At 42.3% G+C, this 60,948-nt stretch overlaps 1 protein-coding gene across 1 annotated transcript; it reads right to left on the bottom strand.

The window, feature by feature from the left end:
* Positions 1 to 285: 285 nt before the first annotated feature.
* On the bottom strand, positions 286 to 31,760 carry ZNF445 (zinc finger protein 445). The gene is made up of 7 exons (XM_030329743.1): positions 31,445 to 31,760; positions 12,003 to 12,577; positions 9,383 to 9,551; positions 8,954 to 9,030; positions 8,545 to 8,671; positions 7,695 to 7,805; positions 286 to 6,707 (listed from the first exon to the last, which is right to left on the bottom strand). Exons 2-7 carry the CDS (start codon positions 12,435 to 12,437, stop codon positions 4,555 to 4,557), a joined length of 3,072 nt encoding a protein of 1,023 aa, XP_030185603.1. The 5' UTR covers positions 12,438 to 12,577; positions 31,445 to 31,760; the 3' UTR covers positions 286 to 4,554.
* Positions 31,761 to 60,948: the final 29,188 nt, after the last annotated feature.

Below are 60,948 nucleotides of genomic sequence, written 5' to 3'. Positions count from 1 at the left end.
GCCAAAAAGGTTAAAGAAAATAGACCTTATAATTTCCTATAAACTGCCTGTCTTGGAGATGTGTCAATACATGGAGAACATCCTCATTCTTTTTAACTGATGTGTAGTATTCCATCACAGATGGGACCAGAACTGTTCAACCATTCCTTTACTAGTAGCCATTTGTGTTGCTACAGATTTTTGCGGGTGAGGAAACTGGAGCCCTTGAGAGATTAAATGGCTCACTCTAAGTAACATTTCATAAACGGTAGGGCCAGGATTTCTATAAAGTCATGAGATAACAGAGCCCATGCTTAAAAACACTTTTATTTTTAAGTATTTTAAGCAAACAGTTAAAAAAAAAAACCCACGCTATCCTGTTAATCAACATGTTGACCCATCTACATCAATATTTAAAATGAAATAAAAACACAGCTGAAACTTCCATGTACCCTCCCTGATTCTATCTGCAAATCCCACCCTGGAAAGGCAGAACACGATTTTCACACAACATTTTAATACATGATTTTATACTCATCATATAATTTGAATCCACAGGAATATATTATTGTGCAAAACAATAACAACATTGTTTACCATATGCCAACAATGCTTACATGCCAGCCACTAACCAAAACACTTTACATGCATTATTTCATTAATCATCCCCCCTCCCCAAATTACCTTGTGAGGTTGGCAACTACTATCCCATTTCATTAAAAAAGTGAAACACAAGTTTAAATAATGTGCCCACAGATACACATTTAATTTGACATAAATGGGGTATACTGTACATAGCTTCTGCAACTTTCTCAGCATTTTTGATTTATCTATGTTGAAAGATGTAACTAGCTCTTTCACATTCACTTCCCAAAGTAGCAAGAACCACCCCTTTTATTTTATTTTGCTTTTCTGTTGAAGGAAATTTCGGTTTTTCCCACTCTTGCTACCTAAACAGTACTGCAATAAACAGTTTTACACAGATGTCCCTCCCCATGTGAAGTTCTTCTAGGATTTGTCCAGGAGTGAAGCTGCTGGTGACACACACAACTTTGCAAGGTTTTGCAAGCTGCCTGGTACAGGAGCTATTACAATTTCCACTCCCACCACAGTCAGGTCCTGCTGTCCCACACACATGCCCATGCAAGGGCTTACAGAAACCTGTCATCTTGAGGCGTGTGAGATGGTACATATTAACTGACACTTCCTGTGCTTTCTTCTCTGTACATGCCTCTGTGTGGGCTGATGGTGAGGCTGGGATTAACCACACTGAACAACCGATTCAGACTTTTCAATACCTACTCTTTTCTGGGGGCTCCCAGCCCTCTGGCTCTCCCCAGCCCCAACTCCACTTCTTCCCAGGCAGTTAGAGAAAGCAAGGCAGGGTTCAAAGAAGACTGCATGTTCTCTAGGGTGAGATGGGGTACAACTTGAGAACTGGTGGCTGGGGCAGTCAGACACTGTGAACTGGAACTGCACCGCTGAGCTGCTAACTAGTGTGCCGGTGGGGGACCTCCAGTCAACACTGTGCTCGCGGTCCCTTCAAAACACTCCAATTCTGACTTGGCTGAACTAAACGCAGTTCCATATTCCTCAATAGAGGTAATTTTGCGCAAAATCTCCTCGGCATGGCAAACAAATAAGCACCCAGCTCTGGCCTCCAGAGCACCCTGTCTGGCTGCAGTGGCAGGCGTAACTCCTGGAAACTTGGACAACTTGCAGAGTAAGATACAGGCACAAGGAGAGGTGGGACCAGGGGAGAGGCCTTAGGTGGATGAGGGGTAGGGAGGGCCGGGCCTTGAAGGGTGAGGACCTGGGAGAGCATGGGTAGGGTCTACACTCGTGGAGAAGGGAGTCAGCACAAAGCAGGCCAGTCCAAGGGTGTTCAGGGGCAGGCAATGAAGTTAAATCCAACACTGATTACACCAAAATGTTTAGCAGTTGGCTCTAAGTAGTAAGACTTTTCTCCTTTTCCTTTTACTTCATCTGTATTTACTAATAATTCTACAATAATCATGTATTACTCATATAATTAATATTATTTAAAAACTCAGGTTATTAAACAGACTCCATCAGCACAACCCCAAGATATTAAAGTCTTACCTCAGCATACAGGGATTTCTGTTGATTTTTACTTCTTTGAACATTTCAAATTGTGGTGTGAATGTTTAAAAGTAAGTATGTCTCACTTTATAAAAATGGCAGTAGAAAACCCCTATTGGGGCATGAACTCTATGAGGTGACAGTGGCACAAGGAATTGGGGGAGGGTGGTGAAAATACGAACAGAAAAGGGTATTTCCTTGGTTGTAGCACCAACTGATTTGAAGCTGAAACTGATATGGAGCTGCAGTTCTCGGAGGGCTCTCGTTCCAGATATCAGCTACCTAACCCAGAGCCCCGTATACCAAGTCCTCTTTTGCCACTCCTAGGATCAGGGAGCTTGATTACTCTAATTTTACACACCCGAAAATAGATGAAGATGTTCAGTGACTTGTCCAGGATCATTTTGCCAAGAAAAGTCACACTGAGCCTGAACTCAGATCTGATAACTCCAAGGCCCTTCCCATGACCCTGGGCCCTCAGTACATGGGTCTCTGGTCCCTGCCCAGCCACTTCTAGAGCCAGTTTTTGCTACTTTACCAGTGACGGGACACCCAATTCCAGGCCAGAGGCAGCTGCTGCTGTAGGAAAAGGATGGGAGAGCCAGGATGACGGAACCTTCCTGAATACAAAGCTGAATGGGGACCAGAACAAAGACATGGATCTGCCGCATTCCCCACCCCTGCCTACTCCATGTGACATCACCACAAAGCATCAAAGCCTTCATTTTCACCCGCCTACGACAATCCAGAAAGGATAAGAGTACTTGTACTGTACTGAAAGTACATTTTTTAGGTTCGTTTCTTCTTACTATAAGAGATGGCCTGTCCACCAGGTGTACCCTGACTCACAGCAGTAAAACATATTCTGGGATGGTGCTCTACTATCAAGTGAGATATTTTATCCTTATATTCACAATGTGAGCTCTTCAATAATCAGAAGTAATGGCTACCTACATACATTTTAGAAAAATCAGTCCTTTACCCTCACACCACCAGCTGATTCTTGCTATGTGCTTCAAGTCAAGTTGGCAAACGAGATGGGGGTGCCTCCCCCCACCAGGCCACCTTTCCTCCAGAGGGCATCAGTCATGTGAACTGGTACCTTTGGGTTGAACCCGATGCCAGCACCGGATCTGACATGAGAAGAAGGCTACATGAAGGTTAGAGGGTCCCGTAGTGTCCCGTACAGATGCAAGTGCAATAATTAAACATTTACAATTGTTGCTGTAAGTCTTGTAAAAAATTCAGACATTTTGAGGGGAAAGGAGATGGTCCCATTCATGGAAACTGGCAGCAGGGATAACTAACTGCATGAGTCCTCGGGTCTGCAGTTAGCCCTTGTAAATGTTAATTCACAGAGTACATTACTCCTAAACTCAAAACTGTCCCAAAGCTCCCCATCTCCATACCTCCCTGTGAAGCAGCTCCGGCCCCTGGGGGGACTCGATGGTGCTCACGCCACTTGGCCCACCAGCTCTCTGGGGCCCCTTCTTCTGCTGGTTCCCTCGACTCTAGCCCAAGGGCCTCCCTACTATTCTCCAAGATACCAGACAAGACCCCACCTCCTGTGCCTGGACCAAGTTTCACCTCTTCAGTTGAAGCCCTCTCTAACTAGCCTACTTAAAATCGCAACCCACCTCCTAATCCAGCACTGCCTCTCACTCTTCTCTGATTCATTCTGTCCACAACACATATCGCCATCCAAAGCACTATGTATCTCATTCGTTCACTGTCTGTAAAGATCCAAGACAGCAGATTTTTTGTCTATTCCAGTCACTGCTGGGTCTCTAGCACACCCAACAGTGCCTGGCATATGGAAGGTGCTCAGCACATTTCTGTTGGAACACATGGCCCATTGCTGACCCTGCAGGCTGTGGGTGGAGACAGCAATGGGGCACTGGGAGAGCCCCATTCTCCAGGTGATTGAGTCCAACCCTGCTCTCTTCCACGTGCCACTGAGACAACTGTATGCCCGTGGCAGATCTCCAAAGCCAGGCGTGAAGGCCAAATTGCTGCCAGAACTCCCAGGAGGCAACTGGGGAGACTAGGAGTTCTTGCTGTTGCTGCTGCTGCAACTTGTGAGATCAAATAGAATACACACCACCACAGTATCCAACTGGCCCCTTCCCAGCAGCCGCAGCCCATCACACCACAGACATTTCATCAAACAACACAGGGCAATGGTATCTGCCTTTAGACTTATACCTAAGTCTGGGGGAGCTCCAGGCCACTGTGCAAAGGCCACTCCTGGGGCCCAAGCCTCCAGAAGGGCCCCCAAAAACAGGTTGCTGCTCTTCCCCAGCAGGTAGGAAAGGAAATGCCCTGAGTTTTTGACCTCAGGATTCTCTGCCACCAGCTTGAGAAACAGAAAGGGCTGGACCCTTTGTGAAGGCTTTTTCCACACTGCCCACAATTAAGGGTTCTCTGGCAGGGCAGCTAGGAACCCCTCTCCCCCCACTGTCAAAACCCAAGCTAATCTCTAATATGGTTTTTCATATGCCGAGCCAAATTTGAAGACCACCTGAAGGTATTCCCACACTCTCTGCATTTGAAGGGCCTCTCTCGGGTATGAAATCTCTTGTGGCTAATGAGCTGTGAGCTTTTGTTAAAAGTTTTCCCACAGGTGCTACATTTGTGGCACTTTTTCCCAATGGGTATGTTCTGGAGTCTGGTGAGCCTGGAGCTCTGGTCACAAGCTTCCTCAGAATCTTCAAGTGGCTTCTCCCCACTTGGTTTTAATTCCTGTAAACTCACCCCTGTGTCCTGGCAGGAAGATAATGCAGCCAGGCTGCATTCAGACTGTGCCACTCTGGTGTGTTTTCTTTGATGAATGCGGAGAGTATGTCTTCCAATGAAATCTTTCCCACACCACTGACATTTAAAAGGTCTCTCTTTAGTGTGGATTCTCTGATGATTAACAAGGCGATGTTTTCTATCATAAGATTTCCCACACAGATTACACTTATAGCGCTTCTCTCCACTATGTATTCCCTTATGATCTACAAGACTTCTTTTGCGTGTAAAAGTTTTCCCACATTCTTGGCACCAAAAAGGTTTCTCACCAGTGAGGATCTGCGGCTGCAGATTTGGAGTGTTTTCACTTTCATGGCACTCATACCGTTTTTCCAAAGAGTGAATCCTCTGATGTCGGGAGAGGTTAGAACTCCATCTGAAAGCTTTCCCACATTCCCTGCACTTATAAGGCTTTTCTCTGGTGTGAATTCTCTGATGGATGAGGAGGAACGAGTGATTGCGGAAGGCTTTGCCACACTGGCTACATTTGTAGGCTTCCTCTGTACTGCTCGGAGGAACCTGGAGCACTGTGTCCTGACTTGAAGACGGCCCATTCTCGGGTCTTCTTTGAATGGCATGCTGCTTCTTATGAGCAATAAAGGCTGACCGATGGGTAAACTCTTTTTCACATTCACTGCATCTGTAGGGCTTCTCACCTGTGTGAATTCTCTGATGATCAATGAGAGATTTCTTCCGAGTGAACGTTTTCCCACACTGCTGACATGGAAAGGCTTTCTCCCGAGCAGGGGCACCCTGGAGCTGACCGCAGCTGGAGGCCAGTCTGAAGTCCTTACATTTGTCTTGATCATAGAACTTTTCTTCCTGGTGCATTCTCATATGACGAGTGAAATTTGATCTCCACCTGAAGGTTTTCCTACATTTGGTACATTTATAAGGTTTCTCCTGAGTGTGGACCCTTTGATGTTCAACAACATACGATTTACAGTGGAATGATTTCCTACACTGACTGCAGTCAAAAAGCTTCCCCCTACTCTGGTCTCTCAAATGATTATCAAATCCTGAGCCACAGGTGAGAGCTTGCTCATACTGATTAGACTCAAGAGATTTCTGCTTCGCATGGGTTTCCTGGTGTAGGCGGTAGGCAGATAGGCGTCTGAAAGCCTTGTCGCATAAACTGCATTTATAAGGTTTCACTCCAGTGTGAATCTTCTCGTGTCGCACACAGTTTGAGCTCCACCTGAAGGCTTTCCCACACACCCTGCATTTAAATGGTTTCTCTTGAGTGTGAAGTCTCTGATGACACGCGAGATGAGAGCTATGACTGAAGGCCCTCCCACAGTCACTGCACTTATACGAGGTCTCCACCATGTGAAGATGCTGCCCACGCTGGTGATGTGGGCTAAGGCTAAAATCTTTCCCATGTACATCCTTTGCATTCCCTTTCAGTCCAGCATGAATTCTCTGATGGAGGCTAAACCCGCCAACGATGCGCCTGAGCCCTCTCCCATACTCCTTGTAATCACAGTGGTATGAACTCCCTCTGAAGTGTCTGCCATGTTTCAGGGATCGCTTTCTCCTGGGAACTCTCAAATACGTAGCATGTTTTAAATTAAGACTGGCACTTCTTCCTGACTCTTCAGATTCTTTTGCTGTCCTGTGACTGAACTTGGTCTCTTCCTTCTTAACTCTTGATTGTATGGGGCTTCCACATTGTTGCTTTAGCCTGCTCTTCTTTTCAAGAGATTCTCTGAGCCTGATTCCCTCGGAAACACTCATCACACAACATTCTGATGGCACAGCAAAGGTTTCTGCTTCCTCCAAAGGTTCATGTTTTAAGACGAACTTGTTTGTTTTAATCTGGAGCTCACCTCCTGACACAAAATAAAACAAACGACAGTGTACTTTTTCCCCATACTTGGAACTGCAGAAAGCACCAAAGGACAAAAAAAAAATGCCACAATCTTGGGTGGTGAGGCTTTTGCCTGACTACCAATACCTTTACCAAAGAATCAGGGAAGGCAAAACGTGGAAGAGTATTCCAGATGACAGGGAAGGGAGGAGGAGAAGCAAGGTGGGCACAGAAGCTAGACATATGCAGGAATCACATCTAGTTGAAAAACAGAGTTGAAAAGTGAGTGTTAAACAGCAAAAGAGGGGAGAGGAGTCCTGGCATAAGAGGGTAAGAAGGTCCACAAGAGCCCAGGGGAGGCATCCATGGAGAACTGGATGAAAGAACTGAATGTCAAGCCTATCGCAGGGGCAAAGAAGAGAAGCTGGAGTGGAATCAGGGCTCTTCATAGCACAAAGGGACAGGCACGGGCCTACGGGCCAGCAGGAGTGCAGCAGAGGGAGGAGGAGGACCATCACTGACTGGAAAAGACTGCAACAGTGAAGCCCTCCAGTGGGCAAGAACACTTACTGAAAGGGTTTCTGGGGAAGGAGCAGGGCCAGAAACAAATGTCTAATAGGCCAGTCTGGAGGGGGGGAAGGCCAAAAACCCAGCATTCCTTAGCATCACTGTTAAGGATCTTCCTTCTAGCAAACATCAAAGTTCCCTGTGACTTACTTGGTATAAAAGACTTTAAGAAAGAGAAGAGTTGGGGTGCCCATGTGGCTCAGTAAGTTAAACATCTGACTTGATTTCAGCTCAGGTCATGATCTCATAATTTGTGAGTTCAAGCCCTGTGTCGGGGATTCTCTCTCTCTCACTCTCTCTGCCCCTCCCCCACCCCTGAGATAAATAAACAAAAGAAAGAAAGAAAGAAAGAAAGAAAGAAAGAAAGAAAGAAAGAAAGAAAGAAAGAAAGAAAGAAAAGAGATGTGAGAGAAGCAGGATCTGGAGGGTCTCTGGAACTCACCTGCAGGGGCAACACCTGGATTCCCCTTGGGCTGAGCTCCTTGGACATTCAGGCCCCATGGCTCCCTTGCCTCCAACCAGGAAATCAGAACAGGTTTGGTGAATGGCCCCACTGCAGAAGAGAAGGGAATGAGATGAGATGGAAGGGTGGATAAATCATACAGAATTATTCTCCAGGACCCTCTCAGGCCTCAGGTCCTGGCAAGGACGAGGGAAAGGCCAGGGAGGCTGGTGGAAGAAGCTAGGACAGGAGGCCCAGGCAGCCATTTCCAACAGCTCTGAACAGAGATAAAAGAGGCTGAAAGATGGGGCGCCTGGGTGGCGCAGTCGGTTAAGCGTCCGACTTCAGCCAGGTCACGATCTCGCGGTCTGTGAGTTCGAGCCCCGCGTCGGGCTCTGGGCTGATGGCTCGGAGCCTGGAGCCTGTTTCCGATTCTGTGTCTCCCTCTCTCTCTGCCCCTCCCTCGTTCATGCTCTGTCTCTCTCTGTCCCAAAAATAAATAAAAAACATTGAAAAAAAAAATTAAAAAAAAAAAAAAAAGAGGCTGAAAGAAGTCACAGCCAAAAGAATCATTAGGATTCTCTGGAGGTGGGAGCCATGTGACAACTCACCCAGTTAAATCAACCAACATTTTTTTGGATGTCTAACTAGGAACTGGACATATATGACTTTTAATCTTAACAATAATCCTGCATGACAATCATCGTTATCACCATGCTTCAAGAGAAGAGCCTGAGGTGACAGAGAGCCAAGATCTAAGTCCAGGTCAGGCCCCCGTCTAGGCACCATAACAAAAACTAAGAAGGCAGAAGTAAAAGTGGGTAGAAGTATGGGGAAATTAATGTCTTACCCAGAGAAACCATGTTCCCATAATTCTCCAGCATCACATCCCTATATAAGTTCCTCTGAGCAGGGTCCAGCCATCCCCACTCATCCTGGGAGAAGATCACTTCCACATCCTTGAAAGTCACAGCCTCCTGAAAAACACAGTCCTATGTCCAAGAGCCGGTCTACAGCTCCCAGCTTTTGTAAAAGGGTAGGCGCTGAGTGAGAACAAGATGGATCTGGTAAGGGTGAAAAGGAAGAGCATCCCATAGCAGAAGAGCTCTGGGCTCAAGGGGGATAATCTGGTGTCTAGGACACAGGTCTCTGGATGTGAGGTCACTGGACCCAGAGACTCAAGATGAGGGGGAGCCTCAGCAGCTCCATTAGGCAGCAATGCTGGGATGTCACGAAGGACCAAAGGTCCTGTGGCTCACCTGAGGCTGGGCTGTCAACAGGTCTCCTGGGCACCCCTCTCTTTGGGAAAGAGCAGGAGCCTGGGCAACAGGAGGCTCTGAAGGAGAAGAAAGAGCCATGAGAGAAGGTAACCCAGCTCTTGGCACCCCGCTGAGTAGGCCTACTCTTCCCCCACATAGTGGACTCCTGGGCCCGTGAGCAGGTATGGACTACTGTTAAACATCCATTTCACATTTCCCCTGTGTCCACTGAGGGATGGGGGGTGAGCAGTGGGGGGTACAATGGGAGGAGGAAAGTCTAGGTGGACATGGGTCACAGAAGGCAAAAAGGACACAAAGCTAAGGGCCAAGATAGAAAGGGATTCTCATGTGAGGACAGATGGTGAAATGGCAATACTAATCTGGGATGTGTGGCATATGGCTGGGGTCTTAGAGCCAGATGGCGAGTACCGGATTGCCCAGCCAGGAAGTCACACACTCCTATTTCATAGGGAGGCTCCAGGTGGTCCCCAAGAGTAGAGCTGCTCCTGAGAGGTGAAGCAGGGGGCCATATCTGTGAGGCTCGCAGGGTTCCTGTACCCATCCAACGCACGTCTGGGCTCTGGGCAAGGGCTGGGTCCTGGCGAGAAGAAAATGTTGTGAGAGAATCCCCATGGGAATCAGAAAGCAAACTCAGAGAAGAGGCCACATGGCCAATCTTTAGGGCAGGGACCCAGGGAAGGGCAGGCCAGGCCCTTTCTTATCTATAAGTAGAGGGAAAAGGAGGAGGAGAAAGCCCAAGGGGGACCTCCTCACCCCTCAGCCTCCCTGGCCTCTAATGTGGACCATGAGGGAGACAGGTGGAGTCAGATTCCAGCTACAACATAGGAAACACCCAGCAAGGCAATGCTGTCAGGCCTCAGGTGCTGCAGTGACTCCTCCCCACTAACCCTCAACCCCACCCCTGGTCTGGAACTTAGAAATGAGAGAGAAGAGATTTATCCCTGAGTTAAATTGATAATGGTTCACAAGAGAGATGCAGACAGATAACATCTCCCAAGTATCAGGGACTGTTCTAGGCAGTGATAAGCAAAGTGACTTCAAAGGACAGCTCCCAGACATTAATCTGATTGAGATAGTAAGTAACACTACCAGTGAGGCAATATTACTTGTGAGGGTCAGCCATGGGACCATAAAAGAAGAAGTCTCAGATCCAAACAATGACAGTGCCCATCCAAGCAAACACTTGGAAAGAGCCAATTTGCCCTGGGACTTCAAATGGCTCCAGTCTCTTAGGCAAGGCTATCCCTGATGGAGAAATGAGGATAGAAAGCTTATGGCCAATGAACTGTAAGTTTTTTCTGGTTCTCTGGCCAAGACACTGACTACACTGCTATGGACGAATCTTAGCCTGAGGCTGTTAAACATCTTAAAGATGATGAACCTGGTCCTCCCAAACCCTACCAAAAAGAGAATAAAGAAACAATACGTAACGATGGAAGCACACAGCCCAATGAGTTTAAGGACAAACATTACCGGGCCCTAGTTGCTCAATTCTTATGAACCATAGGGTGATTCTGTAATTTTATGTGCATCTTGAGTTTTTCTGCTCACTTTTCAGAATTTAGAAGGTGTTCTCCCAGCCTGTTTTGTTTTCTAATTTCTAACTACTTTCAACCAGGTAGACCCTGTCTGCACATTTGGCAATGTTTTCATCGATTTTCGAATTCTAAATGAGTTAAATGTAACCAAGCTACAATTATGTACCTACTATGAACCTTATTTGCTTTAATAAATTATTTTTCAATCCTTTTGAACATCTTGGTGTTTCAGCAAAAATGATAAATGCTCTTTTAGATTTTTAAAAATAGTAACAAATGTTACGCAAAGAGCTTTCTTTTTTAAGTCATACCTTGAATTGATTTATTACCATTTACTGGTAGATGTTCAGTCAGATGTGTTACTCAACTGACTTAATTTTCATATTATATTTGGGGGAAGAGTATGCCAAATACGTTTCAAATATCTTAAAGTTGGGGCGCCTAGGTAGCTCAGTCAGTTAAGTGTCCGGTGCTTGATTTCCACCCAGGTCATGATGACGGTTTGTGGGATTGAGCTCCACGTCAGGTTCTGCACTGTCAGCTTGGGATTCTCTTTCTCTCCCTCTCTCTGTCCCTCCCCCACCTCTCAAAATAAATGAATAAACATTTTAAAAAATCTTAAAGGTAACTTTCATTTATGCATGCATCATATATGTAGACTTACACATATTTTTATTGAAAAAAAATTTTAAAGCCTATAAAAATGATAAATCCTCTTTAAAAAAAGAAACCCTCAAGCTACAGGAAGCACTGAGAGGCTTGCTTGTGTGTAGCACAAGGGGCACACAGAGCTCACTTTAACTGACTGGCTGCTCTATTGCCAGCCCTAGAACTCTGTTTCCCAGGTCTAAGGCTGGAACTGGGGACATGGTAGGCACTCAAATAGACACTGAACAAATTTGTTTGCATATCCTTTTCAATAAAGTGAGGCTCTGAAAGAATGTGAGCAAGAACAATGAGACTGTGGAATAAATCTTCCAATTTCCTGGCCCTGGGCTGACCCTCAGTACTCTTCTTACCCTTGACCCCTGCAGAGAATAAATCCTCAAAAGCTTACTAAGAAAGAAGGAACATGTTATGAGTGCACTGCATTTATAGGTCTTAACGGGCACACAGAAGCCAAGAGTCCTGACTCTAACAAGCAAGAGACATCACCCCCGCTTAACCGCTCAGTATCCAGTCAAATTGGGTCTGTGGAGATAGACTCCCATAATCTAAGTTACTGTGTCCAAAAACTCATTACTGTTATCAATGGATACTTGCTGACCCTCTTCCTGGAGCTAACTGTCCTCTGGGAGGGCGAGAAGGGCTGCTGCTAAAAGGTCCTTGGATCAGAGCCCAGTTCTCTGCTGCTCAGGTGCCGTGGGAATGAGAAGGGAAGACTTTCCCTGCATTCCTCAGTGCTGAGCGTTCAGAGGCCCAACCCAGTCCCTCTAGACAAGTGGGCTCACTGACAGGCAGAGTTCACTGAGTACTACACACTTGCTCACCCTCAGCCTCCACGGTGTCCCATCGACATCCCTCTGCAGCTCTTCCAGCAGGGCCACGGCCTCCCCACCACTCTCAGGGTGATGCAGCTGTACCCAGGTCCGGAGCTCCCCAGGCAAGATGCTAAGGAATTGCTCCAGCACCAGCAGTTCCAGGATCTGGGCCTTGGAGAGAATGTCAGGCCTCAGCCACCAGCGGCAGAGCTCCCGGAGCCGGCTCAAAGTCTCTAGGGGCCCAGAAGATTCATGGTAGCGAAGCTGTCTGAAGAGCTGGCGGAACAGCTCCTGGCCAGAACGGTTGAGTGTCTGTGGCCTGGCAGCCTGCGCTGAAGTGTAGCCTTCATCCTCTTCTTCCTTCTTTACCATCTGAAGCCGCCCTTGTTCCCTTGAAGCCCGGGCCTGAGCTGGGTGGACAGCATACCACCTGCCTGGAGGCATCACTCCTGTTCAGGGTCTACCCAGCAGAGTGCAAACCAAGTCTATGTTAGCTGTGTCGCTGCTGGGACCTCAGGAGTAGTTTTTCAGCACAGTGGTGGGCAACGTCATTTGCTGGGGCATCAGACATCACTGGTAAGAGACTAAAATAACAAATATTACTGTTCAGGAGGATGAGAATGATGGTGCAGCCAGGATCATGTTTGGATGTACAAAAAGAGGGCACATGACCGTTTGCATACTCGTGCCTGCCCATATCAAGCAGACCACAGGGCTAGATTGTCACATTTTGGGGTAAACTAAGATAATATCCCAGAATACAGGAAAGCATGTACAGGGCTTGTATGCCAAAAATTACAAATGGCAGATGAAAGAAGCCAAAGAAGATCTAAATAAATGGACAGACATACCATATCATGTACTGGAAAGCTTGACAGAGTAAAGATGTCAATTTTCCCCCAAAGGATCTACAGGTTTAATGTTATTCCTATCAATATCTCAGCAACGTTTTTTGTATATATATATATAGAGAGAGAGAGAGAGAGAGAGACAAGATTATCCTAAAACTTATGTGGAAAGGCAAAGGAATTACAATAGCTAAACAATTTTTCAAAATTAGAATAAAGTGTGGGGAAATAGTCTATTTGATTTCAAAACTTAGAGCTACAATAATTAAGACTGTGAATCCAACAATTGCCCTAATAGGTATTTACCCAAAGAACACAAAAATACTAACTCAAAGGGATACATGCACCCTGATGTTTATAGCAGAATTGTCTACAATAGCCAAATTATGGAAACAGCCCAAGGGTCTATCAACTGATGAAAAGATGTACAAACTGATGAAAGATGTAAAGGAGATGTGGTATATGGAATATTATCCAGCCATAAAAAAGAACAAGATCTGGCCATCTGCAACAACATGGATGGGGCTCGAGAATATTATGCTAAGTGAAATAAGTCAGCCAGAGAAGAACAAAAGAGCAAAGGGGAAAAAAGAAACAAGAAACAGACTCTTAACTATAGAGAACTGATGGTTACCAGAGGGGAGGTGGGTGGGGTATGGGTAAAACAGTTGATGGGGGTTAAGGAGTGCACTTGTGATGAGCACAGGATGTTGTATGAAGTGTTGAATCACTATATTGTATACCTGAAACTAATACAGCACTGTATGTTAACTAACTGGTATGTAAATAAAAACTTTAAAAAAAAAAAAAAAAGACTGTGGTAGTGGTGGAGGAAATGACACATAAATCAGTGGAAAAGAAAAACCTGAAATAGACTAACACAAGTATATCCAACTGATTTGTAATATCAAATGTGACCTTACTAATACTGTAATATAATATTTTAAAATGTCTCAAATAAGCAACTCAAAAACAAAACAAATGCTGATTAGGAATCCCCTAAATAACTATGACCCCACCAATGAATTAAGAACTGTAATTTGGGGGGCGCCTGGGTGGCGCAGTCGGTTAAGCGTCCGACTTCAGCCAGGTCATGATCTCGCGGTCCGGGAGTTCGAGCCCCGCGTCGGGCTCTGGGCTGATGGCTCAGAGCCTGGAGCCTGTTTCCGATTCTGTGTCTCCCTCTCTCTCTGCCCCTCTCCCGTTCATGCTCAGTCTCTCTCTGTCCCAAAAATAAATAAACGTTGAAAAGAACTGTAATTTGGAAACACTAATCCAGTTCTCTACTGAACTTATTTGCCTTTGTAATTTGTCATAAGGGCCACTTACTGGAGACAGCAGAGCTTAGTGTACAGAGTAGAGAAGATGCACTAAGACCTACCTAGGTTCAAATCTATCTCCCCACTACCTGTAAGACAGCAGGTGCACTTTATCTCTTTACCTCTTAAAATCTCTGTGGCCTCACTGTATAATATGTGTGTGGTTGTGGGATTTAACATTTTGGGCCCTCAATGAATGTTTGCCTCTTCACACTGGGAAAAGAGCTTATGCTGCAGGCCACATCACTGCATAGGAGTCTACTCTGCAGAATGTGCTCAACTGATTTTTTAGAAAGGTACAAAAGCAATTCAAAGAAGGAAGGATAGGGGCGCCTGGGAGGCTCAGTTGGTTGCGCATCTGACTTCAGCTCAGGTCATGATTTCGCGTCTGTGAGTTCGAGCCCCACATCAGGCTCTGTGCTGACAGCTCGGAGCCTGGAGCCTGCTTCGAATTCTGTGTCTCCCTCTCTCTCTGCCCCTCCCACGCTCATGCTCGCTTTCTCCATCTCTGTCAAAAATAAATAAACATTAATAAAAAAAATAATTCAAAGAAGGAAGGATAAGCTCCAACAAATACTGCTGGAGAAACTGGACATTCATAGGCAAAATAATGAGTCAATTTAAACCTAACATCTTACACAAAAATCAATTCAAAATGAATCACGGCCTTAAATATAAAACATAAAACTATACAACTTTTAGAAAAAAGCATAGGAGAAAATCTTCAGGAGCTAAAGCTAGGCAAAGAGTTATTAGAATTGACACCAAAAGCATGATCCATAAAAGGGAAAACTGATAAGCTAAGGGAAAACTGATAAATTTAAAACTTCTGCTTTTGGAAGACCCTTTGCTGAAAGGATGAGAAGACAAGCTACAAACTGGAAGATAATATTTAGAAGCCACATATCTGACAAAGGACTGGTATTTTACTATATAAAGAATTCTTGGGGCTCCTGGGTGGCTCAGTTGGTTAAGTGTCTGACTTTGGCTCAGGTTACCATCTCACGGTTCGTGAATTCAAGCCCTGCATCAGGCTCTGTGCTGACAGCTCAGAGCCTGGAGTCTACTTCAGATTCTGTGTTTCCCTCTCTCTACCCTGCCCCACTCACACGCTGTCTCTCTCTCTCTCTCTCAAAAATAAACATTAAAGAAAAAATTCTCAAAACTCAACAGTAAACAATCCCATAAGAAAATGAGTGAAAAACATGAAGATACATTTCACCAAAGAGGATATACAGAGAATAAGCACATGAAAAAATGTTCAACATAATTAGTCATCAGGGAAATGCAAATTAAAACCACAATAAGATAATTACTATACATCTATCAGAATGGCTAAAATAAAAAAACAATGACAACACCAAATGCTGTCGAGGATACAAAGAAACCAGATCACTCATACCTTACTAGTGGGAATGCAAAGTAATGCAGCCACTCTTGAAAACAGTGTGGAGGATCCTCAAAAAATTAAAAATAGAACTACCCTATTGATACCCTAGCAATATCACTACTAGAAATTTATCCAAGGGATACAGGACTGCTGATGCATAGGGGCACGTGTACTCCAATGTTTATAGCAGTGCTCTCAACAATAGCCAAATTATGGAAAGGGCCTGAATGTCCATCAACTGACAAATGGATAAAGAAGATATGGTTTATATATATAATGGAATACTACTTGTCAATGAAAAGAACAAAATCATGCCATTTGCAACAACATGGATGGAACTGGAAGGTATTATGCTGAGTGAAATAAGTCAGAGAAGGACAGGTATCATACATTTACACTCATATGTGGGTCTTGAGAAACTTAACAGAAGGCCATGAGGGAAGGGAAAGGGAAAAAAAAATAGTTATAGAGAGGGAGGGAGGCAAACCACTAGAGACTCTTAAATACAGAAAACAAACTGAGGGTGGAAAAGGGGGGTGTGGGAGAGGGGAAAATGGGTGATGGGCATTGAGGAGGGCACTTGTTGGGATGAGCACTGGGTGTTGTTTGTAAGCCAACCTGACAATAAATTATATTCAAAAAAAGATTGGTTCACTGAAAAGATAACAAAATTGATAAATCTTTAACCACACTGATGAAGGAAAAAAAAAAAGATCCAAATATGGAAATGAGAAATGAGAGAAGAAACATACTACTGACTACTGGAATTTTTAAAAGATAATTTTTGCCAATAAATTAAATGCATTACATGAAATTGACAAGTAGTTACAGTAGTTATAAAACACAAACTACTAAAATTGGTTCAAGAAGAAAGACAAAATCTGAATAGACCTGTAACAAGTAAAGAGATTAAATTAGTAGTCAAAACTACCCATAAAGAAAAGCAAAGACCCAAATGGCTTTATTGCTGAATTCTCCCAAATATTTAAAGAAAAAAATAATACTGATTCTTCATAAGCTCTTCAAAGACACAGAAAAGAAGAACACGTCCCAGTTCATTCTAGGAGGCCAGTATTACCTTGATACCAAAACCAGACAGACAAGTATCTCTTATGTATATAAATGCAAACATTCTGGACAATATACTAGCAAAATAAAATCCACTAACATACGAAAAGAATTATATACCATGACCATGTGAGATTGATCCTAGGAATGCAAGATTGTTTAACATATCAATAAACACAAAACAAAAATCACATAATGATGTAAATAGGAGCAAAAAAATTTTTTTTACAAAACCCAAACTTTTCATAACAAAAGCAATCACTAGAAATAGAACGGAACTTCTACTTCTGGCAAAACACCTCTACGAAAACCCACAGTTAACATCAAACTTAGTAGTTAAAAACCAAATGTTTCCCCCCAAAAAGTGAGAATAAGACAAGGATGTCCACTCTCAACTCTTCTCTTTAACACCGTCCAGGAGGTTTCTTAGGCACTTAGGTAAATAAATAAATAAATTAATTAATTAATTAATTTTTAAAAAGGGGGTGGGGGGAAGCTTTCAGGGAAAATGGCTGGAAATAGGAGGTTCATGGGCTCACCTAGCCTCACCTCATCCCACAGATACACCTGATAACACCCATATCAGTGTAAATAACCCAGAAAACAACTGAAGACTAGAAGCACAGATTCTCCACAGCTAAATGTATAGAAGAGGCCACAACGAAGAGGGTAGAAAGGGCAAAGACATGGACAGGAGGGAGCATGTGGGGTGGACAAAGGACACGAACAAACCCCAAACCAGGCACCCCAGGTACAGAGGACCTGTACTGGGAAGACAAGTCTCCACAATATTTGACCCTGAAAACCAGAGGGGCTTAATTTCTCAAGTTCTTACAACCAGTGGTACTTAACACCTGGAACTTTAAAAATTAGCAGGATCAGCTCTGGGAAGGGCAATGGGAAACTAAGTCTCTGCCCTTAAAAGGAAAGCACAACAAACAGCCCCACTGAGATTCGGCAGAGAAGCAGCAGTTTGCAAAACACCTCGGGTATACAAGAAAGAGATTTATTTACTAATCTCAAAAGCATGTGCTGGAGGAGCAGGTATCCTTAGGAGGCTTCTCCAAGAACAAAAGAGCTGGTAGGAGCCGTTTCCCTCTCACTCCCCACAACGCATATACAGGGACACCTGCGGGAACCAGCACAGTGTGAACACTCTCCACCTAGCTTGTTAACAGTGCCGCCATCTCCTGTAACCGACCCCCTCCAACAAGCCCTCAGCACCATTACATCCAAAGTGGTACCACGAGCCTGGCAGTGTGCAAGCACCCCCAAGGGGGGCCAGCACCAATCCAAATTGACTCCTGCCCAGCAGAAAGGGGAAGACAACCACACACATTAGTCTCCGGGGCCCCAGCAGTGGGCCGGGGGCAGACATCTGGTCTGGCAGCAGGCCTTGCCTACTGATGAAAGCTTCTCAGGGAACAACACAGGGAGAGTACCCTGCAGTTTGGTGCTACCACAGCTCTGGGAAACACATGGTCTAACTTAATTCAAGCCCAAGATGGCCCTTGACTGGCCCACTAACAACACAGGATACAAATCGTGCCCACAACAGGCAAAGAGAGCCATTGCAGATGCTGGATAGAAGGCAAACATGGCTCAGCGACAACAGTAGGGAACATCTAACACACATAAGAGATGTATTTACAATGCCAGGCTCTGGTGAATAAGGTACACTGTGCTGCAGGGTACTATAGGACCTCTTCTGTATAAGGCCACTACTTCCAACAGGAAGAGACATAGGTGACTTTACTAATATACAGAAACAGACACAGAGACCTAGACAAAATGAGGAAATAGGAATATGTCCCAAATGAAAGTACAGAACAAAATATCAGCAAAAACCTAAACAAAATGGAGATAAGTAATATGCCTGATAGAAAACTAAAAGTGATGGTCATAAAGATACCCACTGGACTTAAGAGCGGAGGACCTCAGTAAGACCCTCAACAAAGAGATAAAAAATATAAAAATGAACCAGAGATGAAAAACTCAATAACTGGAATTAAAAATACACTACAGAAAATAAAGAGCAGACTGGATGGAGTAGAAAAATAGATCAGCAATCCTGAGGATAGAGTAATGGAAAGTAACCAAGTTGAACAGGAGAGAGAAAAAAGAATAATTAAAAATTAAAGTAGATTAGGGAATTCAACAACACCATCAAGCATAACATTTGTATTATAGGGATCCCAGAAGAAGAGAGAGAAAAGGGGACAGAAAATGTATTTGAAGAAATAATAGCTGAAAACTCCCCAAATCTGGAGAAGGAAACAAACAAAAAAATCCAGATCCAGAAGGTACAGAGAATCCCCCCCAAAATCAACCCACAGAGGTCCACATCAAGACACCTAATAATTAAAATGGCAAAAACTAATGATAAAGAAAGAATTTTAAAAGCAGCAAGAGAAAAGAAGACAGTTACATACAAGGGAAACTCTGTAAGGCTATCAGTGGATTTTTCAGAAGGGAGTGACATGATATGGTCAAAGTGCTGAAAGGAAACACTGTGCAGTCAAGAATACTCTATCCAGCAAAGCTATCATTCAGAAGAGAAGGAGAGAGAAAAAGTTTCCAGACCAACAAATGAATTCATCAACTAAATCAGCTTTACAAGAAATATTAAAAGGCACTCTTTGAGAGGAAAGGAAAGACCATAAGCAGGAGTAAAAAGAATAGGAAGCAAAAACGCAGTAAATTAAGTGTACCTATAAAATTCAGGCAAGGGATTCACAAAATAAAATGATGTGAAGTATGGCACCATATACTTAAAACATGGGTTGGAGAGGAATAAAAATTTAGTGCTTTTAGAATGGTTAGTGCTTTAAGCAACCACCAACTTAACATACAGCACCATATACATAAAATGCTATATATATACACCTAATGGTGACCACAAATCAAAAACTGATAATAGATATGCAAATAACAAAGAAAGGGGAATCCAAGAATATCACTAAAGAAAGCCAGCAGACCCAAGAGAGAAGAGAGCAAGAGAAGAAAGGGACAGGGAAGAACTGCAAAAAACAACCATAAAACAAGTAACAAAATGGCAATAAATACATATCCATCAATAACTACTTTGAACGTAAATGGACTAAACGCTCCAATCAAAAGACACTGGGTGACAGAGAAGACAAAAACCCAAGACCTGGGTTTATATGCTGCCTACAAGAAGACTCACTTCAGACAAGAAGATACATGTATATTGAAAGTCAAGGGATGGAGAAGCATTTATCACTCAAATGGAAGTAAAAAGAAAGCCAGGTAGCGATCCAATGCAATGAAATAACATCCATATCATAGGAGTCCCAGAAGAGAAAAAGGGGCATAAGGCTTATTTGAACAAATTATAGCTGAGAACTTCCCTAATCTGGGGAAGGAAACAGACATCCAAGTCCAAGAGACACAGAGAACGCCTTTCAAAATCAACAAAAACAGGTCAACACCATGATATATCATAGTGAAACTGGCAAAATACAAAGATAAAGAGAGAATTCTGAAAGCAGCTAGGGACATACGGGCTTACCCTACACAATAGACCCATAACGGTAGTAGCAGACCTGTCCACTGAAACTTGGCAGGCCAGAGGGAGTGGCAGGAAATATTCAATGTACTGAATAGGAAAAATATGCAGCCAAGAATCCTTTATCCAGCAAGGGCGTCATTCAGAATAGAAGGAGAGATAAAGGCTTTCCCAGACAAATAAAAACTGAAGGAGTTCATGACCACTAAACTAGCCCTGCAGGAGATCCTAAGGGAGACTCTGAGTAGAAAGCAGGAAATACTACAAGGACCAGAGACATCACCACAAGCATGAAACCTACAGATAACACAATGGCACTAAATCCGTATCTTTCAATAATCACTCTGAATGTAAATGGACTAAATGCCCCAATCAAAAGATATAGGGTATCAGAATGGATAAAAAAACAAGATCCACCTATATGCTGCCTACAAGAGGCTCATTTTAGACCTGAGGACACCTGCAGGTTGAAAGTGAGGGGATGGAGAGCCATCTACCATGCTAATGGATGTCAAAAGAAAGCTGGAGTAGCCATACTTATAACAGACAAATTAGATTTTAAACTAAAGCGTATAACAAGAGATGAAGAAGGGCATTATATCATAATTAAGGGGTCTACCCATCAAGAGCTAACAACTGTAAATGTTTATTGTCCCCAACATGGAGCACTCATATATACATATCAACTAGTCACAAACATAAAGAAATGTATAGATAATAATACCGTGATTGTAGGGGACTTTAATATTCCACTTACAACAATGGACAGATCATCTAGGCAGAAAATCAATAAGGAAACAATGGTTCTGAATGACATGTTGGACCAGATGGACTTAACAGATATATTCAGAACTTTTCATCCAAAAGCATCAGAACGCACATTCTTCTCGAATGCACATGGAACATTCTCCTAAATAGATCACATAGTGGTAACAAAATAGCCGTCAACAAAAATAAAAGGATTGAGATCATACCATGCATATTTTCAGATCACAATGCTATGAAACTTGAAATCAACCACAAGAAAAAATTTAGAAAGTCCCCAATACATGGAAGTTAAAGAACATTCTACTAAAGAATGAATGGGTCAACCAGAAAATTAAAGAAGAAATTAAAAAATACATGGAAGCAAATGAAAATAAAAACACAACAGTCCAAACCCTTTGGGATGCAGCAAAACCAGTCCTAAGAGGAAAATACATTGCAATTCAGGCCTATCTCAAGAAACAAGAAAGGTACCAACTACACAACATAATCTTACTCCTAAAGGAGCCAGAAAAGGAACAGCAAATAAAGCCCAAAGCCAGCAGAAGAAGGGAATTAATAAAGATTAGAGCAGAAATCAATGGTATAGAATTGAAAAAACAACAAAAGAACAGATCAATGAAACTAAGAGCTGGTTTTTTGAAAGAATAAGCAAAATTGATAACCCCCTAGCCAGACTTCTCAAAAAGAAGAGGACCCAAATAGATAAAATCACAAATGAAAGAGGAGAAATCATAATCAGCACCACAGAAATACAAATAATTATTAGGGAATACTATGAAAAATTATATGCTAACAAACTGGACAATCTAGAAGAAATGGACAAATTCCTAGACACCCACATACTACCAAAACCCTAATGGGACGCAACAGAAAATTTAAACAGACCCATAACCAGTGAAGATATGGAATCAGTTATCAAAATCTCCCAACAAATAAGAGTCCTGGTCCAGATCGATTCTACCAGACTTTTAAAGAAGAGTTAATAACTAATTTTCTCAATCTGTTCCAAAAAAATTAAAATGGAAGGAAAGCTTCCATACTCATTCTTTAAAGCCAGCATTATGGCAATTCCCAAACCAGACAGAGACCCCACAAAAAAGGAGAATTACAGGCCAATATCCCTAATGAATGTGGATGCAAAAAATCTCAGCAAGATACTAGCAAATCAAATTCAACAGTATATTAAAAGAATAATTCACCATGATCAAGTGGGATTCATTCCTGGGCTCTAGGACTGGTTCAATATTTGCAAATCAACCAACGTGATATATCACATTAATAGAAAGGGTAAGAACATATGATCCTGTCAATAGAGGCAGAAAAAGCATCTGACAAAATACAGCATCTTTTAATAAAAACCCTCAAGGAAGTTGGGATAGAAGAAACATATCTTAACATCATAAAAGCCATATATGAAAGGCCCACAGCTAATATCATCCTCAATGGGGAAAAACTGAGAACACTCCCCCTGAGATCAGGAACACAACAGCGATGTCCACTCTCACCACGGTTGTTTAACAGTGTTGGAAGTCTCAACCTCAGCAATCAGACAACAAAACAAAATAAAAGGCAACCAAATTGGCGGCGGCTGCGGTGGTGGAGGAAAGGAAATAGGAAGAGTAGAAGGGGGCGGAGGTGGAGGAAGGGGAGGAAAGAGAAGAGGGGGAAGATGGGGAGGAGGGGGAAGATGGGGAGGAGGAGGTGAAGAGGAAGAAATATGCAGAAACTGTTAGAAAAGGAGGATCAAAGATGTGGCGCCTAGCTGGCTCAGTTGGTAGACACTCGACGCTCGGTTATGAGTTCGAGCCCTGCATTGGGTAAAGAAATCACTTAAAAATAAAATCAGGGGCGCCTGGGTGGCTCAGTCGGTTGGGTGACTGACTTCACCTCAGGTCATGATCTCACGGTTCGTGGGTTCGAGCCCCGGATTGGGCTCCGTGCTGACAGCTCAGTGCGTGGAGCCTGCTTCCAATTCTGTGTCTACCTCTCTTCTCCTCGCCTGCTTGTGTTCAGCCTCTCTCTGACTCTCAAAAAATAAATAAATGTTAATAAAAAAATTTTAAGAAAAATAAAAATAAAAAAAAGTAAATTAAAATTTTTAAAAGCTACTATAACTCATGAGTGATATAAACATCCACCTAAAAGGTCTAAGAGAATCAACTGAAAAACTTAAAATATGATAGGTAATTAAGAAGCTGAATGTCGGGGCACCTGGGTGGCTCAGTTGGTTGAGTGTCCGACTTAGGCTCAGGTCATGATCTCACGATTCATGAGTTCAAGTCCCGCATCAAGCTCTGCACCGACAGCGTGGAGCTGTCTGCTCCAGATCTTCTGTCTCCCTCTCCCTCTGCCCCTTCTCAGCTTGCTTGCTCGCGCGCTCTCTCTCTCTCTCTCAAAAATAAACAAACACGGGGGCACGTGGGTGGCTCAGTCACTTGAGTGTCCAACTTCGGCTCAGGTCATGATCTCGTGGTTCATGAGTCCAAGCCCCACGGCCGGCTCTGTGCTGACAGCTCAGAGGCTGGAGCCTGCTTCAGAGTCTGTCTCCCTCTCTCTGCCCCACCCCCGCTCATACTCTGTGTCTCTGTCTCTCAAAAAATGAATAAATGTTTTTAAAACATTTTTTTAAATATTTTTAAAAAGCTGAATATCAATGTATAATCAATACTTTTCTAACATAACAGCAACAACTATTTAGAAACAGAACAAAATACCAACAACAACTAAAACATAAAATACCCAGAAATAAAGCTCTTAAAAAAATGTACACAACTTTAATGGGGGAAATAGTAAACTACCAAAAGACAAAGTATATCTGAAAAAGTCTTAAGCATATGAAATCTAGTATTTCCAAGACATCAATTCTCCTTAAATTAATTGAAAAGTCTATAAAATCATAACAAACCCAATATAAACTTTCTTCACAGTTGATAAACATCTACAAATTACAAAAATTAGTAAAGGTCAACAATAGTGAAGACAACCTTTTATTTTAAAGGTGGGAAGATTTGTCCTACCATACAATTCAGCTTATTATAAAAATATAACAATTAAAAGTGAGTATTATTGAAGGAATACACAAACTGCAAATAAAAGGAATAGCACAGAATCCAAAGACTTATATGCACACACTGATCTGGTATATGACAGTAGTGGCATTACAAGACAGTGGAAAAGGACAGACATCAATGACTTGCATAGGGACGACTGGCTAGGGAATAAAAATAAAAGTACAATTACACACAAAATGAATTCCAAAGACTTAACTTCAAAAACAAAAGAGTAAGAACCTCAGAGTAAGCAAGGATTTCTTAAGAAAATAAAAGGAAAAGTGTGATATACGACTACAATATTTGAAAACCTCTTGACCAGAAAAAAGAATAACAAAACAAAAAACAAAACAGTGATAGAAGCGTAAATGCATACAGCCACCAGGAAAGGTAGTGTGAAAGTCTATAGCAAAACTATGAAGTCCCATTACTTCGACTACAGGAATTTCACTTCTAGGAATCTCCCTGGAAAAACACTTGCAGAGGTAGATATACAGACATTCGCACAGGTGTTCACTAGAGTACTCTTTGTAGTAACACAATATTGGAAATAAATGACTTGTTCATCAATAGAAATAAATAAAAGCGTAGCACTTCCTAGGATGAAATATCTAGTACAACAGTTTAAAAGACTGTACTGGACTCTTAACATTACTGTTTCACTGTCTGCTGGGTGCTCAGACTGTGTGGCCAAGGTTAACAGGCAAGTAAATGCTACTCACACAAGAGGCCAGAGCACGATTCTATTGCTAAGAAGAAACAAAATACACACCTGACTCAAGTAGTACAAAACTTACTCACAAGAAGAGAAAAGAGAAAGAATGCACAAGATTCAACCTCTTGCAATCCATTGCTTTCCCCATGCGCAGCAGATCACTTTCGCAGGCAACATGTTTAGGACAGTGTGGAGACAAGCACTACACCCAATGCTGCAGTAGGACCCTCAACCCCTTGCCGGTGGGGTCTGAAATAAAGAAAGTAGGGGTAGGCCTGAGGGTCACTGACGCATGCAATAGGCAGAACAAAGGGGTATACATTAAGCAAGAACACAGAAAAATAGTCCTTCAGAAGGCAATAAGCCCAGAGTGCTCTTTATCTCTTTGCAAGGAAATGTCCCCAGCTCAAGGCTACTCTAAACGCTGTTACGCAAGAGAGGAGAAGCTGCTCTTGACTGCCTTGCCCATCAATAACAAAACATGTTAAGATATTAAAAAAAAAATCTTAGATATAATTGTAGAAAAAATCTAAAACCATATATACACCTAAGTGTAAGTACGTGTGATGTACATAAGTACTCAAAGGAATTTAAGATGGCTTGGGCAATTCACAAAAACTCTTACTGAATACAGGAGCGGAGAGTTTGAGAATAGTAGTTAAAGGAACCTTTAGTTTATTTGTAGTTATTTCATTTTTCAACATAACATTTGTGTACTACGCCTCTCTCTTTTCTTTCTTTTAAGAATGCATGTAGAAAATGACGATTACAGGGGTGCCTGGGTTGCTCAGTTGGTATCTGACTTCAGTTCAGGTCACAATCTCATGGTTCATGGGTTCAAGCCCCTCATCAGACTCTGCTGTAAGCTCGGAGCCTGGAGCCTGCTTCAGATTCTGTGTCTCCCTCTCTGTCTGCCCCTCCTCCACTTGTGCTCTTTCTCTCTCTCAAAAATGAAGGAAGGAAGGAAGGAAGGAAGGAAGGAAGGAAGGAAGGAAGGAAGGAAGGAAGGCTGCAAAAATGCCAAAATGTTACAAGTGCTTAAACTGGTGTGTCTGAAATCTGCCTCCCTGTTACTTTACTCATTATATATTTTGTCTTGTCCCATTTTCCTAAAATAATAAGTAAATTATGGGACAAGGTTTAAAAATTATAGTTATTAACTAGTTAAGACTTAATATAAAAATAAAGTACAGCTGGAATATGCACAAAAACTTTCTTAGCCTTGCTGCCAGAGTGTTCTCACCCATTATCTTCTCCAGAACGTGGGATAAAGCCTTTCCCTTCCTATTAACCAGTGTTCCGTGAATTTTTACATGTCACTTTTACAATCATCAAAGTAATCAATAATTCTCTTTGCCAAACACACTAAATGAGTATCAAGCAGCTCCCAGGACACAGGGACAAGAACTGAGGGGGAGAGGCAGCAAGCCTTGAAGGGGTACTGAGAGCAAATGGTGGCTGTACTCAAAAACCACAAATGGAAAAACCAACCAACGTGACCTTATCTCCTAAAAATTAAGAGACCAACCTAAGACATGACCCGGCAAATAAGAGAATGAAAAGAGCAAAATGCTACCCCTAAACACAACATGCAAAAGAAAAAACAAAGACCAAGAATGTTAAGACAAAGAGACAAAACAAAGGGTCCACAAAAAGGGTGAGATAAACAGCCGGCCTCGGTACCTCTTGTAAAGGGTCCCATAACTCAGTGCACCAAGTTACAAATGATGTTCATCGTCCCCTGAAACCATCCTCCATCTCCTGCGACCATTAAATACATTTAAAGAAATCACTCCCTTCACTCCGAAGCCATCTCCTACTTGGTTATAAACCAATACCTATTCGCTATCTCCCAGACTCCGCCAATGCTGTCAAGACAGAGAAAAAAGAGTGACTAACCAGACGGAAAGAGCTCATGCCAGAAAGCAGGCTGCCATCCAGCTAACACACACAAAGAAACTACACTCCTGTTTCAGGGCATGAAGAGTCAGTCCAGTCAAGAACTACATTAGGGATCATGCAGGCTGAGGAGTCAGCTAAAGTTCTGGCAGAGAAGTGAAGCTTTGATGTGGAAAAACAGTGGAGAAAAAGAAGAAGTACTGGAGAAACAAAAGCAAAGGAAAAGGAGGGAAATGAAAAAGTAAGTGGCTGAAGGCCTACAGACAGACCTGAAGACCAGCAACAACAAAAGAAGGCTGAGCCGAGCAAGAGGGACAGGCTCCAGCCGTGCTGAGCCCCAGCAGCAGAAACAACTGCTCAGAAGGCAGCTGAAAGTCAGAGGAAGAGGGGCAGAGACTTTCCCCAACAAACCTGCAGAATAGACTGGAGAAGAGCAAGAAACCCAAGTAGGAAAGGACTAGAAAGCTGCTCACAGTGACCAGAAATCTGGCAGTGAGGCTAAAGAGAATGAACTTGAGCCCAGAGACAAATGTTCTGAAGGAAGGCACCCAGCAGGAAATAGAAATGGCAAGACCTATCTCAGGAAATGGAGATCCACAGCACAATTAGCACCAAAAATAAGCCTCCAAGCAGGCCTGTTCTAAAGCAGCTGCTACAGAAATGTCCAAAGAGGCCAGCGAAGTACCTGGACGCAGGTGATGAGAAGACTAACTGACAGGAAAAAGAGGGCGAAAGCCTAGGAACCTGGCGAGGGGTTCCAGGCCTTCAATCGGGGAGAAAGGGTTGGCCTAGCCTCTGCAACCATGAACATGGAGAAAGCTAAAGACCTCCAGGGCCTGTCAGACTCTGGAAAGACCCAGGGCACAGTAAAGACATGGGGGCCAGTGAGCTGAAGCTGCCCAGTTAAATTCAGGTTTCCTAATGCCTCAGGGTTTCTCCATGTCCCAACCAGCTTTTGAGAACAGAAATAAAACTTCACCCATCCCAGGCCTAGGAGGCAACCTGAGCTGATCGGGCCTCTTCTCCCAGAGCTTCATACCTTAGGCCCAGTCTCAATCCTGCAATGAAAATGGCTTTGTAAAAACAGGGGAAATCCCAAACAATTATCTGGGCATTTTTCAGCGACAGTTTCCTTTTTTGTCATTTTGCTTCTTCAGCTCATACATGACGTATTTCGTTTTCTTTTAAAATCCTCCTTTATGGGGCACGTGGGTGGCTCAGTCGGTTGGTTAAGTGCCGGACTTCGGCTCGGGTCATGATCTCACAGTTCGTGCGTTTCAGCCCCGCGTCGGGCTCTGTGCTGACAGCTCAGAGCCTGGAGCCTGCTTCAGATTCTTTGTCTCCCTCTCTCTCCCTCTGCCCCTTCTCAGTTCACACTCTGTCTCTCTCTCTCAAGAATAAATAAATGTTAACAACAATTTTTTTTAATCCTCATTTAGCAGTCTCTTATTCCCGTGTTTTTCCTACCAGTGTGAGGGTACATATGCTTTATTTTATACGCTGATAAGGAAACAAGAAAGACTGCTTCCAGTACATAACTAGAGTGTTACAGTATACTTGAACCCGTACATCAGTTAAGAAGTGAGCTCAAACCTAGCGCCCAAAACTTGGTTTCTCAGTATCATTCTCCAATAAACCGTGAACATGGAGAAAGGAACTAGGGATCTTTGGAGAAGTGGTGGTCTCGGGGGCTGGGGAAGGGAAGATACAACAAACACAATTAATGTATGGGGCCAGAAAGTCAGGGAAAGACACCAAAAAGGATGTGGACACTTTAAGGGGAAGCAGGAGCCACTGCAAAGAGCCCCCAAGGGCCAAAGCTGGAATAATTTAAGCAACGAAATAAGTACCATTAGCACCGCATCATAGCCCAAAGGATATGTATCCAACATCACACAGATACAAATAATTGAAGAAATAAAACAAAGGGAAAGAAGGCACAACTCTTCCTCAGGAAATATTCCAATTATTATCTGGAGAAGGAATAACAGAAATCAAAGTCACCACTAGACCATTATAGTGATAAGATCCACCAAGAAGGCTAATTAGTGGGTGAACAGTAAAGAAAAGCAGGATATTGCCATGCAAGGTCTCAAAGTATCTTCCCCCAAATAATCACTAGTTACAAAGGGAAAGCCAGTATCTTTACAATGGTGACACGTGGAAGACACCACTAGGTCAAAATCAGTATCGACAGTAATAACACATAGCAACATCATCCTCAATTGAAGCAGGAAAAAACATCTGACAAAACCAAAGTGAGAGTCTTTCTAAAAATACCCATACAACATACTTGAAAAGTGTCAACGTCATGAAAAACAAGGAAAGATGGAGAGACTGTCACATATTGAAGGAAAACAAGAAGACAGGGCAACTACACGGAATGGTGGAATGAGGGATTCTAGATCGGATCCTGGAACAGAAAAAGGTCACTAGTGAGAAACTGCTGGACTCTGTAATTAAAGTCAGCAGTTTAATGAATAGCATTGTACACTGTAAACTTCTGAAGTTTGAGGACTTGTACTATGGTTATGCAAGATATTAACTCTAGGCAAACTGACCAAAGAATATAAGGGAACTCGGTACGGTTTCTGCAACCCTCTCTAAGTCCACAACTATTCAAAAGAAAAAGGGTTTGTTTGTTTGTTTTTTTTAAATATATACTTATTTTTGAGAGGGGGGCAGAGAGAGAGAGGGAGACACAGAATCGGAAGCAGGCTCCAGGCTCTGAGATGTCAGCACAGAGCCTGACACGGGGCTCGAACTCACGGACCTTGTGATCGTGACCTGAGCCAAAGTTGGACGCTTAACCATTTAGGCCACCCAGGCGCCTCAAGAAAAAGGTCTCGGAAGGGAAGAACTGTTATCACTTTTTTCTGATGTATTTCTATCTTAGATTTAAAAAAAAAAACAAAACCGTGGCAATCAAAGATATTAAATATTGTTATTCTTATCTCCAATTTAGAGTCATTCTTTTATTAACAGTATTTACTGGGCACCAGCTATGCCCCAGGCACTAAGGACTACATAACGAATAAGGATACCAAAAACAAAACACCACAAGAAACCAAAACAAATAAACAAAAAACACCACCGCCTTGCAGAGCTTACAGGAAGACAGAAAATGAAGAAAACACATGGCATGTTAGATAGGCATGTCTGGTCCGACACACTGTAATAAAACAAGGAAGGAGGGTAAGAGGTTTAAGATCAGGCAGAAGTTTAAGCTCAAAAATCCAATCTTGTACAGCGTCTCATGATTCACCTGGGGAGTTCTTTCAGAGCGTTTCTGATACAAAAATCCTGAAGACTGACAAATAAGGTAAGTTACGGTTACTATACGTTACGTATTTCTACTCCCAAGCAACTCTCCGACATCACAGAATGCCCTTGCACTGATACTTCCTGGACACGAGGAGCCTCAGAAAACTTCAAGTGGCAGACTTAGTATTTGTGATGCTGTTGTCAGTTTCCTTTCTAAGTATATACTGAGGGTTTATCTTCAAAACATTCCCATCATTTCGACCTACAGTAAGGACTACATTTTGAACCAAAATTTGTCCGCCTTTCTTCAGCATCAACACGACAGGTAAGAGCACCCCCATTCATCAGACCCTCAACACACACACACACACACACACACACACACACACATACACACACGTGTAAGCGGATGCAAGTTCTCCAAAATCCCTTCATCAAATTATGACTAAAACCACTCACTGACATTTCCTTGCAAATAATGTACTAATACTAATGCGTTTTCACTTCTGCACTACATACAGCTCGAAACAGGGTGGTGTTCTTTCCTGGCCACCACTTGTAACTCAGAAGGGGACCGACCATTCTCTGACTTCTTAGGCCTATGCAAGTCAGAGACAGTACGGTGGTTTTAAGAGCTGTACCTTATCTTTAAAAAACCCTTTTTGTTAAAAATAAAATCTTTAAAAATGTATATTGAAAAAATTAAAACTCCCTTTTATATGCTACACTTTCATTTTGAAAAGAGGCAGTCACCCTAATACACAAGATTCTGCTATTTTCCTGCACAAGCGTCACTTTGTGAGCATTACAGCTTTGTGTAGTGTGTACTAACTACGGAAAATAAACTGCAACGAAAACGTTTCCTTTTAATTATCCTCACAGAAATATGTCTCGGTGGCGTCCTAACTAACGCTAGCACCAATTTTGACCGCTATGTGAATAAATGCATTCCGCCTGTTGAAGGTATCATCATTTTCAAAACGCAAGGGTATGAATGTACTTAATGCCGCTCAATTTTGCCACACTTGAAAATGGTTAAAGTGGTCGATTTTATTGTACCCTATGGTAAGTATTATGTAAACTTTAGCACAATACTTTTGCATCCCAATAATACTAAGTTTTGAAAGGCCACAGTACGATCCCATTTCGAAAGGCACACGCACCCGTGCATGAATGTGCACAATTGTGAGCAAATTTTAAAATGTCAGGAAGCATCCAGACGAAACTATTTGTGGACTGCGGTTATTCTCACTTTTCTGGCTCCCACCCGCGTCATCTAATTGTCCCTAATGAGTACGCTTTGTTTGCATAATTGGGAGAAAGGATAAAGCACAGAAGCCATTACTCCCAACTCTCTGCCCGGGGCTGCAAAGCGCTTCCAGCTACACTCCTCACCGCAGCGGGGACCGGATCCCCGCCCAGCCAGACCGCCCGCCCCGGGCGCCGCCTCCAGGCCGGGCCTCAGCCAGCACCCCCGACCCCTGACTCTCACCCCGGGAGGGGCCGAGCGTCCCCGCCGCCCTCCCGAGCCGTGCACCCTCACTGCCGGTCGGCCCCCCCCCCCCGCCTCCGCCGCCCCCGTGCCCCGCCCGGTGGCTCACCTCCCCAGGTCCCCGACACCGAGTCCTCCAGCAACACCACCCGCCCAGAACCCGTGGCCCAGAGACCAGCTCTCCGTCGGCCCAGGTCGCGCACGCGCGCCGCCGCCCCGCGACTCGGTGGCCGCTCTAGGAAGCTGGGAGGGCCAACGTCTCGCCTTCTCCCTGGCGCCAGCGCGGTGCTCAGCTGCCTGTGAGCCGCCTGACCTGTCCTCAGCAACCCTGTCTTCCCCTCTGGGCGCCTGCCCTCCACTCTCTGAAAAGAACAGCTTTAAATCCAAATGACAGCCCTGCCTTAGTTTAAAGCTAAGTTCTCTTTTCTGCTTATTATGGATCTTTGATAAGAAATATAATTGCTAAGAAGTCTGTTTTGCTTGCTGTTTGCTACGAGCATTGTGAAACCTTTCCTGAATGTAACCTGCTATGTAATAGAATAAGTTGTGAAAGTTCCTAAATGTAGTCTGGTATGTAATAGAATAAGTGATTGTACATGAACTAACCGGCATTTCTCGCTTCTGTAAACCTGCTTGCTTAACATATTTTCCCCTTCCCCTTGCTTCCTCAGGTACTTGAGAAAGGGGAGAAATGAGAGACCTGGGCAAACTGTTTGCCTAGTCATCCTGGTCTGTGAAAAACAAACTTAGCTTAAATCCGCTTGCTTAACCAGCTTGTTCTGCTTCTGTACAACTGCTTGGCGTAACTGCGTATTCTTGACCAATCATTAAGACACCCACACCCCAGTTGTGATTTGACCTAAAGGCGGGGACCAATTAAATTCTGCTAAGTGTTTAAATTAAGATATCACCCAATAACCGCTCTGTAACCACGAAGAATCCCTAACTTCCCCATAACTTGTTTGTACCTGTCTATAAAAAGGCTGTAAAAACCTCACTTGGGGCCTCTTAGCGTCACCGGCAACGAGTGAGCGGAGGTCCAGGTTCGAACCTGCAATAAACGACCCTTGCCGCTTGGCTTTGACTTACGGCTCTGGTGGTCTTTTGTGGGAGGTTTCGGAACTTCGGGCATTACACTCTCCAATGCCCTGTCAGGCCCCAGCGCTCTATCAGTCTTGCCCAATTTGCCCACATCCCCTCCAGCGTCTCTGCCCAGCTGCCCTCCAGGCCTCCGCCCGCCAGGGAAGACTAGGACCCAAAACTAGGGGGGCAAAATAGCGAGCGCCAAGATCTAGCTGACCGGTTCTGGCCAAAGGGAGAGCTATTATGGGGGCCGCTCGAGACTCCAGGAGGACCTCTTCTCCCCATCACACCACATCTAGGGATACTTGCTGATTTCCAGCCACAGGCACACAAACCTGTGCCTTCCCATGCCCCCCATTTATTTTTTCCTGAACAAAATTTTAATCCTGAGTGCATTTTAAAGATCTTTCTGGCTTTTATTCAGCAATTCCCAAATCGGGAAGCATCCAGTCTAGCAGATAGAATGGAAAGAGCTGGAAGGACTATACAATGCTAGAGATTTCACAGGCAGAAGGGAACAGGAAAAAATTAGATGAGGCAAAAAGGTAGATTGGTGATTGCGGCGTTACTTTCCTTAGGGGGATGCCAGGGTTTCATCAGGTAGATTACCTAACTAAAGTAATCAGGAAATTCTTGATTGACTTGTTAAGGACAGCGAGCCCCAAATGGAGTCGCTTATGCTAAGAAAAATCTTCAGGAGCCCGCCTATGAGGAAGGAAAACCGAGACAAATCTTTATTTAGGTTTGCAAACCAGGAAGGGCAACTCAACTCAGTGGGTGTGCCCATCTGAAGAAGACAAGGGGAGATGGTATTTTTAAGGCTTAAACCCACACTGGGAGAAAATTTTCACTGGGCATGGGCTCCTCAGTGGTTGGCTGACCTTTTTTTGCTCAGTATTGTGAGATGGGAGGACTTTTCAGGTGTCTAACCCTCAAGATGCTTATCATGATTCCAAGAAAGTTCTGCTCTTCTAAGGACTCCACAGAACAGTGGCTGTTGCAAGATGGAGTCAGAGTTGTCAACCCCTTCCCTGGCCCCCTCTCTTCTTCCCCCTCATGTCACTGAACTGAACTTAGTTGCAGTTTTGGCTGTCCCACAAACAGATCTGAAACCAATCAGGAATTTCCCGATCCGCATTAGTTAGGTAATCGCTCTGATAAGAACCCCTGCCATCCCCAGAAGAAAAGTAGCCTTGTAATAACCAATCCACCTGTTTGTCTAGTGTAACATTCTTGTTTCTGTTCCCTTCTGTCTATGAAATGTATTGCCTTGTACTGCTCTCTGAAGCTTCTTTCTATCTGCTAGACTGTATGTTGCTCGATTTGTGAATCACTGAATAAAGCCAATTAGATCTTTAAATTTTGAATTTTGTTCTTTAACCAACTGGTTTCAGATTCTATTTCTGGGAGACCAAAATGCAAGTAAGTTACCAAAACTGTTAAGTCTTATTTTGGTAATGGGGGGAGGGGGGAGGCGGCGTAGCATATGCAACTCCATTTTGGTCCTGTTGTCTTGTCTTTAACAATCACCCCATTTTAGTCAGACTCTCAGCCTAACTGAGAGATGTGAACAAAATTTAAGACATTAATGCACTACTCCCAGCTATACCACTCTGGAGTTCTCACAGTTTTTGTTGAATCTCTGTGTGGTAATCAAAGGCCACAATGTCAGGTTCACATTCTTTAAATTGATTATTCTCTCTGTTACTTTTCTAACTTTGAAAAAATTTTTTAATGTTTTATTTATTTTTGAGAGAGAGAGAGATGGAGTGTGAATGAGGGAGGGGCAGAGAGAGAAAGAGAGTCAGAGACAGAGAGGGAGACACAGAATCCAAAGCAGGCTCCAGCCTCTGAGTGTAACGCCCAAAGCTTGAGAGACCCCAAAGAACGAACCACCAGAGTCCAGAGTCAAAGCCAAGTGGCAAGGGCCGTTTATTTCAGGTTCAAACCTGGACCTCCGTGCATTCAGGAACAGTGAGGCTCCGAGGTCCCGAGGGGAGTTTGAGCAGGCTTTTTATAGGCCGAGGTAAACAGTTTGGGGATTTCCAGTCAGCGGGGGAGTTGATTGGTTGACATTAAGCTGGGGGGGGGTACGGGTAATGCACTGATTGGGCAGGAGTTCGCGGGCGCGCCAAGCAATTGTACAGAAGGGGAACAGGCTGGTTAGGTTTCAGTTTGCTTAAGCTTCTCATGAGCTGTCAGCACAGAGCCCGACATGGGGCTCAAACCCACGAACCGCGAGATCATGACACAAGCTGAAGTCAGAGGCTTAGTTGGCTGAGTCACCCTGGTGGCCTGTGACTTTGTAATATTAGGGAGATGATTTCCTTAGTGGTTAGTGGATGCAAGCATGCCTTTAAAGCTTTGAGTGAACAGAGTGCATCAGGGGGACTACTATGGTTACCAAAGGTAGAATACCTCCCAGTGTCTGGAGTGCACTTTGGAGTCATGGTGCTCAAGACACAAATCAATCAAGGTCAAATAAATGACCCAGTGAGGAAGACCTCACTGAAGGAGTAGCTTTCTTAAACCAATTGGCTGGGTGAGTGATCTTATTGTAGCTGAGACTCACCCCTCCCTAGAAGCATTCGTCCAAGTGCAACCAGTAGTGTTGGCTACAGCACAAGCACCTCCCTGCACAGCTAAAAGGTAATGAAGGGCTACTCTAGTATGGGGAACAACTCTGGCCAGAGTGTTTAGGGATTTTTGTTGGGCAGTTCTGCTTTAGCAGTAGATTCTGGAATATCTTCAAGAGTTAAGTAGAGGTTCATGATCATAGCCTCATCTGCACTCTAGCTACTAGAGATCCACCAAAAGAAGCAAATTCGGAATCGTGAATGCTTTCTGGCAATTCCTATTTGTTTCAGCAACACAGATTGAGGGAAATTGACCAGTGAGGTGTTCCAGTTTCATAGTTGGCAGTTTAGCGGTTCAATTAGATAACCCCAAAGGCACTGCCCGGTTAAGTGCCAGCCATCTAGGTATTCATAAGCCAAAGAAATATGCTTTTCCTCAAAACCACCACAGACAAAAATAAATGCTGCTGGGACACACGCTGCTCCCATCAAAGTATTATTATTAATGAATTTATTCACTAGGACTTTTCATTTGCCCAGGTAAGCCATGGGTCAGTGAGGCTTTCACTGCACTTGGGAAGGTAATTTCTTGTTCTAAAATAAAACATAGTTCTAAGCTCTTTGGAGAGTGGGTGCATGTGGAGAAAAGTGCAGTTCTAGGCCGGAGCAGTTTGGGTTTAGATAATCATAAGAACGTCATTGTAAAAATGTACTATACTGATGTTTTCAAAGTGTCCCTGCCTGTCTCAGTCCATACAGTTATGGCCGAAGAAAGGTTAAAGCAAAGGCGCTGAATGTTCTGGACTCTGCAGGTGGCTTCGGTTGCAGTTTATGGTTTCATTGGGAATGGAAGAAAAATTGGTCACAGGGAGGACCAGGGGGGCTCCAGCATCAGGGACAGATGGGAGGGTTTTGATGACAAATAGAGCAGTCTGAAAGGTTATCCCCTTTAAGAGTGGCTTGGGAGATGTGGGTGATGCCATCTTTCCAAGCCAACGCCAACATGAAAGAGAGAAAGAGAAAAAGAAAGGCTTTCACGTTTGAGGCTAGTGAAAGTATGAATTCTTGCTCTGGTGTCTTGAAAGGAAACTGTCTACCACATGAAATCATCAGCTTCCTGGGCAACTTGGCTTTAAGGTCACCAGTGCAAGAGGAGGACCAAGTGTCAGGAGGATCCTTTTCAGCTGGGAGATGTGTGCCCCAAAGTTCAGTGCTTTCTAGTTTTTCAGAAGTATTGGTTATCAGGAGCACTTGGTAATGTTCCCTTCCAACAGGGCTCAGGGACCATGTTCCTCTGGGGGCTTTTCCAAAATACCAAATCATGAACAAGAGGATATTTTGAATTGGGGATATGGAAGAGATTCTGAACCTGGTGTTGAGAGGTTTTAGCATGAGACACTGAAAGAGCGGACCTAGGCCGGCCGACTCCATTTTGTTCTGTGTCCTCCATCTTGAGTGACTATGTCTCCGACATGGCCCCCTTCCCGAGAAAACCGCAGAAAGAAATTCCCGTTCTAAACCTCAGACCACGCCTCCTCCCCTTGAGTAACTTCCCACTCACCCGTTCAAACTTCCCATTCAAACCACGCCTGGCAACCTGAGTAATGGGACTTGGACCCTTCCTCAGCCAATCGGTTAAGGCCACGACCATTACCCCACCAACTGCCCCTAGATCCCTATAAAACCTTTGTGCTTTTAAAACTCTCTCTCTCTCTCCAACATCTCACCGCTGCGTCGGTGCAGGTAGGGGATTGAGCTCGAGCTAGCTCGAATAAAGGCTCTTTGCTTTTGCATCGGCCTGGGCTCCCTGGTGGTCTTTGGGGATCACGAATTCTGGGGATCACTAGACTTTCAGTACAACAAGGGAACGACTAAAGGTTGTACACCAAAAGACATTGGTCTACTGGTGACTATCTCACAAAGAGGGTACTGCAAAAGTCAGCAAGGCCAGAGGCAACACCTCAGGCCAAGGGAGTCCAGCAGTTTCAGTGAGTTTGGAGATTTTTGAGATTGGTGATTCCATTAGTTCTTTCAACCTTGCCTGATGACTGAGGGTGATAGCAGCAGTGACAGTTCCAAGAAGTTTGCAAAGCTTTAGTTACAGCTCATCTGATCTCCAAAGTGAAGTGGGTGCCTCAGTCACTAGATAGTGTGAAGGGTAAACTCCAGGTAGGAACTGCATTTGCCAACGGTTTGTTTTGCCACTGTGAGTGTGAGGGTGTCATCCTTTCAGCAAGGGAAGGCTTCAATCCATCCAGAAATTATATACACTATAATAAGAATATATTAATAATCTATACTGGGTGGCATTTGAATGAAGGTGCTCAGATGGTTCAGAGGAAGAAGGTCTGAGGACTCTGGAAAGAAAAATAATTTTTCCAGGTTAAGAACCTGACAGGTCAGACATAAGACACTGATAAACAGTTTTTATAATTTTTTAGAAGTCTGTCCACCAGTATTTATTTATGGTTTGAGTCATCTTAGCTGCACCACGGTGGTTAAATGAACGCAAGAACAAGAAGGTAGGGCTTGCGAGGGAGTCAGTGTAGGGGCTTAGGGTAGGCTCCCACAGTGTGCCAATTTGGCATATTTGAATATTTTAGCAAAGGTTACTTAAGAAACAATCAGTTCAAGGACACCTAGACACATCTCTGTCCTCCTGAAAGCAGGAAACAAATCTCCCATATGAAAAATAGCCTCCCTATACTAAGAAGTAGAAAGACACCCTTATCACCAGCGATATGGACTTTAAAGTGGAGAAAGCTGTAGAAATAAACCTTGTTACTTTTTCACCAATCTACTTCCTCAGCCCAAATTCATTTTGCTTTGAATTCCTTACCAATTACAGCTTCCAAATACCTGTTTTCCTTATCCTGTAAATTCCTCACTAATTTATCATCTCTCTTTATCTAAAATGTGTAAAAATTGCCATCTTGGTCATTTCTTTAGGTTTCAATTTCATTATTGGACTTCCAAGCACACGCAATAAAACTTTCTGGTTTTCTCCTGTTAACCTTTCACATGTAAATTTAATTCTTAGTCCGGCTAGAAGAACTTGAGGGTAGAGGAAAAATTCTCCCCCTCTTCCACTAGGAAGAAACAAGTAGCCATGTTGTCTCCCATGGTCCCAACTGTTCATTCCATTTACAAACATTGTTTGCCCATTGTGATTTCTATGACTCGGGAGCACATGTCACAAGACCTTCAAGAGGACAAAAGGCAATGTCGAGCTCAAAGGGTCAGGGTTTTTTTTTTTTTGTTTGTTTTTTGGGTTTTTTTTTTGCAGAAGCAAGAATTGACTTCATCCCCATATGCCAAAACCTTTATAGTTTTTGTTGCTACTACATGAAAGTCAGTTGGGACATTTCCCTAAACTCATTTTCAGTCCTCTTTGTGTGAGCCTCAAATTGATGACAGTAGTTTCAGAAAAATAAGAGAATAGCAGCAAGGAATCATTTGCTTACTGTCCATTTTTCATTGGAGTCCCAGTGGATGTGAGAAAACCTTTTTGTTTCCATTAACATCCAAAAATCATGGTTGATCCTAAAGGCATACCAGCTGTCATTATAAATATGATATCAATAGTTTGTTCTTCAGATAATTGGCATGCTCAGGTAAGGGTGTATAGCTCCGCTTGGTGGGCTGATTTAGCTTGTGGGAGGTTTCCCCTCTCAAGTAGTTCATATTGCGTAGTAATAGAATAGCCAGTTTGGAAAGTCCCTTTTTCATTTTTAGAGGATAACCTATTAACAAATAAAATTAGATCGGGATTCATCAAAGAAGTGTGTCATAAATCCAGACTTGGTATCACAAAATCACATGATTACCTTTCTGTCGTGGGGTTCATTTTCATCAGACAAGGACAGGATTAAGAATGTTGCAATGTTGCATACTAACCTGTATGTTAGTAGTGAGAGCAGAAGGATCTCATAGGAGGTTGGTCTGCATGCAGAGAAATGATGAGTCAATTCAGAATTAAGAAGACTTAGGACGGCATGTGGAGCTTGCGAAATAAACATCATTTCCTAGGACTAAATCCATGGAAATGTTTACTAACTTTGCAGCTTCAGTAAGGCCTTAAGGCAATTGGGATAGGCACGAGCAAGTGAATCAAGTTGTATGATATAATAGGCAATAGGCCTATTCTTACCAGCACGCTGTTGTGTGAGCATTCACAGGGCTTGATTATCTCTCTACTGCACAAAAAAGGTGAAGGCCTTTGAATAGTTAGATAGCCCTAGGGCAGGAGTTCTTATAGTGCTTTTGTAAATCTCATAATGGCCTGCTCACTGCATTTTCAGGAAGGTCATAGAGTGGAGAAGTTGATAGAGAAAAGTCAGGAACCCAGAATCTATGATATCCAGCTAGGGGTAGAAATCCAGAAAGCTACTGCCAATCATGGGCCTAGAGAATGCTTGAATAAGCTTAAAATTATCTTTGGAGACAATTGGATTCCTACAGCACTTACATTATGACTAGGTAAATCAAGTCATTTCTCCGTACAGACTTCCTGTTCTTTCTCAGCTAACTGTTGCAGCAGATAAATGGAATCTTATACAGATGCTTCTTTGGTAACTGAGCATTGCAGGAGATAGTCTACATACTGTAGAAGGGTTGATTTCCCAGGGAACTGAAAGAAACTTAAATCTTGATGGACCACTTGGGAGAAATAAGGGGCCTCAGTGAACCCTTGAGGCACCACTGTCCAGGTATATTACTGATTCTAAATAAAAGCAAATAAGTATTGGTAGCTGAGGTCTACAGAAATGCTGAAGAAGGTTGAACATAGGTCTACAACAGTGAATCATTTTACATCTGGTAGTGTTGCATCCACATGACTCCTGAAACAGAATGCTACGGGCACCAGTGACAGTCACAACAAAGTTTATTGCAATTGAGAGGCAAGGCCGACCCATCGGAACTGACACTCTTGATCAGAGTGCGGCCTTGAACAGCTGGGGTACAGAGTTTTTATAGCCGACCACATCATCTTATCATCACCTGGGAACAGAACAAAGAAATAGTTCCCAGATGGGGGTGGAAGCAGTTCAGACCTTCTGTGGTTAAGCCGCAACCAGTTGACCTCCTTGACCCTGCCTCTGGCCCACTTTTTCAAAGTTCTCAACATGCCCTTGCCCCAATCCAAACACCAATCCAATTGATTTCCCTTGAACTTTTGTTCCCTTGATTGATAGGACAGGCCTGTTATCTCTTAACCTACAGTGTCAAAACAAAGCTGTTATTTCTCAAGGCTACAGGTTAGCCCTACACTACAATTTAACCTTTACAGTAGGACTTGTGACAACAGGGTGTTAGGGTTTGGAACAACTGGGAAAGGGGAATAACTCTGTATATTTTTCCCCTAAATAAAGTTCTGCACTCAACATGGGGCTTGAATTTGTGACCCTGAGATCAAGAGTTGTATGTTCTACTTGGGGTGCCTGGGTGGCTCAGTCAGTTAAGCATCTGACTCTTGATTTTGGCTCAGGTGATGATCTCATTGTTCACGAGTTTGAGCCCTGCATCGGGCTCCGCACTGTCAGCGTTTAGGATTCTCTCTCTCTCTCTCTCTCTCTGCCCCTCCCCTACTCTCTCTCTCTTTCTCTCTCTGTCTCTCTGTCTCTCTCAAAGTAAATAAATAAACTTAAAAAAAAAAAGATTTGTATGCTCTACCAACTAAGCAAGCTAGGTGCTCTGGGAATAACTATCTTGTTTAATAGCTCTCAAGTCTTAGACAAATCTCTATCCCTACCTACAATATTTCTGGACTGGCAAAGTTGATATGTTACAGGGGCTGGGGCAGGGAATGATTAGGCCCTGGGCAATTAGGTCTTCTATTAGTGTGAGGTCTTGTATGGCTTCAGATTTTAACAGATATGGAGATAACTTGGGAATAGTTTTCATTAGGTCTCTCTGAATTTTTATAGATTCTGTTTTTTTATTCTCCCACAGATATTTGGACACCTCGATTAAATTAGGGATCTTTTGCTGGAAATTCTCCCCCTGCTTATTAAGCCTGGATTGTAAGGAACATTAAAACATCAGCTTCAGGTTAGTCAGGATATTCTAAGGTAAGGTCTATATTAGGGGCAAAAGAGATCTCTATTTTATAGACTGATGGGAGCTGTATCATAGCAAAAAGGAATGATTTCAGTGAAAGTTCTTAGTCATTTGTACTAGTTGAGATAAAAACTCTCCCTGAATTTAATTGGATACCCATCTATGGAGATTTTTGTCATTGTTGTTGTTTTATATCTTTGTTTCTTTCTTCTTTTTAACTTAATTTAATTTAATATTTATTTATTTATTTATTTATTTATTTATTTATTTATTTATTTTTACTCTGAGGGATTTGTTGGCCTATGAGAGATCAGGTTTCAAGCAGAGTGCAGCTCTGGTATCAGAATTTGGCAAGGTTTTCTATTGATTTTAATTTTAGTTTCCCCTTGGCTGTTTATGAAAATAATTAGCAGCAGTTTACTGGAGAATCCTTCGAAGTCCTGTCACCCCTGGGAGGGGCCCATATAGGGCCCTTCTTCAAAAGCAGATATAGGGGTATTTGAGTTATTTGAAGGATTTGCACAAAACCTTTGGGGGCAATCTTTTTCCAGTGTCCCAGTTGATTATAAATGAGACAACATGTCTGGGTGTTTTGATGATGGACCCCTAGGAGGGTGCAATGGGAGAAGCCCAGGTATTGTTTTAGGTTTCTGGCCTTACACCTATTAAAACTGTAAGGACACTAACTTAGCAGACCTTTGTTAACAGTCCATTCCAAGATCCTTTCAAAGTGCTCAGCTATGGTCACAAGTTCACTCAGACCTATGGCTTCCCATCCTATTTTCTGCCTTGTAATCAATCCACTAATCCTAGGAGGTATTACATCTACACATAAGGCAGCTGGAGCAGGTTGGGTAGTATCATCCATTATACAGAAACCAGAATGCTATAGGAAGAGAGTTCAGACATGCTTTAGTCTGCCTCAGATTCAGCTTTCTTTGGTTCACAGGTTTGATAATAGACCAATCAGTGCAGGCAGGGAAGATGCAAGGAATGGCTTTTAAAATATCTGCTGCAATATTTTGCAAGCGTTTTCTGATCCATAAGGAGACCACGTTGCAGACTGAGAATCTTGAATATCATTCTTGGGGTTATGTCATTCTGCTTCCTGTTTCCTTTTCTGAGCTTCACTGTATGCACAAACTGGTAAAAATCTGGAAGTCCAGGATCATAGGCCCTAATGAGAACTCTAAATTCTTCAGAAAACTTTAGGGGATCCTATCTGGGTTTAGGAAATTCTTTAGGGCCTTTAGGTCAGTCTTCGACCAAGGAGAGGAGATAACTGAAAATGATCACCAGTAGGCCCAGTGGTCTAAATTTTATTTTTGAGGTGGGGAGGGGCACCAGGGAGAGGGAGAGAGAGAATCCCAAGCAGGCTCCACTCACAGTGTGGAGCCCAATACAGGCCTCGATACCATGTTGGTGATCTTATTTTAAAACATAACTCTTTCATAGTCTCTTCAAAGTGGGACAGCAATTCAAATAGAGGATTAGTAGATTGCGAGTACTCAGGTACAAGTCACATCAGTCTTACAGTCTTTGGTTTCAGGGACCTCTTGTGTCTTTAATTTTTATTAGCCTTTTGCAATGAAGCTATTTTTACATCTGGAAGCCCTTTGGAGGCTTCTACATACCAATCAGCATAGGTATTCCATTCTGTTTGATTTGGGAACCCTTGCTTTCAAGTGCTCTTCTTAAAAGAATGACCTAACTGGAATGTTCTCCATAATGGTCATTACAATTCTAGGTTGTCTTTAGTAAGATTTTGCCATTTTTGTAGAAGTCTATAGCTTTCGGGACCACAGTTCTTAGAAGCAAAGTAAGCAGGTGTGCTGGAAGGTAGAGCACTCAACTCTTCAGAATTTGAGGAGCGATCTCTTTAGTTAAGCCCCGAATCTCTTAAAGCCAAATGAATACCTAATTTGGATGGGCTGGGAATTTTATGGTGGTAACTTGTAAAACACACGTTTCCTTGAGATTGACAGATGCCCTAATGTCAATCTAAGCCATTCAGTGACCAGCACAGGAGTCTCAGAGTTAGGTGACAGGTGTGCTAAGCGTTCAACCTACACCCACCAAATTTACAGTTTTGGCTTCTAGGATTCCCATGACAATAGATCTATTATTTCTTTACCTTATGTGCACATTAGCTGAAACCAACAATAACCAACGACATACAATTGTGGATACCATCAGTAACCAAAGAAATGGTACTATAGACTAACCAAGGGCTAGGGACTAGTATGCATTGTTGGAGACTCCTGTCAGCCTAAACTAGCCCATTAGCCCCAGACTGGAAAGCCATTAAGACTAGAGAGTTCCAACAGAAGGGAAACAGAACTCGGATCTGAGAAAAAAATGACTCATGGCCTTCGGAAACAGAAAGATAGAGAACTAAGGGTTCACAGGCACCAAAGCCTTTCCCATTGTCCACATGGCCATTATTGGTCTCCTTTTGATCCCATCCTTATTGCCAAAACTGCTAAAGAACAAAATTTGGGGTGCTTGGCTGGCCCAGTTGGAAGATCATGTGACTCTTGAGAATACTTTTTTAAAAAAAGAAAAATTGATAAGCTTTAAAAGAACAAAACTCAACAGAGTAAATTTTAAAGGTCTTACTGGCTTTTATTCAGCAATTCACAAACTGGACAGTATCCAATCTAGCAGGTAGAAAGGAGCTCTGAAAAGTTACAAGGCAAGAGATTTTATAGGCAGGAGGGAGCAGGAAAAAGTAAGTTATACTAGACAAAAAGGGGAATTTGGTTATTCCAAGATTACTTTCCTTATGGGGGATGGGGGTTTATCAGGCAGATTACCTAACCTAATCAGGAAATTCCTCATTAACTGATTTAAGAATCCATTTCTGGGACAGCCAAAATTGTAATTAAATTTGGTTTTGTGAGTTGGGCTTAGCATAAGCAACTCCATTTTGGGCCTGTCATCGTGTCTTCAACATTCCTATAGGTAATTTCTAGGGAGGCTCACCTACTGGATGAACAATGGCATCATATGCCAATATGTGGAATCCTGGGAAAATAGGTTTTGGGGTGGAGTGGCCATGTGAAGAAGAGCTGAAGCAACATCAGCCCACTGCCCAGCCTCTGTTGGAGCAAATGTCTTCTATCGACAGTGCCAGCAACCTGGAGGATGTGTAGGCAATGTCATAAAGGCCATCTGCTGCCTTTGGGGGGTATGCTACAAGCTCCTGTGCCAAGGGGCCAGGTAGCTGTTCTGGTTATCTCTGGCATATGCTTTCTAGTGGCAGGCTTCAGCATGTTGCCACTTGATCTTTCAGTAGGAAGGATGTACATCTGTGCCGAGGCTCCACTCCACCCATCTGAAACACCCCAGGATTCTTTTCAATGCTCCAGTCACCAAGGATGGCAACAGAGAATGGAGTCTGATACTAGAGAAAGGGTGATGATGTGGAAGAGAAACAGATGGCATGCTGAAGCAGGGTAACTGAGGAGAGTTCAAAGATGATTTACAAAAGGTGGATGGCTTAAGGAAAGTTGACATGGTGGTATAGAACTCCAGGGCTAGCAACCACTTTTAGGAGCAGGCTAACTGACAGAAGCTGTGGCCTTCAGCGAAGGGGCATAGCCAACCCATGGTCAAGTACAGAGGGAAGTGGAAGAATAAGTATTTTGGACCTGACTCTCCTTTTGATCTCCTGCCAGAGACTGGCACTGGTTTAACCCAACTGGAAGCTGGAGGGCAGTCCAAGGTCAACCTCCCACATCTCGGGACAGGGTTGGGAAGGACCAAGAACGAATATGGAGTGGCAACTGGAAAATATCTGTGCATTGAAACTGCAGTAGGTGACTGATGTCAGCCTTCTATGACCATCTCGAGTGACCTCAAGGAGAAATCAAGAAAAGGAAGAAGCAGAAAACCAGTTAAACAGAGATATACAAGCAATATTTTTAAACAACCAGATATAGAAATATAATGTACTAAGATGACCTAAGGGCCTTTCTCGTGTCTATGTGGAAATCAGTAAACCTTAGTTCTTACAACTGTAGTAGATTACACCTTGTGAAGCACAAGTGTTTGGAGAGCTGTTTGCAAGCATGTATACCCCTTTCCCTTTTTTGTATATAATATCCCCCATAGCTAACAAGCTTTGGAGCAGTTCTTCAGAGCAATCTGAAAGACTGTTTCCCAGGCTATAGGCTTCAGTAAAATAAAGAATAAAGCATTTATTAACCTACTTTGAGGTTGGCTTTCTTTCAGTCGACGTATCCAACATAACTAAAAAAGAAAATGGGAACAACTTACCACTTGTCAATGCCCAATTTCTCCATTACTTTCCTTTTGAAATAATAATCTTAGAAAACTTGACTCCAGGAGGCAGGTGGTACCAGGTGGGGGGCGCGGGCAGATTGAATATTTACAACCACCCATGGAATGAGTTTTGAGTTTTGTCTGTTTGAGAATGAAATGTTCCCATCATAGAGGAGCTTGAGAAGGTTCTCTGTGTTTGGGGTGTGTTTACTGGATGTTTTACAACATGACTAGGCAGTCAGCACAGATGACACCCAGACCGATGTGGTGGAACAGATCCATGAGAGTGGCCCCACCGGCAATGCAAAGCTGGCAGCAGCCACTGGGAGAACAGCTCTGTTTTGAGATCCTGCACAGCGTTTGAAGTTCAGCCCACTTCTGCCAGCACCCGATTTCTCTGAGAGCCACAGCATGGAGCCTGTAGCAATGCCTCCTCTGGTCAGACTCCTAATCTCGCAAGCTCTATTTCCTGAGTACTTTACCTCCTTACAGATTGGGTCAGTGTGATTGGTATGAGCTCTAGGTAGAGCTTCTCCAATTTTAATGTGCATATGGACACAAATCACCTGGGGTTAACTGGTTAAACTGTAGATTCTAACTGAGGAGGTCTGGGAGGGGCCAAAGACTATTTCTGACAAAGTCCCAGATGTGTCCATGTCAAAGCCTATAAGAGGCTTTGAGCAGCAAGGTACCATGTCCATCATTGGCTCTTAACTTGCTGCCCACTATATTATATGCCCCTGCAAAGCTTTTATTTATTTTTATTTAAAAATTTTAATTATTAAGATATTTTACATTTTTAATGTTTACTTATTTTTGAGAGAGAGCGAGCGAGTGGAAGAGGGTCAGAGAGAGAGGGAGACACAGAATCCGAAGTGGGTTCTAGGCTCTGAGCTGTCAGGACAGAATTGATGTGGCCTCGAACCCAGGAACTGCAAGATGAAGACCTGAGCCAGAAGTTGAATGCTTAACTGACTGAGCACCCAGGCGTCCTCTCCCCCACCCCATGCAGAGCTTTTAAAGAAATTGTATCCCATATCAATTAAATCCACAGCATTTTGGGCAGGACCCTGGGGATTCCTAGTACTTTAAATCTCCAGGTGGTTCTCTGAGGCTGAGAACCTCAGAATTTAGGATGCTTCATTTTACCCTGATTCCCTTCTGCATGCAAAAGCCACATGCTGAAGGTTTTGGCTAGTTTGTTTTCAAGTTAAAATGTATCAGCTTTTTGCATCTAAAATAAGAGGGGCATTTCCCCCTCAATTTTTTTCCCTCCTATTTTGAAATGAGGAAGGAATTTGGGTATGGTGAGTAGGGATGAATGTCAGGATTGTGACCAGAGAAAAAAAGAAAAGAATGTAAAACTGAGAATTAGCTGTGGCCAAGTGACAAGAAATGAAATTGTTCTGATGAAATTTTCACTCCTTTTCTGGCCACAAGCTCCGAGACCCTCTTTTGTGGGTGAAAACAGGAAGTAAAAAAGGTGTCTCCTCTTTTGGAAGGTGATCTCTTTTTAAATGAATTTTTAAATTACTGTGTAATTTATACTTAAAAAAGTACTGATGCTTTAAGTAGTAAAAAAAAAGATTTAAAATGGAATTCAGCTTCCCCTCTTATTGGACCCCACCTCACCCCCTCCGTCATCCCTAAATCCTCTCCCATAGTTCTGCAAATAGAGTATGCTTTGCCTAGCAGGGGTGGAAAGAAAGGATCAGGAAGCCAAGAAGGGGAGTTTGAATTCCATTTGTAATGGGGTGGAGGATCTGTCTATCTTTGGGTCAGGCCATAGCCATGAGGAAGAGATTATGGAAACTGTGTTTTTTGTTGTATCCCAAAGTACTCAGAACAGGATTTAGTATATAGTAGGCACTCAGTTAATAGTTGTTGAATAAATAAACGAATATTCTCTAAACCTAAGCCAGGTTGGTAGGCCTTTTCTCTCGTGACACTTTTTATATTCAGCCTATACCTTAATTATGTTTTTATAGAACCTATGCCTTTTGCTGGCTTCAGCTATCTTGGATGGAAAGGACCAATTCTGATTTTTATTTTTACATGTCCAAATTGAGATTTCATAGTTTTCCAAGTAATACCAGATTTGTCATTCAAATAGTGTATTTCGAGCAATAGTGTATAATGGTTTCCATGGTTTTATATCCCTCTAATACAACCAACACTTACTACTGTTAAAAGATAAGTTGTGACTTGGGGCACCTGGGTGGCTCAGTCAGCTAAGCAGCTGACCCTTGATTTTGGCTCAGGTCATGATCTCACAGTTCATGAGTTTGAGCCCCACATATGGCTCTGTACTGATGGTGTGGAGCCTGCTTGAGATTCTCTGCCTCTCTCTCTGTCCCTCCTCTGCATGCACACTCTCTATCTTTCAAAAGAAATAAACTTAAAAAAAAGATAAATTGAGGCATATTAACATTTTTAAAGAGTTTATATGAGGAAACATTGCTTTGGACTGAGTAGCACCAAATTGGAACTGGTTAGGAGGACTCCATCAACAGGAGCTAAGGACAACACTTTTATAGAAAAGATTGGTAGCAAAGCAAGGACATTATTTGATTGGCTATACCTTAAGCAGTTTGCGTTATTTGGGAAAGCCCAGTTGGCTGCTGGTGATTAGTTGTTTTTCTTACCAGAAAAACATTGAGGCATTACAGGAATTGACTCTGACTTAGATTTTGGCTTCCTTATGAGGCTACCAAGGCATTAGAGCCACCTCAGTCTAATGGTCTCCTTGTTTGAGTTATCAATTCTCACCTTAAGGGTGACCCCAAATCTGGTATTAGTGCCACTCTTCGTCACTGTCAGGTTTTAATTGTTCTTGTCTTGTTGTGAGAAACCCATGAAACTTATGATAAGTTATGCTATCAGATTTGTGGAAGGATTGTTTTTGCTCTTTATTTCCTTGTCATTTGTTTATCTTTATCCAAGCACAGTGAGACCATTTGATATATTGCTGATGTCTCCAAACATGTATTTGAGATTCTTGAGAGAATACAGAGCACCATGGAGACTACAGTGATGGCTATGAGGGGGATATTACTAAGAGACTGAAGTATATCCTTTAGCGAGGGCCCCCATGAACCAAGCCAGTTGGTATCAAATAAATTAAAGAATGTACCTACCTACAGAGGTATCAACCTACTTTAGCCTATTTTAGTGGCTTGTTAATTTCTTGTATTTGCTATAGTACCAGAGGTGTTGATCCAAGTACAGTATGAGGTATTTACTAAAGCAGAGACTCCTCCTTGTTCAGCTAATAAGTAATTTAAAGCAATTTTATTATCTAAAACCATCTTAGCAAGAAACCCTAGGGACTTTTGTTGTGCAACTATGGCCTTGGTGCTAGCTTCAGTGATAGTTGCCAGAATTGAGAAGCATAGTTTCTCCATGCGTTAGCAGAGAAAAAGCAAGTATCAAAAAAGCAAAAGGAATAAAAGATTTCATATTGCTTGGAGATGAAGATCTTGATCACTGATTTTGGGAGAGTCGTCCACCTCAAGATGCCATCTGCTTCCGTTGAGAAACCTCTCTAGTCAATTTTAATCTTAGATTTCTAGCTGGCGTGCAGGTCCAAGAGTCTGCAAGGGACCTTTTAAATTCTTTTCAATGTTTTTTTGTTTGTTTTTTAATTTTTGAGAGACAGAGCACAAGTGGTGGAGGGGCAGAGAGAGGAAGACACAGAATGTGAAGTAGGCTCCAAGCTCCGAGTTGCCAGCACAGAGCCCTGCGCAGGGCTTGAACTTCCCAACCGCGAGATCATGGCCTGAGCCGAAGTCGGACGCTCAACCGACTGAGCCACTCAAGAACTTCAGGGGCCTTTTTAATTAGGAGATGTGGACCCAAGATTCAGGGCCCTGAAATCTGGCTATTGTCTTTGTAGTGAGGAGGACCTGGTATGGTCGCTTTCTATGAGGTTCAAGGGCAGTCTTTCTTCTTAGTGATTCCAAGTCAGAAGAGTAGGAGCGGGGGCGCCTGGGTGGCTCAGTCAGTGAAGCATCCGGCTTTGGCTCAGGTCATGATCTCATGGTTCATGAGTTTGAGTCCTGCATCGGGCTCGGCGCTGTCAGCTCAGAGCCTGGAGCCTGCTTTGGATTCTGTCTCCCTCTCTCTGCCCCTCCCCCACTCACACCAGCTCGCTCTCTCTCTCTCTCTCTCTCTCTCTCTCTCAAAATAATAAGTTAACATTTTAACAAATAATAAAAAAAAAGAAGAGTGGGATAAAGTTGGAGAGTCAAAAACAGATATTTGGGAACCTAGAGAAATTCAAAGTCTAGACCAGTTTACAGGTAGTAGCAAAATCTCAAAGACAATGAACAGGACAAGAATCTGATATTCACAAGGGTGTGTAATAGTTTTTCACTGCAAGATAATTTTTCTATTCACAATTACTCCAATTTTTAGAAAAAATAATCACAGACTAATTTGTTTGCATATTAGTCTAGTATTATTAAACTTGGTTTTATTATTTACACAAGTGCAACAAAAATATGATTGACCAGACTTTTTAAAAGTCTCCTTTGCTAAAACTTCTTACAAGGACTCTTAGATTGGACTTTTAAAAGCCTCTTGAGGATAGGAAGCTAACCCAGTGATTTGCTAGATGTCACGTGAAATACCTATAGATTTGGGTGAATTTTTTATTTCTTGAAGTTTGGAAATAGCTTGATATTCCTGGGGCTGCCAGGTATGACCTTTCTTACTCAATTGGTAAGACTGGGAACCCTGTAAGAAAAATTCCAGGAGATTTTTTCGAGGGCCTTTACTGGCTCCATAAAGCCAACCTTAGTTTCTTCTTTTTCCTCTCCTTCTTTTTTTCTCCCTCTCCTTCTTTTATTCCTTTCCTCCCCTGCCCCTCCCCCTCCCCTCCTCCTTCTTCTTTAATGTTTATTTACTGATTTTGAGAGAGTGAGAGAAGGGGTTCATGGGTGTGCAAGCGGGGGAAGGGCAGAGAGAATCCCAAGGCTGAATCTCGCCCTCCCCTGCCCCCCCCCCCCCCCCGCCGCTGTCAGCGTGGGGCCCAGTGCAGGGCTTGATCTCAGGAACCATGAGATCATGACCCGAGCCCAAATCAAAAGTCGGACTCTTAAATGATTGAGCCACGCATGTGCCCCGATAAACTGTCTGGTTATATTGAATTCTGTGCACATCATTTCAAACTATGACATTCCAGTCAAAGTTGTGGCTATAAAACCAATGTGTCCATTGTGTCCTCTTACAAGGAGAATAGTTTTTTGTTGAATTTATGCAACTCAGTAGAGTCTAAAAAAAAAAAAATACTTCGTAAGAGTTTCAAAATTCTGAAGGGATTAGGTAGGTAGGAAAAAAAGGTAAATTAAACCTTTAATTCTGTTTACAAAGTTATAATTTACCAAATTACTGTAGGGTATATATATATGTAGCTGAAGAGAAAAAAGTGAAAGATCTTAAATCTGGAAGACAAAACATTAAAGAACTAGCAATGTTTCAAACAAAAAAAATTATAATCACCTTTATCAGTTATTTTTCTCATATTCAGTCACTTTACATTCATTTGTTTTATCTAACAAATTTTTCTTTTTGGGGGAATTATTGGAGGGTATTATTTATTTTTCAAAATTTTATTTAAATTCTAGATAGTTAACATATAGTGAAATATTGGTTTCAGGAGAATTTAGTGATTCATCACTTACATATAACCCCCAGTGCTCATCCTAACAAGTGCCCTCCTTAATACCCATCACCCATTTAGCACATCCCGCATCCACCTCCTTCCTTCAGCCCTCAATTTGTTCCCTATCATTAAGATCTCTTACAGTTGGTTTCCCTCTCTTTTCCCCATTCCCATATGTTCATCTATTTTGTTTCTTAAATTCCATATATGAGTGAAATCATATGGTATTTATCTTTCTCTGATTGACTTATTTCACTTAGCAGAATACACTCAAGCTCCATTCACGTCACTGCAAATGGAAAGATGTCATTCTTTTTGATGGCTGAGTAATATCCTCTCTCTCTCTCTCTCTCTCTCTCTCTCTCTCTCTCTCTCTCTATATATATATATATATATATATATATATACCACATCTTCTTTATCCATTCATCAGTCAATGGCCATTTGGGCTCTTTCCACAATTTGGCATTGTTGATAATGCTGCCATAAACATCAGTGTGCATGTACCCCTTTGTACAAAAACCTGTATTTTTGTATCCTGTGGGTAAATACCCAGTAGGGCAATTGCTGGGTCACAGGGTGGTTGTATTTTTAACTTTTTGAGGAACCTCCATACTGTGTTCCAGAGTGGCTGCAGCAGTTTGCAGTCCCACCAACAGTGTAAGAAGGTTCCCTTTTTTTTTTTTTTTAACGTTTATTTTTGAGACAGAGAGAGACAGAGCATGAACGAGGGAGGGTCAGAGAGAGGGAGACACAGAATCCGAAACAGGCTCCAGGCTCTGAGCCGTCAGCACAGAGCCCGACGCGGGGCTCGAACTCACGGACCGTGAGATCATGACCCGAGCCGAAGTCAGTCGCTTAACCGACTGAGCCACCCAGGCGCCCCAGAAGGTTCCCCTTTCTACATCCTCACCAACATCTGTTGTTTCCTGTATTGTTAAGTTTAGCCATTCTGAAGGTGTGAGGTGGTATCTCATCGTGGTTTTGATTTGTATTTCCCTGATGATGAGTGATGTTGAGCATCTTTTCATGTGTCTGTTAGCCATCTATACATCTTTAGGAAAATGCCTATTCATGTCTTCTGCCCATTTCTTCACTAGATTATTTGTTTTGGGAGCGTTGAGTTTGATAAGTTCCTTATAGATTTTGGATACTAACCCTTTATCAGATATACCATGGCATTCTCCCATTCTGTAGGCTGCCTTTTAGTATTGTTGTTTCCTTCACTGTGCAGAAGCTTTTTATCTTGATGAGGTGCCAATAGTTCATGTTTGCTTTTGTTTCCCTTGCCTCTGGAGATGTTTCAAGTAAGAAGTTGCTATGGTTGGGGTCAAAGAGGTTGCTGCTTGTGTTCTCCTCTAGGATTTTGATGGCTTCCTGTCTCAGATTTAAGTCTTTCTTCCATTTTGAATTTATTTTGTGTATAAGAAAGTGGTCCAGTCTCATTCTTCATGTTGCTGTCAGTTTTCCAACACCATTTGTTGAAGAGAATGTGTTTTTTCCATTGGTATTCTTTCCTGCTCTGTTGAAGATTCACTGACCATATAATTGTGGTTCCACGTCCGGGTTTTCTATTCTGTTCCGTTAATCTATATGTCTGTTTTTCTGTGAGTACCATACTGTCTTTAGGAGTACAGCTTTGTAATATAGCTTGAAGTCTGGAAGTGTGATGCCTCTAGCCTTGCTCTTCTTTTTCAGGATTACTTTAGCTATTCAGGATCTTTTGTGGTTCCATGAAGATTTTAGAATTGCTTGTTCTAGCTCTGCAAAAAATGCTAGTGAGATTGCATGAAATGTGTAGATTACTTTGGGTAGTATAGACATTTTAACAATGATTGTTCTTCCAATCCATGAGCATGGAATATTTTCCTATTTCTTTGTGTTCTCCTCAATTTCTTTCATTAGTGTCCTATAGTTTTCAGAGTACAGATCTTTCATCTCTTTGGTTAGGTTTATTCCTAGGTATCTTATGGTTTTGGTGCAGTTATAAATGGGATTGATCCTTTGATTTCTTTTTCTGCTGTGCCATTATTGGTGTATAGAAATACAACAGATTTCCATAAGTTGATTTTATATCCTTCAACTTTGCTGAATTCATGTATTCTAGAAAATTTTCTGATGGAGTCTTTAGATTTTCCATATAGAGTATCATGTCATCTGTGAATAGTGTAAGTTTGACTTCTTCCTTGCTGATTTAGATGCCATTTTTTCTTTTTGTTGTCTGTGTGCTGAAGCTAAGACTTCCAGTACTATGTTAATGAGTAATGGTAAGAAAAGAGCAATGGGGAGGTTGGACATCCCTGTCTTGTTCCTGACTGTAAAGGAAAAGATCTCAATTTTTCCCCACTGAGGATATTAGCCATGGGTCTTTTGTGTACGGTCTTTATGATGCTGAGGTATTTCCATCTATCCCTACTTTGTTGAGGGTTTTTATCCAGAATGGATGCTGTAGAGGCACCTGGGTGGCTCAGTCAGTTGGGCAGCCGACTACAGCTCAGGTCATGATCTTGCAGTCTGTGAGTTCGAGCCCTGCATGGGGCTCTGTGCTGACAGTTCAGAGCCTGAAGCCTGCTTCTGATTCTGTGTCTCCCTCTCTCTCTGCCCCTTCCCTGCTTGCTCTCTCTCTCTCAAAAATAATAAATATTAAAAAAAAATTTTTTTTAAAGAATGGATGCTTTTGCCCAATGCTTTTCCTGCATCTATTGAGAGAATCATATGGTTCCTATTCTTTTTTAAAAAATTGATGTGGTGTATCACATTGATTGATTTGGAAATATTGATCCATCCCTGCTGCCCAGGAATAAATCCTACTTGATCATGGTGGCTAATTCTCTTAATGAGCTGTTGGATTTGATTTGCTAATATCTTGTTGAGAGTTTTTGCATCCATGTTCATCAGGGATATCAGCCTGTAATTCTCCTTTTTAGTGGGATCATTGTCTGGTTTTGGAATCAAGGTAATGCTGACCTTGTAGAATGAGTTTGGAAGATAAAACTGTATGTTAATTGTTCTTCAATTAAAAAAAAATTCCTGGGGTGCCTGGGTGGCTCAGTTGGTTGAGTGTCCAACTCATGGTTTCAGCTCAGATCATGATCTCATGATTCATGAGTTTGAGTCCCACATTGGGCTCTGGCACTGGCAGTGAGGAGCCTGGTTGGGATCCTCTCTCCCTCTCTCTCAAAATAAATAAACTTAAAAAATATTCCTAATATTGCAAAAATTAAAATAGAAAATTATCTTAAAAATGTTTTTGACATATGATTTTATTTTTATATTTTTAAGTTTCTTTTAATTCCAGCTAGTTAACATATATATACACAGTGTTATATTACTTTCAGGTGTACAATATAGTGATTCAACAATTCTATACATTACACAACATGTGTAATGTTTCTTCATCACAAGTGTACTCCTTAAACCCTATCACCTACTTAGCCCACACCCCACCCATTTCCCCTTTGGTAATCATCAGTTTGTCCTCTATATGAGTCTATGAGTCTGTTTCTTGGTTTGTCTCTCTTTACCCTTAACTCACTTTTTCCCTTAAATTCCAGGGGCGCCTGGGTGGCACAGTCGGTTAAGTGTCCGACTTCAGCCAGGTCACGATCTCGCGGTCCGTGAGTTCGAGCCCCACGTCGGGCTCTGGGCTGATGGCTCAGAGCCTGGAGCCTGTTTCCGATTCTGTGTCTCCCTCTCTCTCTGCCCCTCCCCCATTCATGCTCTGTCTCTCTCTGTCCCAAAAATAAATAAACGTTGAAAAAAAAATAAATTCCACATATGAGTGAAATCATATGGCATTTGTCTTTCTCTGTTTTATTTCACTTAGTATTGTACTCCCTAGCTCAGTCCATGTTGTTGCAAATGGCAAGATTTCATTCTTTTGTATGGCTGAATACTATTCCATTGTATACATATATACACTTGTTCTTTATCCATTCATGAATTGATGGACACTTGGGCTGTGTCCATATCTTGGCTATTGTAAATAATACTGCTATAATCATAGGGGTGCATGTATCCCTTTGAATTAGTGTTCTTGTACTCTTTATGTAAATACCCAGTAGTGTGATTGCTGTATCATGAAGTAGTTCTAGTTTTAACTTTTTGAGAAACCTCTATACTGCTTTCCAGAGCGGCTGGACTAGTTTGCATTTCCACCAACATTTCAAGAGGGTTCCCCTTTCTCCACATCCACCAACATTTGTTGTTTCTTGTGTTACCGATTTTAGCCATTCTGACAGGTGTGAGGTCATATTTCATTGTAGTTTTGATCTGTATTGCCCTGATAGTAAGTGATGATGAGCATCTTTTCATGTCTGTTGGCTATCTGTATGTCTTCTTTGGAGAAATGTCTGTTCATGTCTTTTCCCCATTTGTAATTGGATTCATTGTTTTTTGACTGTTGAATTTTAGAAGTTCTTAATATATTCTGGATACTAGTCCTTAATCAGACATGTCATTTGCAAATATCTTCTCCCATTCTATAGGATGTTTTTTGTTTTATTGATTGTTTTCTTTGCTGTGCATATTTTATCTTGATGTAGCCCCGTAGTTTATTTTTGCTTTTGATTCTCTTGCCTCAGGAGACATATCTAGTAGGTAGTTGGTATAGCCAATGTCAAAGAGGCTACTGCCTATCTTCTCTTTTAGGATTTTCATGGTTTCAGGCCTCACATTTAGGTCTTTCATCCATTTGAATTTATTTTTATGTATGGTGTAAGAAAGTGGCCTAGTTTCATTATTTTGTATGTTGCTGAACAGTTTTCCCAACACATTTTGTTGAAGAGACGGTGTTTTTCCCATTGGATATTCTTTTCTGCTGTGTTGAAGATTCATCATACAATTGTGGGTTTATTTCTGGATTTTCTATTCTGCTCCATTGATCTATGTGCCTATTTTTCACTGGTACAATATTGTTTGGTTTACTATAGCTTTGTAATAAAACTTGAAATCTAGAATTGTGATGCCTCCAGCTTTGGTTTTCTTTTTCAACACTGCTTCAGCTACTCAGAGTCTTTTGTGGTTTCATATAAATTTGGGGGGCTTTGTTCTAGCTCTCTGATTTGATAGGGATTGCATTAAATGTATACATTGCTTCGGTAGTATAAACAATTTAACAAGATTTGCTCTTCCAATCCATGAGCATGGAATGTCTTTCCATTTCTTCATGCCACCTTGAATTTCTTTCATCAGTGTTTTATTGTTTTCAGAGTAAAAATCTTTTACCTCTTTGGTTAGGTTCATTTCTTATGGTTTTTAGTGCAATTATAAATGGGCTTGATTTCTCAATTTCTTTTCTGCTGCTTCATTATTGTTGTATGGAAATGCAACAGATTTCTGTACAATGATTTTGTATCCTTCAACTTTACTGAATTCATGTATCTAATGAATTGTATTCTAACAATTATTTTGGTGAAGTCTTTTGGATTTTCTATATAGTGCATCATGTCATGCAAATAGTGAAAGCTTGACTTCTTCCTTGCCAATCTGGATGCCTTTTATTTGTGTTGTCTGATTGTGGCTAGGACTTCCAGTAATATATTAAATAACAGTGGTGAGAGTGGACATTCTGTCTTGTTACTGACCATAGAGGAAAAGTTCTGTTTTTCCTCATTGAAGATGACACTAGCTATGGGTTTTTCATAGATGGCCTTTATTATGTTGAGGTATGTTCCCTCTAAACATACTTTGTTGAGACTTTTCATCATGAATGGATGTTATACTTTGTCAAATGCCTTTTCTATGTCTGTTAAAGTGAGCATATGGTTCTTGTCTTTTCTGTTATTGATGCATCATGTTGACTGATTTGCAAATATTGAATCACCCTTGCAATCCAGGAATAAGTCCCAATTCATTGTGAATTTTTTTTTAAAGGTATTGTTGAATTCAGTTCGGTAGTATTATATTGAGATCTGTATTCATCAGGGATATTGGCCTATCATTCGCTTTTTTAGTTTTGGTGTCAGGGTAATGCTGGCCTCATAGAATAAATTTTGAAGCCTTCCTTCCTTTTCTATTTTTTGGAATAGTTTAAGAAGAATAGGTATTAACTCTTCATTAAATGTTAGAATTTGCCTGTAACACCATCTGGCCCTGGACTTTAATTTGTTAGGAGTTTTTTGATTACCGATTCAACTTCTTTGCTGGTTATCAGTGTGTTTAAAGTCTATTTCTTTCTGTTTCAGTTTTAGTAGTTTATATTTTCTAGGAATTTATCCATTTCTTGCAGGTTGTCAAATTTGTTGCCATAAAGGCTTTTTTTTTTTTTTTTTGGCTTTTTTGGCATACACTTTTTAATAATATTCTATTAGGATTGTATTTCTGCAGTATTGGTTATTTCTCCTCTCCCATTTGTGATTTTACTTTTTTGAGTCCTTTTTCTTTTGTTTTTTCTTGATAAATCTGGCTAAAATTTGTCAATTTTATTGGTTTTTGCAAAGAACCAGCTCCTGGTATCATTGATCTGTTGTCTCTTTAGTTTATCATTTATTTCTGCTCTCATCTTTATTATTTCCTTTCTTCTGCTGGTTTCAGGTTTCGTTTGTTGTTCTTTTTGTAGCTCCTGAGGGGCATTATGTTGTTTGAGATTTTTCTTGTTTCTTGGAACCAGGCCTGTATTGCTATAGACTTCTCTCTTGGAACCACATTTGCTGCATCCCAAAGGTTTTGAACCATTGTTTTCATTTTCATTTGTTACCGTGTACTCTCTTATTTCCTGGTTGACCTATTGTTTAGTAGCATGACATTTAACTGCCATGTATTGGTGGTCTTTCCAGAGTTTTTCTTACAGATGACTTCTGGTTTCATAGTGTCATAGTCAGAAAAGATGCATGGTATGCAAGGCTGTGATCTACTTGAATTTACTGAGGCTGGTTTTGTGGGCTAATGTGATCTATTCTAGAGAATGTTTCATGTGCACTTGGAAAGAATGTGTATTCTGCTATTTTAAGATAGAATGTCCTGAATAGATCTGTTAAATCCATCTGGTCTAGTGTGTCATTTGATAAGGGAACTATCAATTAGTTCCCTTATGTTTGTTTTAACTGTTATATATATTTTGGTGCTACCATGTTGGGTGCATACAACAAATTGTTGTATCTTCTTGTTGGATCGCTCCCTTTATGATTATATACTGTCATTCTTTGTCTCTTATTAGTCTTTGTTTTAAAATCTAGATTGTCCAATGTAAGTATTGGCACTCCAGATTTCTTTTGACATCCATTTGTATGACAGACGGTTCTCCATCCCCTCACTTTCAATCTGCAGTTGTCTTTAGTTCTAAAATAAGTCTCAGGAGTTAAGATGGTGGAGAAATAGGGGGACCCTAGGCTTTCCTCATCCCTCAAACACAGGTGCATTGAGGTCAAATGACTTGGAATACCCAGGAAGTCAATTTAAGAACTGGCATAAGGATCTCCACAGTTGTTAGGACACAGCATGGCAGGTGTGAGGTATGTGGAAGTGAATTGAGGGGAGAGAAAAACAGTGGTGCTGCGGAGGGGAGGGAACCCCTTCTATAGGGAGAGAAAGAGATAAAGGTTGAGAGAGTGAGGCATTTTGCACAAGATGAAAACCTCTCCAGACCATGGAGTAGGGAGTGAGGGGTACTGAGTGTTGTGCACTATTTGCAAACAGCATGTGCAGCTCAAATTCTGAGGTTTTGAAAGTGCAAGACTTTCTCTAGGTTGGAAATGTGGTGTGCACTCCTGGGAAGGAGGGAACTGGCCCTGGAGTACATAGAGTGGTGGGTTGCACTGGTAGAGAACATTCCCCTTGGAGTACATTTGGAAAAGGGTATACTGCCTCTCCGAGGACAAAAGACCCTGCAGGGATCAGCAAGAGGCCCCTCATTGGCAGAGGACAGAGGCGCACACAGAGGGCAGATAACCTGGTTGCTGCTTTTCGGGGGGCTACACCATATGTTCTGCACAGTGCACAGGCATGGGACTGTTCTTCTGTGACAAAGGACATGAGACAAAGCACAGAGAAGGGTGGCAGTCTGTGTGGTGCTAGGTCCTTTAAGATTTGAAGTTTTGAATCCCAGCTGCACATTAAACATAAAATGCAGAAGTGCTGTGGTGCAGAGCCTGACTGCCCTCTTTATTATGTGAGGGCTTACTGAACAGTAGGGGGTTTAAGAACCCCTGTCCTGGGACAAGAGTAGGGTGGCACAATTTTCCCACTCACACCCAATACAGTGGGACTTCAGAGAGCAGCACAGCAGCCCCAGTGGAGGCGGGACACCCTTACACCAAACCCCACCCCACTGTGCCTGGCAACTGCATATTCGCTGGGGCAGGTCTCAATCTGAATCAGTGTAGCATGTCTCTCCTCCAGAACACTATCATAGAGTGCTTCAAAGCGTCACCTGCAGTTCTGGAGGAAATAGGAAGGCTTACTTTTTTTCCTTCTTTTGTTTATTTTTTTGGAATCAATCTTACAGCTTTTTGTTTGTTTTAGTTTGGTTTTATCATTTCCTTTTCCCTTTTTTTGGATCAGCCTTCTTTTTTTCTTTTTCTCCCCCTCCCTCCCCCATTATTTTTCTTTGGAATCAGGTGTATAGCTTTTTGATTGTCTGTTTGTTTCTTTTTCATTTCTTCTTTTTTCCCTTTTTTTGGGGGGGTGTGATTAGCCCCCCTCCCCCCCCACCAGGCTTATTTTAACAAACAAATCAAAGCATGCCTAGTTTATCCCATCACTGCAAGCAAGGAAGAGCTCTGCAGAGGACTGAGCAGTGGGAAAGAGCAGCCAAAAAGCAACACTAGAGTGCACACAACATACACCAGAAACAATTCCTGAAGTGCCAAGTCCTGGACAATGTATGACCCCTTTTTAATACAGCAGTACTGTCAGGTGCAGGAAACAGGACAAGATTTCCAACATGCAAAAGACAGAGACTTAGCCAAAATGACAAGATGAAGGAATTCTCCCCAAAAGAAAGGTTAAGAAGAGATCACAGCCAGTGACTTCTTAAACCAGATATAAGCAGGGGCGCCTGGGTGGCTCAGTTGGTTAAGTGTCTGACTTTGGCTCAGGTCATATCTTGTGGTTTGTGAGTTTGAGCCCCATGTCGGGTTATGTGCTGACAGCTCAGAACCTGGAGCCTGCTTCAGATTCTGCGTCTCCCTCTCTCTCTGCCCTTCCCCTGCTCATGCTCTTTCTCTCAAAAATAAATAAACATTAAAAAAATAATAAATAAAACATATATAAGCAATATGTCTGAACAAGAACTTAGAACAAAAGTCATAGGACCACTAGCTGGGCTTGAAAAAAAAAATGCCTAGTCAGGCTGAAATAAAAATGCTATAACTGAGATGCAAAACTGAGTGGATACAGACACAAGGATTAAAGGAGCAGAGGAGAATAGGTGATATAGAAGATAAAATTATGGGAAAAAATGAAGCTGGAAAGAAGAGGAAAGAAAAGTATTAGGTCATGGAGGTAAACTTAGGCAACTCAGCTATTCCATAAAGTGAAATAATATCCATATCATATGAGTCTCAGAAGAAAAAGAGTGGGGAAAAAAGGGGCAAAAGGTTTATCTGAACAAATTATAGCTGAGAACTTCCCTAATCTGGGGAAGGAAACAGGCATTCAAGTCCAAGAGGCAAAAAGAACTCCCCTCAAAATCAAAAAAAAGTCAGCAACACAACATATCATAGTGAAAACTTGCAAAATACAAAGATAAAGAGAGAATTCTGAAAGCAGCTAGGGACAAAAGGTTCTTAACCACAAGGGTAGATACATAAGGTCAGCAGCACACCTGTCCATTGAAAACTGGCAGGCAAGACGGTTGGCAGGGAATATTCAACGTGGTGAATGGGAAAAATATGCAGCCAAGAATTCTTTATCCAGCAAGTTTGTCATTCAGAATAGAAACAGAAATAGTTTCTGAGACAAAACTAAAGGAGTTCGTGACCTAACTAACCCAGTGTGCAAGAA

Source organism: Lynx canadensis, chromosome C2 (genome assembly GCF_007474595.2).
Source record: "Lynx canadensis isolate LIC74 chromosome C2, mLynCan4.pri.v2, whole genome shotgun sequence".
Classification (NCBI taxonomy): domain Eukaryota; kingdom Metazoa; phylum Chordata; class Mammalia; order Carnivora; family Felidae; genus Lynx; species Lynx canadensis.
Note: the sequence above shows the minus strand (reverse complement) of the source record. Positions and strands in the feature narration are given on the sequence as shown.

Bases quoted from the DNA above. Each gene is read 5' to 3' on its own strand.
- ZNF445 (XM_030329743.1), bottom strand. From the start codon at position 12,437: ATGCCTCCAGGCAGGTGGTATGCTGTCCACCCAGCTCAGGCCCGGGCT. The intron at 9,031-9,382 runs GTACTCGCCATC...CTTCTCCTTCAG, and splicing joins CTTCCTGGCTGGGCAATCCG to AGCCTCCTGTTGCCCAGGCT. The intron at 8,672-8,953 runs GTGAGCCACAGG...TGTGTTTTTCAG, and splicing joins TGTTGACAGCCCAGCCTCAG to GAGGCTGTGACTTTCAAGGA.